At 38.8% G+C, this 72,089-nt stretch overlaps 1 protein-coding gene and 2 pseudogenes across 1 annotated transcript; all 3 read left to right on the top strand.

The window, feature by feature from the left end:
- The first annotated feature begins 23,207 nt into the window (after positions 1-23,207).
- On the top strand, positions 23,208-40,200 carry LOC138097794 (T-cell surface glycoprotein CD1b-2-like; annotated as a pseudogene).
- A 361-nt stretch (positions 40,201-40,561) lies between these two features.
- LOC138072614 (T-cell surface glycoprotein CD1b-2-like) lies at positions 40,562-43,182 on the top strand. Its single transcript, XM_068963669.1, has 5 exons — positions 40,562-40,622; positions 40,877-41,143; positions 41,806-42,084; positions 42,303-42,581; positions 43,085-43,182. Exons 1-5 carry the CDS (start codon positions 40,562-40,564, stop codon positions 43,180-43,182), a joined length of 984 nt encoding a protein of 327 aa, XP_068819770.1.
- A 12,539-nt stretch (positions 43,183-55,721) lies between these two features.
- On the top strand, positions 55,722-64,025 carry LOC138097748 (large ribosomal subunit protein eL19-like; annotated as a pseudogene).
- The last annotated feature ends 8,064 nt before the right edge of the window (positions 64,026-72,089 follow it).

The raw sequence follows: 72,089 nt of genomic DNA, 5'->3' as shown, positions 1-72,089 counted from the left end.
CAATATTAAAAATATTTATTGTAAGATATTGAATATAGGTCTCTGGGCTATATAGTAGTACCTTTTTTTATATATAATCCAAGTCTATGCCCCAACCAGTAACGCTGAAGAAGTGAACGGTTCTATTAAGACCTACAAGACCTTTTAGAACTAACACACAAAGAATATGTCCTTTTCATTATAGGGGACTGGAATGCAAAAGTAGGAAGTCAAGAAACACCTGGAGTAACAGGCAAATTTGGCCTTGGAATGCGGAATGAAGCAGGGCAAAGACTAATAGAGTTTTGCCAAGAAAATGCACTGGTCATAGCAAACACCCTCTTCCAACAACACAAGAGAAGAATCTACACATGGACATCACCAGATGGTCAACACTGAAATCAGATTGATTATATTCTCTGCAGTAAAAGATGGGGAAGCTCTATACAGTCAACAAAAACAAGACCAGGAGCTGACTGTGGCTCAGATCATGAACTCCTTATTACCAAATTCAGACTTAAATTGAAGAAAGCAGGGAAAATCGCTCGACCATTCAGGTATGACCTAAATCAAATCCCATATGATTATACAGTGAAAGGGAGAAATAGATTGAAGGGCCTAGATCTGATAGATAGAGTGCCTGATCAACTATGGAATGAGGTTTGTGACATTGTACAGGAGACAGGGTTGTACAGGAGACAGGATCAAGACCATCCCCATGGAAAAGAAATGCAAAAAAGCAAAATGACTGTCTGGGGAAGCCATACAAATTGTTGTGAAAAGAAGAGAAACGAAAAGCCAAGGAGGAAAGGAAAGATATAAGCACCTGAATGCAGACTTCCAAAGAATAGCAAGAAGAGATAAGAAAGCCTTCTTCAGCTATCAATGCAAAGAAATAGAGGAAAAGAACAGAATGGGAAAGACTAGAGATCTCTTCAAGAAAATTAGAGATACCAAGGGAAAATTTCATGCAAGGATGGGCTCGATAAAGGACAGAAATGGTCTGCACCTAACAGAAGCAGAAGGTATTAAGAAAAGATGGCAAGAATACATAGAAGAACTGTACAAAAAAGATCTTCATGACCCGGATAATCACGTTGGTGTGATCACTCATGTAGAGCCAGACATCTTGGAATGTGAAGTCAAGTGGGCCTTAGAAAGCATCACTGTGTACAAAGCTAGTGGAGGTGATGGAATACCAGTTGAGCTATTTCAAATCCTGAAAGATGATGCTTGAAAGTGCTGCACTCAATATGCCAGCAAATTTGGAAAATTCAGCAGTGGCCACAGGACTGGAAAAGGTCAGTTTTCATTCCAATTCCAAAGAGAGGCAATGCCAAAAAATGCTCAAACTACTGCACAATTGCACTCATCTCACATGCTACTAAAGTAATGCTCAAAATTCTCCAAGCCAGGCTTCAGCAATATATGAACAGTGAACTTCCTGATGTTCAAGCTGATTTTAGAAAAGGCAGAGGAACCAGAAATCAAATTGCCAACATCTGCTGGATCATGGAAAAAGCAAGAGAGAATTCTAGAAAAACATCTATTTCTGCTTTATTGACTATGCCAAAGCCTTTGAATGTGTGGATCACAATAAACTGTGGAAAATTCTGAAAGTGATGGGAATACCAGACCACCTAACCTGCCTCTTGAGAAATCTGTATGGAGGCCAGGAAGCAACAGTTAGAACTGGACATGGAACAACAAACTGGTTCCAAATAGGAAAAGGAGTACGTCAAGGCTGTATATTGTCACCCTGCTTATTTAACTTATATGCAGAGTACATCATGAGAAATGCTGGACTAGAAGAAACAAAGCTGGAATCAAGATTGCCGGGAGAAATATCAATAATCTCAGATATGCAGAGGGCACCACCCTTCTGGCAGAAATTGAAGGAGAGCTAAAAAGCCTCTTGACGAAAGTGAAAGAGGAGAGTGAAAAAGTTGGCTTAAAGCTCAACATTCAGAAAACAAAGATCATTGCATCCAGTCCCATCACTCCATGGGAAATAGGTGGAGAAACAGTGGAAATAGTGTCAGACTTTATTTTTTGGGCTCCAAAGTCGCTGCAGATGGTGATTACAGTCATGAAATCAAAAGATGCTTACTCATTGGAAGAAAAGTTTTGACCAACATAGATAGCATATTCAAAAGCAGAGACATTACTTTGCCGACTAGGGTCCGTCCCAGTCAAGGCTATGGTTTTTCCAGTAGTCACATATGAATGTGAGAGTTGGCCTGTGAAGTAGGCTGAGCACCGAAGAATTGATGTGTTTGAACTGTGGTGTTGGAAAAGACTCTTGAGAGTCCCTTGGACTGCAAGGAGATTCAACCAGTCCATTCTGAAGGAGATCAGCCCTGGGATTTCTTTGGAAGGAATGATGCTCAAGCTGAAACTCCAGTACTTTGCCCACCTCATACGAAGTGTTGGCTCATTGCAAAAGACTTTGATGCTGGGAGTGATTGGGGACTGGAGAAGAAGGGGACAACAGAGGATGAGATGGCTGGATGGCATCATTCACTTGATGGACGTGAATCTGAGTGAACTCCGGGAGTTGGTGATTGACAGGGAGGCCTGGCATGCTGCAATTCATGGGGCGCAAAGAGTTGGACACGACTTAGCGACTGAACTGAATTGAACTGTTTTATATATAGAATGGAGAGTTCTTAAAGAAAAGCTTATATCTGCTAACTCCAACCTTCCATTCCATCTGTCCACCTTGGCAGCTACAGTTTGTTCTCTATGTCCATGATTCTGTTTCTTCTTTGCAGATACATTCAGTTCAGTCATTGCCGGGGTCCAGCCCCGGTGGATCCAGGGTTATTAGAAGGTAAGATGGAGTCGGCTTCCTTGGAAAAAAACATATTTAATTACAGATATAGAGAGAAATTAAAAACGGATAGTGTAGTAGGAAATATTAGTGGAGAAAAGGAGGCTGAATAACTTGGTAATTCAGCCAGAAAAACAGGGAGCAAGAAAGAAACGACATGGGGGAATCAGTCTTTCCAGAAACTGATCCCAATTTTTTATTTTTAGTTTTGCTTACATACCTTTTGTTACATATAGGGATGAATACAAGAGTCACGCGGGGGTCAGCAGTCCTGACCTTTATCAAAATCCGGTACTTTACATAAAAAAAAGGTCTTAGGGGTTTTACATCATCTTCTGGCCATGAGGCCTGCTGACATTTATAATCCTTTCTTTCTGATAACCAAAAAACTTATATTTTCCAAGAGTGTTTTTTCTTAAACCAGGCACCACCCTTCAAATAAAGTTGCATTCCTATAGGGTGAGGGTGTAGTGAGTTACAATCAAGAAAGGAATTTATTTAACCCAAGGTTAACATGATCAATCTTAAAGGTTAATACTTATTTCTCCTATATGCTAGTTATATTTATTATAAAGGCAGGGAATATGGAGATTTAGTAGCAAACATTAGCCCAACAAATAAAAAGCCTTCACCAATGTTCCCCTTAAGATCTATTTAGTCTTACGATAGTGATAAAATTACATTTTTACATAGCAAGGACACAGTGATTTATAACAAAGTACAGTGATCTATTACAAAAGAGAAAATTCATTAACTCAAAAAGTCTAGTATTGCTAACATCAAAACCAACTATACTTCCTTTTCTATATTCCAAATACATTGATTAATATATTCTCAGGTGCCTAAGGATATGCAGGCCTGGCGACAATCATTGACTCAACAATGAGAAAAGCCCTATGCTAATTAAGACTCTCAAAATACACCAAAATTCTCTGTGCTGCTTATGGTTGAGAGGTAGTAAACAATCATGTGCTTGGCAGGAGGATGGATAATCCTGTCACACAAGCTAGTTTGTCAGCAGAAAGGTTTGACCTGAGACACCTTTGTCCCACCCAGGGCAGGGAATTAGCAGCAATTATTGGCAGGACAAATGAAAAAACCCTTCACCAATATAATTCCTAGCCAACCCACTATACTAAGAATTTCTAACTTCCCAAAAGAATTTGCCTTTAATAAGCCTAAAACATCTTGTGCCTCTCATGGTTGGGAGGCTGTAAACAATCACATGTGGCCAGATGAACCCGCTCAGGCAGGCTAGAGGACCTTCAGAGGAGTTCATAAGTTGAAATACTCTTGTCATGCCCACGGATTTTTATTAACTGGAGCTTCAAGTTAACTCCTTCTCCGAGAGAAATGGTGATGGGGGAGAACCTCCCATAAAGTCAGAGGTGTAGGTGAGAGCATAAAACAGACTCTGGTTTTGGGGGTAGATGCTTGGGAACAGGGGGTTTCCTGAGGCTTGATCACGCCTTTGCATATACCAAACCTCCTTCCTCATGACTTTTGCCATGGGCGGAGTTCCTCATGCTGGCTCCCAACAAGTCATTTTTAGATTCCACATGTAAGTGATATCATATGATGTTTGAATTTCTTTTTTCTGACTTACTTCACTTAGTATGGCAATCTCTAGTTCCTTCCATGTTGCTTCAAATGGCATTATTTCATTCCTTTTTATGGCTTAGTGGTGTTCACCACTCAGTATAGTGACTACAGTGAGTATAGTCAGCATATATATATAAAACATCAATTAACACAAATTTTTCAACTGGTGAAAAAAAACTAGATTCTGTTTTCTAAAATCCCATATGTATTGCTTTATTATTTTTTTAAAATTTATACTGAAAATCTTTTAGTGATGAAAAAATTATCTAATAAAGGACATAAGTAGATGATCAGCAGAGTTATCATGTTAATAGCAAAAGTAAGTTAAAACTCCTTAACAATGTTTGAATACATAATAAATATTCAAAATGAAATATGATCAATTATGGAACTATAAGTGCTGCGGGACTATGACTATTTTGAAAATATTGACATGCTGTAAATGAATACATCATATGCATGATCAAATGCTTGATAGGACAAAATAAAGCGTTCAGAGCACCACCCAAGAAAATGTATTAGCATTCTCTTCATTTGGCAGCTATTATGTAAATTATGCCAACACTATCAGTATGATAGAACATTTATGCAGAAGACTAACATTTACAACAAATAATACAGTAGCACATTATTTAGGGGATGAAATAGGAAACTATCCATTGAAATTATGGTAGATGTTATAGATCAAGCAATTTTTAAATTTTTAAAATATTCATTTCTTTGGCTGTACCAAGTCATAGTTATGGCATGTGGGACCTAGTTCTCTGACCAGGGATTGAACCCAGGCCCCTTGCATTGGGAGCACAGAGTCTTAACCACTGGAGCACCAGGGAAGTCCAAACCAAGCAATTTTAAATAGGTAAGAAATGCTAAATATTTTCCATTAAGATTTGATGATATCATCTTAGATATGAGCCAGGTAAAACATAATTATTAGACTTATGTATTCACAAAAACATAAAACATTTGTGTGTGTGTGTGTGTGTGTGTGTGTGTGTGTGTGTTGAATAGCTAGCTTAGTACATGAGATGATTGGAAAGGAATTATATAAATCATACATAGCTACAAAAGCTGAATACAGACAAAAATGATTTGAAACATCAGGTATACGATAGTACCACCCTGTGTGGAAAATATAATTGACAAGCATCTTAAAATACTTAAAAAAATTCTGATGACATTCTATATACTTTGATCTATGCACATTAATTTTAAAATTTTGACAGCAAAAGATATAGTAAAAGCTTATTTTTAAATAGTTTTAAAAATATCATACAAGAATGGTACTATCACTTTTCCGTTTCTAAAAAGGCATTTGAATGTATTGAAAATATAAATAAATATAAAATGAAAGTCATTGTTAAATACAAGATGAGGTGCTAATGTCATCATAGGATTAAGAATTCAACTTGTGGTCATCTTCAGTACTTATCTGGAAATTTTGAAGATATTGATAAAATTATGGGTTTTTAGAAAACAGGCCAAATGTATATTTCTAAAAATATCCTTTAAATTGATGGACTTAGAAGTTGTTTGGCTTTATATTCAGTAAATTGATACCATAAAGAGAATAATATTATAATCCTAATCCAATGCAGTTAATTCCTCCCAAACTTCAGGGGATTAAGGCATTCTTTAAAGAAAAAATAAAATGATATGTCCAAAAGAAGATATTATGAATGTTAATAAATTATAATTTTAAAATATTGAGTCTAAATCTTACAATGTAAAATCAGTTTTTTCTTTGCATGATAGTGTGAGACTCTAAAAATGATCATGGCAAGATGAAACCAAGCAGAAAGACTTAAATTATCAATGGGAAAATTAGCATCATTCCATCAAATTTAAAATTTTTTGTCAAAGCATTAAATTTTTTCTTATTGTTGGTTATAAATACACAGTTGATCCTTGAACAATGTGGGGGTTGAGCTCATGAAATCTGTGTAAAACTGTGCAGAGGCTGGCCCTGTATATCTGTGGTTCAATATCTGCGGATTGTATAGTGCTGTAGTACATATTTATTGAAAAGAATTCATGTAAAAGCAGACTCACATAGTTTAAAACCATGGTGTTTAAGGGTCAACTGTATAGAGAAGTTGAAAAAAATAGTAACACTAATATTACTTTAGCACACTGTCACTGAAAACACTGAAACCGAGAAAAATAGTGAAAACACTGAAAAGAGACTGTGGTGCTGGAGAAGACTCTTGAGAGTTCTGTGGACAACAAGGAGATCAAAAGGAAATCCTTTTTGATTTGAAGTTAAAAGTCAAATCCTAAAGGATTTGATCAAAAGTCAATCCTAAAGGAAATCAACCCTGAATATTCATTGGAAGTACTGATGCTGAAGATGAAGCTCCAGTACTTTGGCCACGTGATAAGAGCCAACTCAGGTGAAAAAGACCCTGATGCTGGTAAAGATTGAAGGGAAAAGGAGAGGAAGGCAGCAGAGGATGAAATGGTTGGATGGCATCACCAACTTAATGAGCATGAGTCTGAGCAAACTCTGGGATATAGTGAAGGACAGGAAAGCCTGACATGCTGCAGTCCATGGGGTTTCAAAGACTTGGATGTGACTGAATGAGTGAACAACAACAGCAACACTGAAAACGATAGAAATGTCCAGAATTTAAATGTTTTATTTTCTTGTAAATATTTATCTAGAGCTATTTTAGCCATGCTTGCCTTATTCTCATCATATCACTTATAGATATGGAATATCTTTTCTAGGCCTTGGTGAACTTTCATAATTCCTTCTAAGAATGGATCAGTTTCCAATTAACACTGACTTTTTGATACACCGAGAGTTCTTCAAACGTGAAATTTTCTGTAGGCATCACTTAATCTGGGACACCTTCATCCTTTTGACACTATTATTTTCCTCATTGATGTTCATAAGTTTGCCTTCACTAAGTTCCTTTAGGTTCATATATATAATTTCTCATCCAGTGGTGGTATCAACATTCCCCAGGTCTGCTATATCTCCTATGGTTTCATTTAGATTCAATTCAAATCTCGCTTCTAGAATTTTAATTTTCATCTATTTTATCTGATTCCTTTTTTCTATTTTTGTCCATATAAATGCCACATGGATTTATTATTGGAATACAAGGAAATAATGTGGGTACAGTTGACTCCGAAACAATCTGGAGTTAGAGGGCCAACTCTTTCTGCAGTTGAAAATCCATGTATAACTTCACAGTTGGCCCTCCAAAACCGCAGTTCTACACGTGCAGATTCAACTGACCTCTGATCATGTAGTACTGTAGACTGTATTAACTGAAAAAAAAATCACCTATAAGTGGACTCATGTAGCTCAAATCACATTATTCAAGCGCCAGCTGAACACAATTTGCTCTCTGTGCATGGAATTAATAGTCACTGACAAGCTTTGAAAGAAGTGTTGTGATTGATCATTGATGTCATTGGTTACTGATTGCACATTTATTGCTTCCACTGTCTTTCATAGAATGAAGAGCTACTAGTACAGTTTGTGCTTAATTCAAATACTAGTATTTAATATACTGTGGTAACTGAAATTTGAGCCATGTTGTTGGGGATTTGGCATTATTTAAATAAACCATGGTAACTGAAACCTTTATATATTGAAATCGCATAAAGCAAGGACAGCATATATTAGAAAAAAAGAAGATTGTGTTGGTCATGGATCCCTAGAATTCAGTTCTGTGTTTACTTTTGCCAAGTGAACAGTCTGAAACCTTTAAAAGAATTAGCTATGATACTTAATATTTAAAAGACACAACAGAAATGACAATAACTTTTTATTTTAAAAGGCTGACAAACAAGGATATATTATACAACACAGAGAGTATAGTCAATATCTTATAATAACTACAAATGGAGTATAACATAAAAATTCTGAATCACTATATCATATGCCTGTGATTCATATACAGTTTTATGTAAACTGTAATTCAGTATTTTTAAAAAGCTGAAAAAATACCAGAAGTAATAGATCATCCAAAGAAATAAGAAAATTTAAAAATTATCATCTTATTTAGAGAGCATGGCAAGGTAATTCAGTCTGTTGTCTAGCATCAGTTGATCAGAATAGATTTTCTTTCTTAATTGGTGTTTAGAAAAGGTTTTGTGCATTCTGTGCATGCTCAGTCACTTCAGTCACTTCCATTTCTTTGCATACCTGTGAGCTGTAGCCCACCAGGCTCCTCTGTCCACGAGATTCTCCAGGCAAGAAAACTGGAGTGGGTTGCCATGCCCTCCTCCAGGGCATCTTCCCAACCCAGAGTTCGAACCCACATCTCTTACATCTCCCGTATTGGCAGGCAGGTTCTTTACCTCTAGTGTCACCTTCGCATTCTGCGGATTTGGGCGAGTGTATAGTGGCATATGGGCTTCCCAGGTGGCACTAGTGGTAAAGAACCTGCCTGCCAATGTAGGAGACATAGAGACATGGGTTTGATCTCCGGGTGCGGAAGATATTAAATTCTTAGATTGGGCATTAAAAATTAAATAGATATTTTCAATGCCAAACTCATGTTAGCAAACCCGTGATTAAGAACTTTCATAAGAATAATTTAAAAATTTTCTAGGCAGAGCATAAGTCAGCCATAAGTTTTCTTATTATTTCCTTGTTCATATGGATGGATTTTCTTTTTCCTAATCCATTTTCACTAAGGGTGTAGTAAAAAGTCCCATGCATGCGTGCATGCTACGTTACTTCAGTTGTGTCCAACTCTTTGTGACCTTACAGACTGTAGCCCTTGAGGTTCCTCTGTCCGTGGGATTCTCTAAGGAAGAATACTGGATTGGGTTGCCATGCCCTCCTCCAGGGAATCTTCCCAACCCAGGGGTCAAACACACATCTCTTATGTTTTGTACATTGGCAGGTGGGTTCTTTACTACTAGCCCTACCTGGGAAGCCCCCAAAAGTCCCATGACAACTTGCCTTTTGGGAGGGGGGTGATCTCAAGACATTACCTCCTCACTCATGTGGTTACTATAGACATAAGTCTTGGGAACCAACTCATGACAATGACTTGGGAAGCCTAAATGTCAGCCTCCATTTCCCACTCTGATTTTCAATGTCTTATTTGAGTTCCTTCTTAAAGATTTTATTCATCTTGTGAGGTCAGCATATGCATGTATTAATAATTTACAAAGCTATAGCTTACCTGATATACCTCTGTGTAGTGGTAGTGTTTTCTTGTTGATTTCTTGGCTTTTATTTTTTTAAAAAAGCATTTTTCCTGTTGTTAAAATATTTACAGAAGGAAAACTTAAGGTCCAGTGATAAGACAATGCTTTAGGTTTTAAAATTTAGCCAAGGTGGTGGGCAGCACTTAGAATGAATGGATAGGGAAGAGTGGTGATAAAAGAGAGAAGAGACCCAGGCGACTCAGGTTAAAGGTAAATAGAGAATATCATAGAACCATAGAAAAGAGGTCCAGGAGGTAGAGAAAGAAAAGACTATGTAAATGAAAATAAATGTCAATACAACCCAAGTAAAAAATGTTAGAGTTGAAGCAGAATTGGAGAATGTCAAATTCTTTTAGTGCAGTCATTTTACAGTGGGAGAAATTGAGACCCTGGGCAATAATCAGTGTATTCTAGTAAGAAGTTTATCCTGGATCTCAGGGTGGTACCATTCCCACTGCTGTAGATGTGAGAGGCAGGAGGACCCAGAACAGAAGCAGAGACTGCTGCTAGGAGCCAGGAAGGGGAGAGAATCACTTGAAGAAGTGCTGATGTGGAAATGAAAGACCAGTAAAAGGCATGTGTTATGGGAGGCAGTGTGGTTTCTTGAGCAGGGAAGTGGTCAGAGGGTGAGGTTTCTGCTGGCACAGAGGGGATGATGGCATAGAGTGTGACACTGTGGGGTGGGCACACAACAGTGGAGTGCTGAGGACAGTGATCTCTAGCGGTTAAACAACCCACTGATGTGAGCTTGATGGAGGGCTAGGTAAGAGCCCAGGCAAAGGTGAGCGTGAGGACACTAGTGGCTAGGCACCAGTGGGGCGAGAAGAGGGAGCCTGGGGAAGGCTGGTGACAGAGGAAAAGCACTGGGGTCCCCCATGAGGGGCAAGGATCCTCAGGCAGGATGCATTCTTTTTAATATTTATTTACTTATGTGGCTACCTCGGTTCTTCCTGGTGGCATGTGGGTCTTCACTGCATCATGTGGGATATTTTGTTGCTGTGCATGCACTCTCTAGTTGCGGTGTGTGGGCTTAGTTGCTCTGCAAGATGTGGGATCTTAGTTCCCTGACTGCGATTAAACCCCTGTCTCCTGCATTGCAAGGTGAATTCTTAATCACTGGACCACCAGGGAAGTCCCAGGTTGGACTTTAATCAGAATGTCCCATCCATATCAGTTTATTCTATGGGAATCATGTGTGTCTAGAGAGCTTATATAACCACCTCCTTCTTTCCCTGTAGCACTTCATACAGATTTCAGGCTCTTGGATACATGTTCATAAACATTCCCTGATATAAATAGTCTGTCGTTTTCCCTTCTTGCACATCTCACACCTTTCACCTCCTCAACCCTTTTTGTTGGGTAATGATACATTAATATATGAACCTTTGTGCATAAAATTGACATATATAGGAGTTTGGATTATTTTTTATGAAATGAAATGAGCTATTAATAGCATGAACTTGACATGATGAAGTTTGCTTTTTTTTGTAGCAATGATGACCATAGTGCTGAAAAGATAGAGAGAGGGTTTGGATTGCATTGTCTAGATAAGGGGTTGCGGCCTTGCCCTGGGTCACATGTGATGAAAGCAGAGCTAAATGATAGTGAGGTTAGAGAGGGAGAGGCATATTTTATAGATTATGGAGACAAATGCCATGGTGACTGTGAGGAGTAAATGAGAGATAAATTTTCAAAAAATGCAGGTTTCTAGGTTTCTGTTTGAATGAGTGGACGGGCATTGTCATGTCAGCGGGTAGAGCTGATACCATTTTATTTCCCATAAATATTTTTTTTTTCTTATTCCTATTCTTTCCCATGATAATAGAGTGAATTAGTTCATTGGTGACTCCAGGAGAGAAACTGGGTTTGTGATATATCTCAACAGCTTCTTCCTGCTCTTTGTCTCTGGAGCCAAGCTGCTCTCAGAAGTGTCAGCTCTGGTCTCTTCTCCATTCCCTGACTTGATCAGAAACAGACGCCCAACTGGAGATACTTGGAGATTTTCCAGAATTACCTGGACTAGATGAGTGTATTAGTCTGTCTAGGTTGCATAGCAAAACACACAATCTGGGTTACATAAAACCACAGACATTTTTTCACAATTCTTGAGAAGTCTGGTGAAGGTTCTCCTTTTGGCTTGCTTATAGACAGCCACCTTTTTGATATGTCCTTATGTGTCCTTTCCTCAGGGCATGTGGTGAGTAGGGGGTGGAGTATAGGAGAAAGAGAGAGAAAGGGAAAGAGAGAGAGGGAGAGAGAGAAGGTGAGAGTTCTCTGGTGTCTCTTCTTAAAAGTTCCCACACTCAGGACATTATTTAACCTCAATTATCAATACTTTCTTAGAGGCTTCATTTTTAAATATAGCCACACAGGAAGTTAGGGCTTCAACATATGGATTTGGGGCTTGAACAAAAACATTTTATAAGACTGAATAAGGCCACTTCTGGAGAAGGCAATGGCACCCCACTCCAGTTCTCTTGTCTGGAAAATCCCATGGAAGGAGAAGGCTGGTGGGCTGCAGTCCATGGGTTCGCTAAGAGTCAGACACGATTAAGCGACTTCACTTCCACTTTTCACTTTCATGCATTGGAGAAGGAAATGGCAACCCACTTCAGTGTTCTTGCCTGGAGAATCCCAGGGACGGGGGAGCCTGGTGGGCTGCCGTCTATGGGGTCGCACAGAGCCGGACACGACTGAAGTAAGGCCACTTGAATTTTCAGTGCCAGGAAGATTACTTGGATTACACACTTAAGGAAAATTCTCTAGGAAGTTTATCAGAAATTAAATTGACAATTTGATCCATATATCTTATCCTCTATATCTGTATCTTATTTGGTTCTGAATTCAGGAGAAGGGAAAAAGTACTAGTTACTGGGTTCTATAATATGGTAACTGAGCAGGACCCTGCAAGGCCTTTCTGGGAACAAACCCAGTGTTCTCTGCTTTTTGTTTGTAGAAAAGCTTTCCCCTCCTAGGCCTTCTCTGAATTCCCAAGGGCAAACTTAATTGGAGAAGTGAGGAAATGTTGAAACAAAGGAAAATAGTCAAGCATGACAAGATAATATTATAGTTTAGCTACAAAACAAAGTCAACAACATTTAATTCTTCCTCAAGGGACAAAGATAATATTTCAAATCATATCAGTGTGCTGTTTTGCAGGTGCTAAAACCTTTTTCAGGTGAAAGAAGTTAACTGCAGGCTGACCACCAACAGGTAAATCCAAGACTAGTTAGAACCAGAGGTTGATGATTTTCACTGCTGAAATACCACCCAGTTACCTCATCATCAACCCAGCAGAAGGGTGTGCACAAGCTGATCATGCACCTGGAGACCTCTCCTTCATTCAGTCTTTAAAAAATCTTTCCTTGAAAGCCTTCAGTGAGTTCAGGTCTTTTGAGCATGAGTTGCCCATTCTCCTTGCTTGGTCCCATGCTGGGCACCTTGCAATAAATGCTTCACCATCACTCAATGTCAGTAGATTGATTTTACTGCGAGTTGGACAAGTAGACCCAAGTTTGGTTTGGTAACAATAGTAACCAGTAAAGCTAGTTGTGTTGCAGTTATAAATAAATCTGAGAATCCTAGCGGCTAAAAACAACAAAGTATATTTCTCAGGCAAGCAAACCTCATGTAGGCCAGACAGCCCTTTTTCCTTTATCTGCCATCTGTAACGGGTTACTGTTGGGGTCCTTTAGTGGACTGGAACCTAGTGGTCCAGAGTTGACGTTAAGAAAGTGAAAGAGAGAAAGAGGCTGATATTCCCTGATTTATGCAGAGAACCAATAAAGACCTTGACACAGGGCTTGCATCACTCACAAAGGCACAGGGCACCTTCTCGAGGGGGTCTTGGAAGCCTGGGCAGGAGAGTGGACATGATGGGTTTCTACGCTCCAGAGAATTAGCCAGAGAGATAGAAAAAAGAAAGAAAGAAAGAAAGACATGGGGACCCAAGCTGTGATGGAGCAAAGATGCTTTGATGATCTTTCTGTGAGTATATATAGGCTGTTGTACAAGAAATTTCTTTCGACAATGATAAAGATCAGAAAACCAAAGATACAGCAACCATTACCAAGGGAACAAGGGATTAATATTGGTCACAAGGTCAGGAGACAATCCATATCTCAAGAAAGAGGATCGAGATGAAGCAGTTTTGTTGTAAAGAGAATGTTTACTGAAGGAGATTCAAGCCTGTCTCATATAATGACCTCAGTCCTGGGAGCAGCTTGCCATTCCACTGATAAGGAACAGACGATTTATGACAAACAGCACGTAGGAGTCCTCCTGTTAAACATTCCCTAACAGGTGACCTCCAGGATGGCACTGCATGGCAAGATGATCAGCATGTTGCCTACATGGTCAGGCTTGGAGGAAGCTACATCTCCAGCACACTGAATTTCATTGCTCAGAACTCAGTAACATGAGTCAATTACAAGAGAGAAAAACAGAGGCATTTTAAGAACAGGTTACTAGGCAAAAATATGGTTAATATGTAGCATTATATCAGCTACAGCTTCCTAAAATTGCAAACTAAGTGCTTGCTAATGACAAGAAGATTCAACAAAGATGAGATCTTGTGCTTGTGAGTGATTTGGGTGGGGCTTAAATTGTGTTTGGTTCTTGGAGGAGTTTGGAGGTCAAAGAGGTTGCCAAATATCTTTATCCAGAAGTCAAGGAAAGCATGGAAACAACCCCATGTTAAGTTGCCCCTCCCATTGTTCTTGCTGAGGTTCAGGTAGTTCTTTGAATAGTTTTTGTTCCATATCTTTTGTTATTTTCTAGAAATCTAAAGTTGATTATTTTGAAAATTTTGTCCAACTATTATTATCACTATTTGGAGAAAGGACTTGCTGAGCTCCTAACTCTGACATTCAGGATGTCCTGCTCCACATAGACATTTAATAACATGATAAACTGAAGAAACAGGAGTTTCAATTCCTAAAAATTAAAGCAAAATGCAACAAGGAGCATAACTGTTTATAAAGTTTGTAACACACCAGAATTCAGTGTGATTTAAAGCATAAAAATGTATTTATTTCCAGGAGATACACTGTAGGGGAAGAAAACAAATCTTAAATTATCCCACATCATATTTTTGGTGGTAGGGTTTCTATTGTTCTAAGACTATCGTGTGTATGTAGGCTAGTGAGAGAGTGTACAGTGGGACAGGTAGATAGTGTAGAGTATAGTGTATAGTGAAATTAGGTGAGTACATTTGTGTTGATTTCCTGGGAACCAGGATTTTCTTTGTGGAGAAGAAAAGTTGATATGAGATGGATAAATAAAACTCTGTAGTTTTAAACTTGAAGCATACATAAAAGTATAAAATATATTTATTTCAAGTATAAATTAAAAAATCATAATATTTAAGCTTTAGAAAAAAGGTCCCAGCCACTTGAGAATCCCCCAAACCAGTGTTTAGGATTCAGATTATGGTTTCCACATATTATTTTCCCAGTGAAAGTCACCAAAGCATCTTGAAGAAATGGCTAATTTCTAGTTTGGGGTAGGAAGTTTCTACAGGAGTCTGGAGCAATTTTGCTGTACCAGAAGGTAAAGGGAAGCTCAATGATAAAGGCATGTTGAAAGGATTCATAAGTGACCTGCTTTAAAAGGCTCCCATGTCACAGCTGGGGATGTTTGAACCTCAAGAAAAAGAATGGCCAGGATAGATTCAAATATTTTTAATATGCTGAAATTCATGAGTGTTCAATAATGCAAAAACTTACCCATTGTTCTCCTAGGAAGCCGTATAAGCAATTCATTCTCTTGAAAATTGGTAAATATTTGGAAAGAATTAAGTACTTATTCTGCCTTTGGTTACCTCAGGGTAATGAGATAGTTATTTAAAATGAATCTTTTTTAGAAATATTCTAACTTAGAAGACATACCTTCACACATGGCCTACAGAAGTACCAGATCTAGGTAAGTTGTTCTTGAGGTGTGTTCAGGGACACTTGCTTGCTCCTGAGATGAGTTCAAAGCTATTTTTATTACAACACCAACCTGTTATTTGAGTGTATATTGTTTTCCAGAGACTATAGGACATCAGATTGTATTTGGGAACAGATATGAAAATATAGCTGTGTTCTACTAAGTCAGACGTTCAAGAGAACTGCAAAAAGTATTTTTAAATTCTCTATCATAATTAGTTTATTTTTATTTTGAGTAGTTAATAATGTGTATTTTAAAATGTTATTTTTTACCCCTAATATAGTATGCATCTATTATATATGTATGTACCTATCCACCCATTTAAAATTCCACCCCTCACACATTGTTTGTGGGAATATAAGATTGTACAGGTGCTATGGAAAACTGAATATTACACAAAATTAGACATTGAGGTAATCATTTCATTTAGCAATTCCACTTCTAGGTGTAATACCCATAATGACTGAAAACAGATGTTCAAAGAAATATTTATACATGGAGGTAGATAGAAGCACTGTTCACAATCAGATCAGTTCAGTTCATTTCAGTTGTTCAGTTGTGTCTGACTCTTTGCAACCCCATGAACTGCAGCACGCCAGGCCTCCCTGTCCATCACCAACTCCCGGCGTTCATTCAAACTCACGTCCATCGAGTCAGTGATGCCATCCAGCCATCTCATCCTCTGTTGTCCCCTTCTCCTCCTGTCCCCAATCCCTCCCAGCATCAGAGTCTTTTCCAAGGAGTCAGCTCTTCGCGTGAGGTGGCCAAAGTACTGGAGATTCAGCTTTAGCCTCATTCCTTCCAAAGAACACCCAGGACTGTTCTCCTTTAGAATAATAAATAGTAAATAGGAGGAAATGGACAAATGTCTTCTCATTGATAAGTGAATAAATAAACAAACAAAAAAAGGTATGTACATACAATGGACTACTATCCAGCCCAAAAAGGAATGAAGGAGTAATACATGATGCAGCCGTGATGTACTCCAAAAATATGATCAGTGAATTATGCTAAGTGAAAGAAATTAGACATTAAAAGACACATAATATGCGATTCCATTCATAAGAAGTATCTCAAATAGGTAAATCCACAGAGACAGAAAGAAGATTATTGGTAATGGTTTGAGGTGAAGGAAAAATGGTGGTTTTCACTGCTTAATGGATACAAGATATTTTTGGGGTGACAAAAATGTTTTGGAAATTGTTAGAGCTGGTATGTTGCACAACAAAATAGTATACTACATGTCATTGAATTGTGCACTTTAAGATTAGTCATTTTTGTTATGTTTCACCTCAGTGAAAAATGAATAAACAATTGTGAGATACTCACACTATAATAGAAACTCAAGAGTCTAAGATGTTCCATTATATAATAATGGAAGAAAGATGGAAAATCTTTAGAGAGACAAATTGCTTATAAAGTAGTAACAAGTAGACTAGCAGTAGTTTCCTCATCAATAGCAGGTGCAGCAAACCATAAAATAAAATTTGATACTAGAATTTGAAATCCAGATTTACCTGGATCTGTATCTGTTATTCAGCTACAAGGCTGATATGGACCTCATTATGTGCAGTCTTAAAAGGTAGAGAACCATAACTAATCAGTAAATCAGTCTGTCTCAGAAGTTTAAACCTCTCTGTGTCCAAGTAACTGGGGAGGCACGCAAATTTTCACTGAAAAGATGTCCCTTTCAGATCAATTTTGAGGTTTTTCTCTAATACTTAAGAATCTATGGATCCTGAAATATTTGAAGAGAAAATATTTGAAGAAAATAGCCGAAAATATCTCTAACATGGGAAGTGAAATAGTCAATGAAGTCCAGGAAGCACAGCAAGTCCCAGGCAGGATAAACCCAGGGAAGAACATACCAAGACATATATAATCAAACTGATAAAAATTAAAGACAAAGATAAAATATTAAAAGCAACAAGGGAATAATGACAAATAACATGCAAGGGAACTTCCTTCAGGCTATCAGCTGATTTCTCAACAGAAACTCTACAAGTCAGAAGGGAATGGCACAATACATTTAAAGTGATGAAAGAGAAGAAACTACAACCAAAAATACTCTACCCAGCTAGACTCTCATTCAGATTTGATGGAGAAATCAAAAGCTTTCCAGACAAGTAAAAGTTGAGAGAATTCAGCGCCACCTAACCAACTTTACAACAAATGTTAAAGGAATTTCTCTAGGCAGAAAACACAAAAGAATGAAAAACCTACAGAAAATAAACACAAAATAATTAAGAAAGTGGTAATAGAATCATACTTATCAATAAATTACCTTAAATGTAAATGGAATAAATGCACCAACCAAAAGGCATAGACTGACTGAGCAGATGAAAACATGTGCGTGCATGCACTTCCACTTATCATATCACTCTGCTTGCCCCCCCAATTGTATGTAATTATTTTATATTAAGTTAATCATGTTCCCATTATGGCTTGCAATTGTAATTTTGTTTTTTGTCTGGCTCTTGATGGTGAAACCTAAACATCTTTTAATATTGTGATTATATAAGTATTACTCACTTAATACCATTATATCATGATTGGTCAATAGAAAAATAGAACCTTATACTACCCAAACTACAGTTTAATAGAAAGATCTCATCACTTTTCAAAATCCAGATGCATATCAGAATTATTTTGGAAAATTTTGAAAAATACAAATGCTCAGGTATTATTTTCTTTTTTCCAGAGCTACAGATATATTTCTAATGAGTAGCCATGCTTAAAAATAACTGGGCTGTATGATGATCTTATACTTTTATCTAGTTTGTTTCATTTTTTTCTATTTCACATTCAGAGCTCCCATTTCATTTAATTTGTGTTTTCTAATTTCTCCACCTTTTTATTTATTTATTTATTTTTTGTTCTGATGTTCTTTCTAAAACCTTTATCTGGAGTAGTAGAAAAACTTCTGTATACATATATAGAAATAATGTGTATAATATATATAATTTAGAAAGCATGAATTTTTACTTAATTAAAAAATTAATGACATTTTGATTCCATTTGTTTGACTTGGTATGAATAGAATGCTAGATTTCTAATTAAAAAAATAGATATGCAACAAGCAACAAGTTTTACTCTATAGCACAGGGAACTATAGTAAATATCTGTAATAACCTATAAATGAAAAATAAACAGCCTTCTGAATGGGAGAAAATAATAGCAAATGAAGCAACTGACAAACAACTAGTCTCAAAAATATGCAAGCAACTTATGCAACTCAATTCCAGAAAAATAAATGACTCAATCAAAAAATGGGCCAAAGAACTAAATAGACATTTCTCCAAAGAAGACATACGGATGGCTAACAAACACATGAAAAGATGCTCAACATCACTTATTATTAGAAAAATGCAAATCAAAACCACAATGAGGTACCACTTCACACCAGTCAGAATGGCTGCGATCCAAAAGTCTGCAAGCAATAAATGCTGGAGAGGGTGTGGAGAAAAGGGAACCCTCCTACACTGTTGGTGGGAATGCAAACTAGTACAGCCACTATGGAGAACAGTGTGGAGATTCCTTAAAAAATTGCAAATAGAACTGCCTTATCCCACTTATTGCACTTATTGCCTTATCCCACTTATTGCAATCCCACTGCCGGGCATACACACCGAGGAAACCAGAACTGAAAGAGACACATGTGCCCCAATGTTCATCGCAGCACTGTTTATAATAGCCAGGACATGGAAACAACCTAGATGTCCATCAGCAGATGAATGGATAAGAAAGCTTTGGTACATATACACAATGGAGTATTACTCAGCCATTAAAAAGAATACATTTGAATCAGTTCTAATGAGATGGATGAAACTGGAGCCGATTATACAGAGTGAAGTAAGCCAGAAAGAAAAACACCAATACAGTATACTAACACATATATATGGAATTTAGAAAGATGGCAATGGTGACCCTGTATGCGAGACAGCAAAAGAGACACAGATGTGTAGAGTGGACTTTTGGACTCTGAGGGAGAGGGAGAGGGAGAGGGTGGGATGATTTGGGAGAATGTCATTGAAACATGTATAGTATCATGTAAGAAACGAATCGCCAGTCTATGTCCTATGCAGGATACAGGATGCTTGGGGCTGGTGGACGGGGATGACCCAGAGGTATGTTATGGGGAGGGAGGTGGGAGGAGGGGTTCATGTTTGGGATCGCATGTACACCCGTGGTGGATTCATGTCAATGTATGGCAAAACCAATACAGTATTGTAAAGTAAAACAAAGTAAAAATAAAAAATAAAATAAAATAAAATGTCCTTTTATTAAAAAAATTCAAAAATAATATATATATGTATAATTGAATCATCTTGCTGTGTAGATGAAACATTATAAGTCAATTATACTTCAATAAAATATATATATTAAGAAAAAAAGAAAACTATGGATCCTGGACAAGACTAAGCCAAGCAATGTTCCTGAGCTAAAAGGGAGTCTGTGAATTCACTTTCAAGTTTGACATAAAATGGGATGTGTTAGTGCTCAGTCGTGTCTGTCTCTTTGGACCCCGTGGACTCCAGCCTATCAGGCTACTCTGTCCATGGGATTCTCCAGGCAAGAATCCTGGAGTGGGTAGCCATTTCCTTCTCTAGGGAAACTTCTAGACCCAGGGATCAAACCCGGGCCTCCTACATCACAGGCAGATTCTTTACGATCTGAACCACAAAGGAAACCCTAAGTTGGGGTGGGTGATGACAATTTGGGTGGTGAAGAGGTAGTGTAGAGATATATGTGCAAACCGTAGGCACTCAATAAGTCCTTGTTAAAAAAAATGAATGAGTGCGTATATAAATAAGTAGGTCAAAATATACTGGTCATTTTCAGATCTACTGTTAACTATTAGCACTTGGTTAAAATCACAACATTAAAAACAAAAAGTAATACCACAGGTTACTCATTTGCTTCAATTTCTTTTGTTTAGTGTAACATCTTGCCAAAACCCCAGAAATGTCAAAATTAATATCCCTAAATAAATGAGTAATATTTAGTAAGAGTTTATGGTGGATATAAAAACAGTTCACAAACAGGGAGCTTCCAAATTCAAAGACTGATGTGAAGCTTGGGGATCTGAATTTACAGAATGACTTACAGAGTAAAAATGAGGATGTTATTAATTTTTACAGTGATTGGTTATTACAGTGGAAGTTTCTCATGCCAGTTTTAGGAAGATGACTATGTTTCTTTTATGATTGTCAGAGCCATTTACAAAGAATAATCTAGGTTAAATTTCACTTACACTCTTGAAATAAGCCAGATTTCATTTTTCTTACATGGTTTAAATGTCTTCTCAGGAAATTCTCAAACCCAGACTCCATTTGTAGTTAATACTAATACTCTTAGATACTGTGAACACCACTCAGACTGTATAAGATTGCACACAGTAGTTGCCCTCAGGCGACCATTAGATACCGGCTCACTTGGGCACCTGCCTTGTATTTCAGTGGAAGGTCCTCTGTTGTCCTCAGGCTTAGAAATCTTAATTCTGGACCCAGGGTGTATGTTTTTCCTGCTTTTGGAGTAGACTGTAAGATATTTGTTGTATTTGGTTTTTTAGGGAACTTAAGGGAATCAGAGGTAAATTTTTACCTTTTCATCGCTACCCTTTCACTCTGCTTTTCACCAATAAAGACAGGATCTTGTCTTCTGAGCTTCTTGGCTGGAGTAACTGAGACTCAGAAATAATTTATTTCCACTCAGGTCTTTGCTTTGGCAACATGGGCTTTTGAGAGAGGACCTGAACACGAGTCTCCTGCATTGCAGGCAGATTCTTTGTCATCTGAGCCACTAGGAGAGCCCAAGAAAACTGGACTGTGTTTTACAGGATTAGTGTGGAAAAAAAATTAAGTTCTGAGGGCACTTATTCCTGGCCATCCTCTTCATGTCCCAGTGAGTCTGTCAATACCTTTAACCAAGTTTTAGGCAAGTAGGAGATACTAATGGTGATGGCAACAGTACAAGAGCACAGATTCACTTTTCCGGTGTCTGACTCCCTGAAATGGGGGCTGGGGTTCTCAGAATCTCTCTTTCTATGGTGTGTCTGCATTCTCAGAGCAGGTCTCTCTGGGAACGTACAGCAAGGTGCTGTGGCCACGCACACTGATCCATTTGGTATTCTCTCCGAGACTACCTGCACTACCTCTGTGTTACTGCTACCTCACTGTCTGTGCTATATTTGTTGTATAAGAGAATTACCTACTGGTTATGCCCACACATAAAATTTGCTCTTGCCAGTGAATCTATAGTTTGTTGTATAAACTGAATCTTGAGTGTCCAACTCAAAGCTTACAAAGAACAAACAATGGTGTAATGTCATGATGTACAGGCAGTTAATGTTGTGTGAATGCTGTTGTCTGTGGTTGTTACACAAAAAGTGAATGAGATTATATGATGTACTGGATTCTGGGAATATTGTTCAAACTTCCTTACTTTGGAATTTTTTATTCTTGATTTTATAATTAGGTAGTGAAAATCTTGGATGAAGTCTATTTTATTTCCAGGAAAAAAGCATGTATTATTACTCATTTTGTATCTTCTTGTCTATGTAAATAAGATGACTTAGTGAAAACCTCTCTTTACACTCAAAATGTAGATGATATATATCCACAAATTTGGAATATTTTTCCTAAGTGGAGAAAAACAAAAATTATCCTGAGAGCCAACATACTGATTGCAGTCCAAATATTTCTCCAGTGAATTCTAAGTGTATTGTAAAAACTTACCAAATGTATATAAAGAGGACATAAGATATGACATCTTAAGACAAACATCTCTGAACTTTTGGTGAAAAAACGTCGTTACTTGCTGACATAGCAATGCTTTATTTGGTAATAGGAAAGACCAAAATATAGATGGAGATTATAAAATACTACAAAAGGAGAAGGAAGTTCTACTGTTAATGAGCCTACTACAAAAAGTTATTTTGACTTGGCCTGAAGTTGGGGCATAATTCCTGAAGTTTTGTCTCATGAACATTGGTCACTGAAAGTAGAAGAGAAGAAGAGCTACTGAAAAGAAGGTCACATACCATTGGCCAATGTAATTTTCACCCTCAAAAATTCCTGTGGTGTAAGAGAATTTTGCTCAGATTATAAACTATTTATTATATTTAACTCTGGGATTTGGATCCCAGAATCAAACGTAAAAAAGACAGTGATTTTTAACACACGTGCACACTCAAAAAATTTAACGTGGAATTAAAAAGCCAGGTAAGAAGAATGAGATAAGAAAGAAGGGCCATTGAGATGTTGGGAAGAGGTAATGACAAAGTGCCAGCGGTGAGAAGGCAATGGGGAGAGAGAACAAGATAGGTAGAGAAGCCAAAGATATTCTAGATTAAAAAACTGGAAACTGAGAAATTGTTTAATATTATCCTCTTATCTCAGAGATGTGGAAACAAGAATTCGGAAGGTGAAATAACCTTACATCATCATTTGCATTTTCCAAGGTAGTAAGTATAAAAGAGACTGAGTTCATGGAACGGAAATGAGAGGCAGAGTGGGAGTCTAGAGCTGTGGAAGGTACAGTTTTTCTGAGATATGCCATTTGGGTCAGAGATTTTTCAGCTGGGGGAGAGAGGAAGTCAATTTAGAGTACTGAAAAAAAGGCTTGCTGAAATAAGGGATTAAATACCAGCTCTGAGCGTCATTAAGTTCTACTTCCCAGTGAAATGTTGCTTCTACCTCTTCTATTGTTAGCGGTTATCCTCCCAGGTGGTGACAATAAGGACAGTAAGAGTAACTCTGGCTGCTCCCAGCACAGGTGCAGGGGTTCTGGATAAAAGCATGACACAGCTGCTGCTAAGGGTCTGGGCTCTGCTGTCTCCAGCCCTCTCCCCTATTCTGGAGGCTGGGGATGGAGTCAGAAGCCTTGGGAAGAGAACTGTTTCAGGCTCTATATTGTTCTGACTCTGGGTGCTTTTTCATTCCATCCTGACTCTACATTTTTCCTCATTCTTTTCAACCTTCCACCAACACAGTGTTCCAGTGGCCAACCTCCTACCATATCATCCCTATTTGGACCTTTGCCAAAAGCTCCTGGCTCAAAACCAAGGCTCAGGCTGGTTGGATGATTTGCAAATTCAAGGCTGGGACTCTGACTTGGGCACTATCATTTTCCTGAAGTCCTGGTCCAAGGGGAACTTTAGTGATGAGGAGATGACTGAGCTGCAGGACCCATTCCGAGTCTACTTCATTGGATTCACTCAGGTTGCGCAGGACCATGTCAGTGAGTTCCAGTTGGAATGTGAGTACAGTCCTCTGATCTGGAGAGACTCTCACTGACTTTTCTCTCCCTTGGTCAGGCTAATATTTCCTCTGATCATGGTCTACTCCTTCCCTCTTTACTCAACTGCATGCATACAGCTCTCCAGAGTAGTCTCCAACCCTGACTCCTTACCTCCACCCAGGATCCCAGATTCTTCCCGTTTCTTGCACTTTTGTGTAACAGATGATGTTTCTGCTTTGTAGCTGTTTCCTGTTTTGCATGTATGTCACTTGCCACTCTCAAAACCTAGGGAAAACTCGTTTTCCTACTGTGTGCCTGAATGAACTAAAGTATGACTTCCCCATCCTCCAATTCATATCCTCCAGCATCTGCTGCCTAATCTCTCTCAGTGTAACCTTCCCCTTCACCCTGGAATGCTGGCCTCCTGACTCCATCACACATTGGTCCTCTTCTCCCCTCTTGCCCACTGTACATCCTTAAAAGAGCCCATCCCCACCGTTTACGATAGGCATACATCTAACCAATGCTCTTCTTCCTGAAAAGTCCTGAATACTGCAATTGGTTTTTGAGTTATAATTTCACACCTCAGACTTTTCTTGCCACTAAAATCGAAAGGCCTATGTCTTTTCCTCATCCTTTTCTTCATTGTTTGCATTTTAATAACTTGTCTCAGTTTTCCTTTACACAGACCCCTTTGTGATCCAGGTCATAGTAGGCTGTGAGCTGCATTCTGGGGAGGCCGTAGGAAGCTCTTTGAGAGGAGCTTTAGGAGGATTGGATTTTGTGAGGATCCAGAATGATTCCTGTGTGCCTGCACCAGACAGCGGCAGCAGGGGGCAGAAGTTTTGTGCAATCATGACTCAGTATCAAGGCACCTCCAATATCATTGAGAAGCTCCTCTCAGAAACCTGTCCTTGATATCTCCTGGGTGTCCTCGATGCAGCGAAAGCAGACCTGCAGAAGCAAGGTTAGTCTTGTCCTCTCCCCAAGACTTTTCTATTATACCTCCCACCACCTTCTTTAAATTCAAAAGTAGAGAACACCTAAGTTGAGAGGTGTTTAATCAATAAGTGATCTGATTCCCATCGGAGTGGAAGAAGCAACTATCCAAATTTGTGTTTCCGAATCCCCATGCTCTGGATTAGAGTCATAATCTGACATTCTTACTGCTCCTTCCTACCCCAGTGAAGCCTGAGGCCTGGCTGTCCAGTGGCCCCACTCCTGGGCCTGGCTGCCTACTGCTGGTGTGCCATGTCTCAGGATTCTGCCCAAATCCTCTGTGGGTGATGTGAATGAGGGGCGAGCAGGAGCAGCCTGGCCCTCAGCAAGGGGACATCATGCCCAATGCTGATTTGACTTGGTATATCCGAGTAACCCTGGATGTGGCAGCTGGGGAGGTGGCTGGCCTGAGTTGCCAAGTGAAGCACAGCAGTCTAGGAGACCAGGACATCATCCTGTACTGGGGTGAGAAGGAACTGGAGCCCAACTGGGGATGGGAGGAGGTGGTCTTCAAGAACAGAGGGCACTCCTGAGGAAGGGGAGAAACTGGATGGATGAGCTAAGGAGGGAGGGAAGGAGAGGGGGAAGAAAGAGTGACAGAGGGAGAGGTAGGAAGGGAGAGACAAAGAGAGAGAGAGTTTGAGATTCATTTCTGGGACTCCAGTGCCAGAGGACTGAAAATAGCTGAACTAAGGCAGGCAATAGGTAAGAATGAAGGACTATAAACTGGGTGGGATGGGGCAAGAAGAACAGACTGTGTTTGGCTGTGAGAATATGCCATCTGGGAATATGAGAAAGGGAATCAGAGATGTCCAATCATCAAAAGCAGGTAAGCACAAAAGTGGGTGTTGACACTTGGGTGGGCAAGAAGGCCTGGAGAACCAGAGAATGGGTTTGAAGTGATATCCCTTTGTCTTCTCCCAATTGCCAGGACACCCCGCATCCATTGGCTCGATACTTGTGGCAATAATAGTGCCCTCCTTGATCCTTTCTATATGCCGTGCATTATGGTTTAGGAGATGCTGGTGAGTTTTCATTTTTTAATCTTTCTTTTCTGTCCATCGTTTTATTTTTTCCCTCTGTTTTATCTATTAATATTATGCCTTTTTAGCCTCAATATTTCCACTAGAAAGTTTCTCCAATTTCCATCTGTAGGTAAATTTACTTTAAATTGCAGTAAATTACATCATGGAAAATTTACTGCATTAGCCATTTTTACACATATAGTTTAGTAGTCTTAAGTACATTCACATTTTATGCAGCCAATCTATAGAACTCTTTTCATCTTGAAAAACTAGAAGTCTATGCCCATTAAACCACCTTCCCCAATCCTTGCTCCCTCAGACTCTGGCAACCACCATTCTACTTTCTCTCTCCGTGAATCTCTGTACTCTAGGCACCTCTAGAAGTGGAATCATTTGCCTTTTTGTGAATGGTTATTACATTATCTCCTCATAATTCATTCATGTGGTGATCTGTATTAGAATTTCTTCCCTATTAAAGACTGTTTTGTTTACCTGTTGATCTCTCAACAGACACTTGGGTTAATTCAACAGTCACTTTTTGCCTGTTGTGAATAATGCTGCTATGAACATAGTGTACAAATATCAATTAAGAAGAGCAATTTTTTGCTTGTGTTCTTAACAGGTCATATCAGAATATCTCATGAGCCCTGAATGTCTCCTTTTCCACTTGGAATAAGTATCCAGGAACCCTGAAACTCAAGTTGTCAGCCTAGGAATCAATCTCATCATATTTTTTCAAATGATCATCACATTTGATCAAATCATTCTTCCTGTAGGTTGTAAGATAAATCATAACTTATACACTAGCAGAAACATAAATGAAAATTGTTATGAGACAATATCACTAGCAAGATCCACTCAGATTTCATAGATGTGATTTGTGAGAAAGAACATACCTGGGAATAAATGAAATATGTACACAACTTCAAGGTGACATGCCTTTGACTTCTTATTTAAAACTTTTTTTTCTTGCTTCTGCAGAAATGTCATTTTTCAAATTGAACTAACTGTAATTATGCTGAGATAATTGTATTTGCAGAGCTGCTGAGCATTTTGAACAAAATGTCTCCATCTTGGCCTGGATGATTTTCTGCTTATAATGGTTAGCTGAGCAGCTTTTTTTCTCCAGAAAGCCTTCCTTAGTGCTACAGTGGAAGTAACCCTCTCTTGACTGGTATCTTGCATAGATCCACTTTACTCATACCCAGAACACTATGGTTCTTATTGTTTTTCTTTTCTTTCTACTTATAAGTTCCTTGAGAGAAGAGCTTGCTCTTGGTGGATTTCTGGCCCAAATCATGTTTTTGTGTGTAGTGTTTTTATTGTTATTCTAAAGCTATCTTGTGTGTATAGGCTAGCGAGATATGGTGTTTAGTGAGACCGGTGGATAGTATGGAATATAGCATATAGTGGGTTTAAGTGAGTACATAATTGTGTTGATTCACAGGAAACTAGAATTTTTCTATGTGGAAAAGTTGATGTGAGGAAATGAGTAAAACTCTGTAGTTTTAAACTTGAATTGCAAGTATAAATAAAAAAACATAATATTAAGACTTACAAAAGTGTTCTGGACACTTAAAAAAACCTAAAATGAAGGCTTAGAACTCAGATTAAGGCTTTCACATAATATTTTCCCACTACAAGGAACTAAAGTATCTTGGAGAAATGGCTGATTTCTACTTTAGAGCTGGAAGTTTCTCCAAGAGTCTGGAACACCTTTGCCATATCAGAAGGTAAAGGGAAGCTCAATGATAAATGTATGACAAAAGGATTCATAAGCGCCTGGGTTGAAAAAACTCCCATATCATAGTTGGGACAGTTTGAGTCTCAAGAGAACAATGGCTAGGATTTGATGTTGTTGTTTAATAGCTAAGTTGTGTTGAATCTTTGTGACCCCACGGACTGCAGCATGCCAGGCTTCAGTGTCCTTCATGGTCTCCTGGAGATTGCTCAAATTCATGTCCATTGAATCAGTGAAGCTATCTAATCATCTCATCCTCTGCCACTCCCTTCTCCTTTTGCCTTTCATCTTTCCCAGCATCAGAGTCTTTTCCAATTCATCAGCTCATTCCATCAGGTGGCCAAAGTGCTGGAGCTTCAGCTTCATCATCATCAGTCTATCCAATGAATATTCATGGTTGACTTCCTTTAAGACTGACTGGTTTGATCTCCTTGCAGTCCAAGGAACTCTCAAGAGTCTTATTCAGCCCTTCAGTTAGAAAACATCAATTCTTTGTCACTCAACCTTCTGAACAGTCCAACTCTTACATCCGTACATTGTTGTTGTTGTTCAGTCTCTCAGTCCTGTCCAACTCTTTGTGACCTCATGGACTGCAGCACACCAGGCTTCCCTGTTCATCACAAATCTGGAGGTTGCTCAAATTCATGTCCATTTAATCAGTGATGCTATCCAATAATCTCATCCTGTGTTGCCCCTTTCTCCTCTTGCTCTCAATCTTTCCCAGCATCAGGGTCTTTTCCAATGAGTCGACTCTTCACATCAAGTGGCTGAAGTATAGGAGCTTCAGCTTCAGCTTCCGCATCTATCCTTCCAATGAATATTCAAGGTTGGTTTCTTTTACGATACACTGGTTTGATCCCTTTGCTGTCCAAGGGATTCTCAAGAGTCTTCTTTAGCACCACAGTTTGAAAGCATCAATTCTTAGGCACTCAGCTTTCTTCGTGGTCCAAATCTCACATTTGTATATGACTACTTGAAAAACCATGACTTAGACAATACAGACATTTGTTGTCAAGGTGATGTCTCTTCTTTTCAATATGCTGCCTAGGTTTCCCATTGCTTTTCTTCCAAGGGCAAGTGTCTCAATTCTGTGCCTGCAGTCATCGTCCACAGTGATTTTGGAGCCCAAGAAAATGAAATCTGTCACTGTTTCCATTTTTCCCCATCTATTTGCTGTCAAGTGATGGGAACAGCTTCCATGATCTTAGTTTTCTGCATATTGATTTTTAAATTATTTTTTAATTTATTTATTTTTTACTTTATAATACTGAATTGGTTTTGCCACACATCGACATGAATCTGCCACAGGAGCACATGAGTTCCCAATCCTGAACCCCCATCCCACCATCCTCTCCATATAATCTCTCTGGGTCTTCCCAGGGCACCAGCCCCAAGCATCCTGTATCCTGTATCGAACCTAGACTGGCGATTCATTTTTTACATGATAGTATACATGTTTCAATGCCATTCTCCCAAATCATCCCACCCTCTCCCTCTCCCACAGAGTCCAAAAATCTGTTTTTACATCTGTGTCTCTTTTGCTGTCTCACATACAGGGTTATCATTCCATCATTCTAAATTCCATATATATGTGTTAGTATACTGTATTGGTGATTTTCTTTCTAGCTTACTTTACTCTATATAATTGGCTCCAGTTTCATCCACCTCATTAGAGCGGATTCAAATGTATTCTTTTAATGGCTGAGTCATAACCCATTGTGTATATGTACCACAGCTTTCTTATCCATTCATCTGCTGATGGACATCTAGGTTGCTTCCATGTCCTGGCTATTATAAACAGCTGTGTTGAACACTGGGGTACACGTGTCTCTTTCAATTCTGGTTTCCTCAGTGTGTATGCCCAGCAATGGGATTGCTGGGTCATAAGGCAGTTCTATTTCCAGTTTTTTAAGGAATCTCCACACTGTTCTCCATAGTGGCTGTACTAGTTTGCATTCCCACCAACAGTGTAGGAAGGTTCCCTTTTCTCCACACCCTCTCCAGCATTTATTGCTTGCAGACTTCTGGATTGCAGCCATTCTGACTGGTGTGAAATAGTACCTCATTGTGGTTTTGATTTGCATTTCTCTGATAATGAGTGATGTTGAGCATCTTTTCATGTGTGTGTTAGCCATCCGTATGTCTTCTTTGTAGAAATGTCTATTTAGTTGTTTGGCTCATTTTTTGATTGGGTCATTTATTTTTCTGGAATTGAACTGCAGGAGTTGCTTGTATATTTTTGAGATTAGGTCTTTGTCAGTTGCTTCATTTGCTATTATTTTCTTCCATTTAGAAGGCTGTCTTTTCACCTTGCTTATAGTTTCCTTTGTTGTACAGAAGCTTTTAATTTTAATTAGATCCCATTGTTTATTTTTGCTTTTATTTCCAGTATTCTGGAAGGTGAATCATAGAAGATCCTGCTTTGATTTATGTCAGAGAGTGCTTTGCCTATGTTCTCCTCTAGGAGTTTTATAGTTTCTGGTCTTGCATTTAGATCTTTAATCCATTTTGAGTTTATTTTTGTGTATGGTGTTAGAAAGTGATCTAGTTTCATTCTTTTCCAAGTGGTTGACCAGTTTTCCCAGCACCACTTGTTAAAAAGATTGTCTTTACTCCATTGTATATTCTTGCTTCCTTTGTCGAAGATAAGGTGTCCATAGGTGCGTCGATTTATCTCTGGGCTTTCTATTTTGTTCCATTGATCTAGATTTCTGTCTTTGTGTCAGTACCATACTGTCTTGATGACTGTGGCTTTGTAGTAGAGCCTGAATTCAGGCAAGTTGATTCCTCCAGTTCCATTCTTCCTTCTCAAGAATGCTTTGGCTATTTGATGTTTTTTGTATTTCCATACAAATTATGAAATTATTTGTTCTAGCTCTGTGAATAATACCGCTGGTAGCTTGATAGGGATTGCATTGAATTTGTAGATTGCTTTGGGTAGTATACTCATTTTCACTATATTGATTCTTCCGATCCATGAACATGGTATATTTCTCCATCTATTAGTGTCCTCTTTGATTTGCTTCATCAGCGTTTTATAGTTTTCTATATATAGGTTTTTAGTTTCTTTAGGTAGATATATTCCTAAGTATTTTATTCTTTTCATTGAAATAGTGAATGGAATTGTTTCCTTAATTTCTTTTTCTACTTTCTTATTATTAGTGTATAGGAATACATGGTATTTCTGTGTGTTGATTTTATATCCTGCAACTTTACTATATTTATTGATTAGCTCTAGTAATTTTCTGGTGGAGACTTAAGGGTTTTCTCTGTGGAGGATCATGTCATCTGCAGTAAGAGTTTTACTTCTTCTTTTACAATTTGGATTCCTTTTATGTCTTTTTCTGCTTTGATTGCTGTGGCCAGAACTTCCAGAACTATGTTGAATAGTAGCGGTGAAAGTGGGCACCCTTGTCTTGTTCCTGACTTTAGGGGAAATGCTTTCAATTTTTCATCATTGAGGATAATGTTTGTTGTGGGTTTGTCGCATATAGCTTTTATTATGTTGAGGTATTTTCTGTCTATTCCTACTTTCTGGAAAGTTTTTATCATAAATGGATGTTGAATTTTGTCAAAGGATTTCTCTGCTTCTATTGAGATAATCATATGGCTTTTATTTTTCAATTTGTTAACGTGGTGAATTACATTTATTGAATTGTAGATATTGAAGAATCCTTGCATCCCTGGGATAAAGCTCACTTAGTCATGGTGTAACATATTTTTAATGTGTTGTTGGATTCTGATTGCTAGAATTTTGTTAAGGATTTTTGCATCTATGTTCATCAGTGATATTGGCCTGTAGATTTCCTTTTTTGTGTAGCGTCTTTGTCAGGTTTTGGTATTAGAGTTATGGTGGCCTCATAGAATGAGTTTGGAAGTTTACCTTCCTTTGCAGTTTTCTGGAAGAATTTGAGTAGGATAAGTGTTAGCTCAAAATTCTCCAAGCCAGGCTTCAGCAATATGTGAACCATGAACTCCCTGATGTTCAAGCTGGTTTTAGAAAAGGCAGAGGAACCAGAGATCAAATTGCCAACATCTGCTGGATCATGGAAAAAGCAAGAGAGTTTCAGAAAAATATCTATTTCTGCTTTATTGATTATGCCAAAGCCTTTGACTATGTGGATCACAAGAAACTGTGGAAAATTCTGAAAGAGATGGGTATTCCAGGCCACCTGCCTCTTGAGAAATCTGTATGCAGGCCAAGAAGCAACAGTTAGAACTGGACATGGAACAACAGACTGGTTCCAAATAGGAAAAGGAGTACCTCAAGGCTGTATATTGTCACCCTGCTTATTTAACCTCTATGCAGAGTACATCATGAGAAACGCTGGATTGGAAGAAACACAAGCTGGAATCAAGCATGCCGGGAGAAATATCAATAATCTCAGATATGCAGATGACACCACCCTTACGGCAGAAAGTGAAGAGGAGCTAAAAAGCCTCTTGATGAAAGTGAAAGAGGAGAGTGAAAAAGTTGGCCTAAAGCTCAACATTCAGAAAACGAAGATCATGGCATCCAGTCCCATCACTCCAGTGGTAAATAGATGGGGAAATATTGGAAACAGTGTCAGACTTTATTTTTGGGGCTCAAAATCACTGCAGATGGTGAATGCAGCCATGAAATCAAAGGATGCTTACTCCTTGGAAGGAAAGTTATGACCAACCTAGATAGCATATTCAAAAGCAGGGACATTACTTTGCCTACTAAGGTCCGTCTAGTCAAGGCTATGGTTTTCCAGTAGTCATGCATGGATGTGAGAGTTGGACTGTGAAGAAGGCTGAGCGCTGAAGAATTGATGCTTTTGAACTGTGGTGTTGGAGAAGACTCTTGATAGTCCCTTGGACTGCAAGGAGATCCAACCAGTCCATTCTGAAGGAGATCAGCCCTGGGATTTCTTTGGAAGGAATGATGCTAAAGCTGAAGCTGCAGTACTTTGGCCACCTCATGGGAAAAGTTGACTCATTGGAAAAGACTTTGATGCTGGGAGGGATTGGGGGCTGGAGGAGACAGGGACGACAGAGGATGAGATGGCTGGATGGCATCACTGACTCAATGGACATGAGTCTGGGTGAACTCTGGGAGTTCGTGATGAACAGGGAGGGCTGGTGTGCTGCGATTCCTGGGTTTGCAAAGAGTTGGACACCACTGAGTGACTGAACTTAACTGAACTGAGGTGTTAGCTCTTCTCTAAATTTTTGGTAGAATTCAGTTTTGAAGCCGTCTGGACCTGGGCTTTCATTTGCTGGAAGATTTCTGATTACAGTTTCAATTTCTGTGCTTGTGATGGGTCTGTTAAGATTTTCTATTTCTTCCTGGTTCAGTTTTGGAAAGTTGTACTTTTCTAAGAATTTGTCCATTTTTTCCACATTGTCCATTTTATTGTCATATAATTGCTGATAGTAGTCTCTTATGATCCTTTGTATTTCTGTGTTGTCTGTTGTGATCTCTCCATTTTCATTTCTACCTTTATTGATTTGATTTTTCTCCCTTTGTTTCTTGATGAGTCTGGCTAATGGTTTGTCAGTTTTATTTATTCTTTCAAAGAACCAGCTTTTGGCTTTGTTGATTTTTGCTATGGTCTCTTTTGTTTCTTTTGCATTTATTTCTCCCCTAATTTTTAAGATTTCTTTCCTTCTACTAACTCTGGGGTTCTCCATTTCTTCCTTTTCTAGTTGCTTTAGGTGTAGAGTTAGGTTATTTATCGACTTTTTCTTGTTTCTTGAGGTATGTTGTATTGCTGTGAACTTTCCCTTAGCACTACTTTTATAGTGTCCCACAGGTTTTCGGTTGTTGTGTTTTCACTTTCATTTGTTTCTATGCATATTTTGATATCTTCTGTGATTTGTTGGTTATTCAGAAGCGTGTTGTTCAGCCTCCATATGTTGGAATTTGTAATAGTTTTTCTCATATAATTGAGATCTAATCTTACTGCATTATGGCTGGAAAAGATGCTTGGAATGATTTCAGTTTTTTTGAATTTATCAAGGTTAGATTTATGGCGCAGGATGTGATCTATCCTGGAGAAGGTTCCGTGAAAACTTTAGAAAAAGGTGAAATTTATTGTTTTAGGATGAAATGTCTTATAGGTATTAATTAGGTCTAACTGGTCTATTGTATCATTTAAAGTTTGTGTTTCTTTGTTAATTTTCTGTTTAGTTGATCTGTCCATCGGTGTGAGTGGGGTATGAAGTCTCCCACTATTATTGTGTTATTGTTAATTTCCCCTTTCATACTTGTTAGCATTTGTCTTACATATTGCGGTGCTCCTATGTTTGGTGCATATATATTCATAATTGTTATATCTTCTTCTTGGATTGATCCTTTGATCATTATGTAGTGGCCTTCTTCATCGCTTTTCACAGCCTTTGTTTTAAAGTCTATTTTATCTGATATGTGTATAGCTACTCCTGCTTTCTTTTGGTCTCTATTAGCGTGAAATATCTTTTTCCAGCCCTTCACTTTCACTCTTTATGTGTCCCTTATTTTGAGGTGAGTCTCTTGTAGACAACATATATAGGGGTTTGTTTTTCTATCCATTCAGTCAATCTTTACCTTTTGGTTGGGGCATTCAACCCATTTACATTTAAGTTCATTATTGATAAGTATGATCCCGTTGCCATTTACTTTATTGTTTTGGGTTCAGGTTTATACACCCTTTTTGTGTTTCCTGTCTAGAGAAGATCCTTTAGCTGTTGGAGAGCTGGTTTGGTGGTGCTGAATTCTCTCAGCTGTTGCTTGTCTGTAAAGCTTTTGATTTCTCCTTCATATTTGAATGAGATCCTTGCTGGGTACAGTAATCTGGGCTGTAGCTTATTTTCTTTCATCACTTTAAGTATGTCTTGCCATTCCCCCCTGGCCTGAAGAGTTTCTATTGAAAGATCTGCAGTTATCCTTATAGGAATCCCTTGTGTATTATTTGTTGCTTTTCCCTTGCTGCTTTTAATATTTGTTCTTTGTGTTTGATCTTTGTTAATCTGATTAATATGTGTTTTGGCATGTTTTGCCTTGGGTTTATCCTGTTTGGAACTCTCTGGGTTTCTTGGATTTGGGTGATTATTTCCTTCTCCATTTTAGGGAAGTTTTCAACTATTATCTCCTCAAGTATTTTCTCATGGTCTTTCTTTTTGTCTTCTTCTTCTGGAACTCCTATAAGTCGAATGTTGGAGCATTTCATATTGTCCTGAGAGTTCTCTGAGATTGTCCTCATTTCTTTTAGTTCGTTTTTCTTTTTTCCTCTCTGATTCATTTATTTCTACCATTCTATCTTCTACTTCACTAATCCCATCTTCTGCTTCCGTTTTTCTACTATTTGTTGCCCCCAGAGTGTTTCTGACCTCATTTATTGCATTATTCATTATATATTGACTCTTTTTAATTTTTCTAGGTCCTTGATAAACCTTTTTTGCATCTTCTCAATCTTTGTCCCCAGGCTATTTATCTGTGATTCCATTTTGATTTCAAGATTTTGAATCATTTTCACTGTCATTATTTGGAATTCTTTGTCTGGTAGATTCCTTATCTCTTCCTCTTTTGTTTGGTTTGGTGGGCCTTTATCATGTTCTTTTACCTGCTGGGTATTGCCTATCTCTTTATCTTGGTTATATTGCTGCGTTTGGGGTGGCCTTTCTGTATTCTGGCAGTTTGCGGAGTTCTCTTTATTATGGAGTTTCCTCACTGTGGGTGGGGTTGTATCAGGTGCTTGTCAAGGTTTCTTGGTTAGGGAAGCTTGTGTAGGAGTTCTGGTGGGTGGAGCTGGATTTCTTCTCTCTGGAGTGCAATGAAGTGTCTAGTAATGAGTTATGAGATGTCAATGGTTTTGCAGCAACTTTGAGCTGCCTGTATATTGAAGTTCAGGGGTGTGTTGCTGTGTTGCTGGAGAATTTGCATGGTATATCTTGCTCTGGAACTTGTTGGCCCTTGGGTGGTGCTTGGTTTCAGTGTAGGTATGGAGGTGTTTGATGAACTCCTATTGATTAATGTTCCCTGGAGTCAGGAGTTCTCTGATGTTCTCAGGATTTGGACTTAAGCCTTCTGCTTCTGGTTTTCAGTTTTATTTTTACAGTAGCCTCAAGATTTCTCCATCTACACAGCACCAATGATAAAACATCTAGGTTAGAGATGAAAAGTTTCTCCACATTGAGGGACAGCCAGAGAAGTTCACTGAGTTACATGGAGAAGAGAAGAGGGAAGGGGTAGTTATAGGTGATTGGAATGAGATGAAGTGGGGTCAGAAGAGGAGTGAGCAAGCTAGCCAGTCATCACTTCCTTATGTGCACTCCACTGTCTGGACCACTCAGAGATGTTCATGGAATTATATAGAAAAGAGAGGAGGGAGGACAGAGACAGAGGTGGTGAGGAGGATAAAAGAGGGAAATGAAAAGGAGAGACACAGATCCAGTCAGTCACCAGTTCCCTAAGTGTTCTCCACTGTCTGGAACACACAGAGATTCACAGAGTCTGGTAGAGAAGAGAAGGGGGAGGGAGGAGACAGAGACAACCTGGTCGAGAAAAAGGAGAGTCCAAAGGAGGAGAAAGCGGTCAAGCCAGTAATCTCTCTCTCAAGTAAAAATGGGCACTGAAGATTGGGTTTTGAAAGGCACAAAATTGATAACAATTACCAAAAAGCAAAGATTAGAAATCTAGAGTAGAGGTTGGATTTTCAAAAATACAATATTAAAGAAAAGAAGAAGAAGAAAGAAAAGGAAAAAGAAAAGAAAAAAAAAAGTCACAAGAATTATTAAAAAGAAAAAAACCACAACAACAACTACACACACACACACAACACACACACTCTCTCTCTATATATATACACACACACACACACGGCATTTGCTTTAGAAATAGGGTCTTTTTTTTGAATAGTAATAGTAGGTTATAAAAATAAAAATTAAAGGAGAAATAGAGAACTTAAAAATTAAAAAAATGTTAAAATAAAAAAAAGAAAAAGAAAAGAAGAAAAACCAAATAAACAACAACAAAAAAAGAATGATTGTAAAAATAGTAAAGGTATATCTGGGACTTTCTCTAGTGTTGTTGTGGGCAGTGTGGGTTCAGTTCATTTTCGGATAGTTCCTTCAACCAACTTATATTTCTCAAGATCTATAGGCCCCTTCCTTTGTAGCTGGTACTAACGACAGGGTATTAATCTATTGCACCTGTCACTTCCAAGGCTGTTCCCTCTGTTTTATCTTCTTCTGTTTGCTGGTCTCTTCAGTGTCTGTTTTCCACCCTGACATAAGGGGGTGGTGGTGGACAGTTTTTTTTCTTTTCTTTTTTAGGCTCACTTGTTCAGTCACGCTGTGGAGAGGGAGGGATGCTGAAGACAAATAACACTGGCGTGTGTTCCTAGTGTCTCAGCCACACTGGGCCTGCCCCTGCTCATGGCGAACTCCACTCAGGCTCTAGGTTGCCCCACCAGGAACCATCTGAGGCTGGCTTAGGGCTGCATGCACCTCCCCAGTCTCAGCCGCTCAGGCTCAGGCACTCAGGTAGTCCTCAGAGGTGCAGACTCGGTTGGGCCTGCGTTTTGTGCCCTTCCCAGGTCTGAGGAGGTCGGGTTTTGGTGAGCACAGTCGCCGTGACTTATAGCCTTTCCTGTCCCTCCTGCTCAGTTTTCTGGGTGTACAACTGGCACCCCTTCTTAGGCGGATGGTGATTGTCCAGAACCCCAAGAAGTCTTAGTTAGCAAACAAGCTTGATTGAAGTTTGGTAATGTCTCTCTGGGGCTGCAATTGCCCCCTTCTGGCCCTTCATGCTCTGGCTGTCTGTCACCGGAGATGGATGGTTTGCAGCCAGCTAATTCTGTTCCGTCCTTTGTTCTGTGTGCGGTCCTGGCAGTGTCTTATGTTAGAGCATTTTGCGTGGTAGGTATCCCACAGTCTGTTTTGCTAGCTCAAGTTAGTTTGCTCTGGTTACACTCGGGGCATTCTGGCCGGATTCTTAAAAAGCACTGCAGCTGGCACCTCCCTGCCCAGCCCTCGGTTGCTAGTGGCAGATGCAGGCGTCTGAGCTGCTTGTCCACTGGGGGAGTTACCATTGGGCTTGTAATCTGTTGGTTTTAATTATTTATTTAATTTTCCTCCCTGTTATGTTGCCCTCTGTGCTTCCAAGGCTTGCCACAGACTCAGCAGCGAGAGTGTTTCTTGGTGTTTGAAATGGTAAGTCTCTATTTAAGACTCCCTTCCTTGGACGGAGCTCCCTCCCTACCTCTTTTGTCTCTTTTTACGTCTTTTATATTTTTTCCTACCTGTTTTTGAAGACAATGATCTGCTTTTCTGGGTGCCTGATGTCCTCTGCCAGCATTCAGAAGTTGTTTTGTGAAGTTTACTCAGTGTTGAAATGTTCTTTTGATGAATTTGTGAGGGAGAAAGTGGTCTCCCTGTCCTATTCCTCCACCATCTTAGGACTGCCCCTGAATATTGAGTTTTAAGCCAGCCTTTTCACTCTCCTATTTCACCTTTATCAAGAGACTCTTTAGTTGCACTTTGCTTTTTCCATAAGTGTAGTGTCATCTGCACATCTTAGGTTATTGATATTTCTCCTGACAATCTTGATTAAAACTTGTGCTTCATCCAGCCTGGCTTTTGGTATTATGTACTCTGCACAGAAGCTAAATAATCAGATTGAAAACATACAGGCTTGATGTACTCCTTTCCCAGTTTTCACCAGTTTGTTGTTCCATGTCCTTTTCTAACTGTTGCTTCTCAACCTGCATACAGGTTTCTCAAACCATCTCTTGAAGAATTTTCAAAAATTTGTGATCCACACAGTCAAAGGCTTTAGCATAGTCAATGAAGCAGAAAGTGAAAGTCGCTCAGCCGTGTCCGACCCTTTGCCACCCCATGGACAGTATAGGCCAAAATACTGGAGAGGGTAGCTTTTCCCTTCTCCGGGTGATCCTCCCAACCCAGGGATTGAACCCAGGTCTCCTGCATTGCAGGTGGATTCTATACCAGTTGAGCTATTAGGGAAACCCTCAATGATGCAGAAGGAAATTCTCACATCCATAATCCATGTGTATGCAGTTTTAATGCTTTTTTTTTTTTTTTTTTTGAGTTTCCTTCCTTTATCTGTGTTCCAGCAGATGTTAACAATTTGATCTCTGATTCTTCTACCTTTTCTAAATCCAGCTTGGACATCTAGAAGTTAACTTTTGGCATATGGTATAAATTACAACATAAAAAACAAAAGTTATAGCAGAGGCTACACAGTTGCTTGAGTTTCCTTTGTTTAGTTTATCAACATGCCCAGAATCCAGAAATGAAAGAATTAAAAGCACCAAATCAGTGAGTAATATTTAGTAAGAGTTTATTGTGGATATAAAAACAATTCACAAATAGGGAGATTCCAAATTAAAATATTGATGTGAAGTTCAGAGGCATGAAATTACAGAATGACTTACAGAGTAGAAATGAGGAAGTTATTAATTTTTACAACGATTGGTTACTACAGTAGAAGTTTCTCTTGCCATTTTTAGGTAGTTGACTTCTGTTTCTTTTATCATTGTAAGATCCATTTATGAAACAAACCTAGCTTGAGTTTCACTTACTTTTGTGAAATAAGTTGGTTTTAGTTTTCTTACATGACTTAAACCTTTTCCCTGGTGGCTTCCCTGGTGGCTCAGAGGTTACAGAGTCTGCCTCCAATGCGGGAGACCCAGGTTCGATCCCTGGGTTGGGAACACCCTGCAGAAGGAAATGGCAACCCACTCCAGTATTCTTGCCTGGAGAATCCCATGGACGGAGGAGCCTGGTGGGCTACAGTCCACAGGGTCACAAAGAGTCGTACACGACTGAGCGACTTCACTTAAGTTACTTCACTTAAACGTTTCTCTCTGTCAAGAAATTCTCACATCCATACTCCATGTGTATGTAGTTTTAATACTCTTTAGATACTGTGGCTGTCACTGAGACTGTGTAGGATTGCTCAGTAGCTGTCCTCAGGCAACCGTTAGATACCAGCTCACATGGGCAACTGCCTTGTACTTCAGTGGAACGTCCTCTGGTGTCCTCAGGCTTGCAGAAATCTTACTTCTGGACCTGAGATGTGTGTCTTCCTTTTTGGAGTAGACTTCAAGGTACTTGTTGTATTTATTTTTGTAGGGAACTTAAGGGAATTGGAGGTAAATTGTCACCTTTTTATCTCTACCATCTCAGTCTAATTTTCACCAGTAAAGGAAGATCTTGTTTACTGATCCTCTTGATTGGAGTAATTGAGATTTTGAAATTTTTTTTTTTTCCCACTCAGGTTTTCCCTTTGGACCATGGCATATTGACAGAGGAACCTTTATAGTATTAATGTGGAGTAAAGATCAAGCTCTGAGTACCATACTTCCTGGACATCATCTTCGTGTCCTAGTAAGTCTGTCAGCACATTTAGCCAAGTATTAGCCAAGCAGGAGATACTAATGGTGATGATAAAAATGGTATAAAGAGCATAGGTTCACTGTTCCAGTATCTGACTCCGTGAAATGGGGGCTGGGGTTCTCAGAATCTCCCTTTCTCCTGTGCATCTCCATTCTCAGAGGCGGTCTCTGTGTGAATGTGCACCAAGGTACTGTGGCCACTCACACGGACCCATTTGGCATTCTCTCCAAGACTACCTGCACTGCCTCTCTGTTACTGCTGCCTCACTGTCAGCGCTATATTTGCTGTATGAGAGAATGAGATAAGTGGACCAACCAAAGGATACTTCTAGATTAAAAGAGACTGGAAGTTCAGGAATTGTTTAGTATTACCCTCTTCTTAAATAGAGGTGGAAATAAAGGATTGGGAAGGTGAAATAACTCTTCAGCATCCCAAGGGAGATTTTCCAAGCTAGTACATATAAAGGAGATGAAGACCAAAGAATGGAAATGAGGTGGAGTGGGAGTTCAGAGCTGTGGGAGGCACAGTTTTTCTGAGATGTGCAATGTGGGTCAAAGATTTGTCAGTTGGGGAAGAGAGGAAGTCAATTTAGAGTACTGAAAAAAAATGCTGAAATTAGAGATCAAATAAAAGCCCCGAGAGTCAGAAGTTCTACTTCCCAGTGAAATGCCTCTTCTACTACTTCTGTTACTTGGAGTTATCCTCCCAGGTGGTGACAATGAAGATGGTAAGAATAACTCTGGCTGCTTCCAGCACAGGTGCAGGAGTTCTGGATAAAATCATGCTGCACCTACTACTATGGGTCTGGGCTCTGCTGTCTCCAGCCCTCTCCCCTATTCTGGAGGCTGGAGATGGAGCCAGAAGCTTTGGGGGCAGGGGATTGCTTCAAGCTCTGTATTGTTGTTCAGACTCTGGGTTCTTTTTCATTCTATCCTGATGCCACATTTCCCCCTCATTCTTCTTATCTTTCCACCACTACAGTGTTCCAAGGGCCTACCTCCTTCCATCTCAAGCAGATTTCAACCTTTGTCAACAGCACATGGGCTCAAAATCTAGGCTCAGGCTGGTTGGATGACTTGCAGATTCATGGCTGGGAGAGTGACTCGGGCACTGCCATTTTCCTGAAGCCCTGGTCCAAGGGCAACTTTAGTGATGAGGAGATGACTGAGCTGGAGGACATCTTCCGAACACACTTCATTTTCTTCACTCAGGCTGTGCAGGATCGAGTCAATGTGTTCCAGTTTAAATGTGAGTATAGTCCTCTGATCTGGAGAGACTCTCAGTGACTTTTCTTACTCTTGTGTCAGGCTACTGATCCCTCTGATGATGGTCCCTTTCTCCATTCTTTATCCAATTGCATGTACACACTTGTCCAGAGTAGCCTTCAACCCCGACCCCATACCTCCACCCAGTATCTGAGATTCTTCCTGTTTCTTGCTCTCTTCTGTGTACATGACCACTCTTGTGGTTATTTCTTGTTTGTGTCTATGTAACTTGCTTCTCTAAAACCCCAAGAAAGGACCTCCTTTTCCTACTCTGTGCTTGAGTGAACTTAAGTGTGACTTTCTACTCCTCCAATTGATGTCCTCAAGCATCTGCTGCCTGATCCCTTCTCTACATGTAACCCTTCCCTATACCGTGGAATGCTGCACTTCTGACTCCATCACACATTGCCCCTCTCCCCTCTTGCCCACTCTACATCCTTAAAACTGCCTAAACCCACCGTTGATGATATGCATACCTTTCCCCAGTGCTCTGTCTGAAAAGTCCTGAATACTGCAATTGGTTTTATGTCAATAATTTCACCTCTCAACTTGTCGCCACTAAAATAAAAAGTCCTATGCCTTTTTCTCATCTCTTTCTTTCCTGTTTGCTTTTTAAATAACTTGTCTCATTTTTCCTTTACACAGACCCCTTTGTGATCCAGATCATATTATGCTGTGAGCTGCATTCTGGGAAGGCCATAGAAAGCTCTATGAGAGGAGCTTTAGGAGGACTGGATCTTTGGAGAATCCAGAATCATTCCTGTGTGCCTGCACCAGACAGCGGCAGCAGGGGGCAGAAATTTTGTGCACTCATGACTCAGTATCAAGACATCTCCAATGTCATTGAGAGGCTCCTCTCAGAAACCTGTCCTCGATATCTTCTGGGTGTCCTCGATGCAGGGAAGGCAGAACTGCAGAGGCAAGGTTAGTCTTATGCTCTTTCAGATGTTTCTTTTTCTCCTCCCACCACTTTCTTTAAATTCAAAAGTGAGAAGTAACTAAATAGAGAATTGGTTAATCAATTAGTCTTTTGGTGCCCATAGGAGTGGAAGAGGCAACTGTCCAAATTTGTGCATTTCTAAATCCCCAGGCTCTGGATTAGAGTCATAATCTGACATTCCTACTGCTCCTTTCTACCCCAGTGAAACCTGAGGCCTGGCTGTCCAATGGCCCCACTCCTGGGCCTGGCCACCTACTGCTGGTGTGCCACGTCTCAGGATTCTACCCAAAACCTGTGCGGGTGATGTGGATGAGGGGTGAGCAGGAGCAGCCTGGCACTCAGCAAGGAGACATCATGCCCAATGCTGACTGGACTTGGTATCTCCGAGTAACCCTAAATGTGGCAGCTGGGGAGGTGGCTGGCCTGAGTTGCCGAGTGAAGCACAGCAGTCTAGGAGACCAGGACATCATCCTGTACTGGGGTGAGAAGGAACTGGGGCCCAACTGGGAATGGGGGGAAATGGTCCTCAAGAACAGAGAGGGGGGCAAAGGAAGGGGAGGGATTTGATGGATGAGAGAAGGATGGAGGGAGGAAGACAGGCATGGAGAGAGGGTAGGTGGGGAGGAAAGAGAATCAGGGAGACAGAAAGAGAGAGAGTCAGAGGGACAGACTTTGCGGTTTATTTCTAGGACTACAGTGCAGGAGGTATGAAAATAGCTGACCTAAGCTGTACAGTAGATAAAAATGAAGCAGTCTCCACTACTACAGTAGTAGTCCCACTGTAGTCTTGGTGGGAGTCAGCAAGAAGGAGAAATTAAGGGTGGCTGTGAGTATAAGACCTCTGGGAATATGAGAAAGGGAACCAGAGTTGCCCATGCATTGGAAGCAGTTAATGATAGTGCTGACACTCAGAGGGGCAAGAAGGCATGGAGAACTAGAGAATGGGTTTGAAGGGAGATTCCTTTGTCTTCTCCCAATTGCCAGAACACCCCACATCCATTGGCTTGATGCTTGTGGCAATAATAGTGCCCTCCTTGATCCTTTTGATATGCCTTGCATTATGGCTTTGGAGACGCTGGTGAGTTTTCTTTTTCAATTTTTTTTGTGTCCATCCTTTTATTCTTTCCCTCCTTTTTATCTGTTAATATTACATCTCTTTAGTCTAAACATTTCTGCTAGAACATTTCCCTTTTGTCCCCAACTCCCATCTGTAGGTAAATTTATTTTTAAAAATTGCAGTAAAATATATCATGGAAAATTGACTGCAATAGCCATTTTTACATATATAGTTAAGTACGTTCACATTTATGAAGCCAATCCTTAAAATTCTTTTCATCTTGAAAAACAAGAAGTCTATTCCCATTAAACCACTTTCCCCAATCCTTTCTCCCTCAGACCCTGCCAACCACCATTCTACTTTCTGTCTATATGAATCTGTCTACTCTAGGTACCTCATAGAAATGAAATCATTTTTCTTTTTGTGAATGGCTTGTTCCACCTAGCATTATGTCCTCATAATTCATTCATGTGGTGGCCTGTATTAGAATTTCTTTCCTTTTAAATGTTGTTTTGTTTACCTGTTTATCTCTCAATAGACAATTGGGTGAATTCACATTTTAGCTGTTGTGAATAATGATGCTATGAACATAGTGTACAAATATCTCTTAAGTTGAACATTTTTTTGCTTGTGTTCTTAACAGGTCACATTAGAATATCTTGTGAACCCTGACCATGTCTTCTTTTCCGTTTGGAATAAGTATCCAGGAACCCTGAAACTCAAGTTGTCAGCCTAGGAGTCAGTCTCATTATTTTATCAAATAATCATCACATTTGATCAAATCATTGTTCCTGTGGGTTGTAAGAGAAATAATAATTTATACCCTAGCAGAAACAAAAATGAAAATTGTTATTATGAGACAATATCCCTAGCAGGATCCACTCATATTTCATAGATGTGATTTGTGAGAAAGTATATACCTTGTAATAAATGAAATGATGTACACAACTTCATGGTGACATGCCTTTGACTTCTTATTTTTTTTTTTTTTTGCTTCTGCTGAAATATTGTTTCAAATTGAACTAACTATAGTTATGCTGAGGTAATTGTATCTGCAGAGTTGCTGAGCATTTTTAACATAATTTCACTCTCTTTATTTGGATGATTTTCTAACTACGAGGGTCAGCTGAGCAGCCTGTTTCTCCGGATAGCCTTCCTTACTGTTAGAGTGGAAGTAACTCTCCCTTGACTGGTACTGTGCAGAGTTTCACTTTACTCTGTACCCAGAACATTGCAGTTCCTATTATTTTCCTTCTACTTATATTTCCTTGAGAGAATGGCTTGTTCTCAGTGGATCCCTGTCAAAAACTTATTTCTGGTGGTAGAGTTATTACTGTTATTGTAAGACTACCATGTGTGTATAGGCTAGGGAAATATAGTATACAGTGGGACAGGTGGATAGTATATAGTATATTGGTGGACAGGTGGATAGTATATAGTTTAGGTGATTATATAGTTGTGTTAAGTCACTTGGAACCAACATTTTCTGTCTAGAGAAGTTGATGTGAGATAGATGTAATATTAAACTCTGTAATCTTAAACTTGAATTCCAAGTATAATTAAAAAATCATAATATTTAGGCTTAAAAAATGTCCTGACCACTTAAAAAGCCACAAAACCAAAACTTAGTGCTCACATTATGGCTCTGACATATTTTCACACTAAAGGAACCAAGCACCATGAAGAAATGGCTGATTTCTAGTTGGGGCAGAAAGATTCTTCAAGACGCTGGAACAACTTTGCCATCAGTTCAGTTCAGTTCAGTTCATTTGCTCAGTCGTGTCCGACTTTTTGTGACTCCATGAATTGCAGCACACCAGGCTTCCCTGTCCATCATCAACTCCCAGAGTTCACCCAAACTCATGTCCATCGAGTTGGTGATGCCATCCTGCCATCTCATCCCCTGTCGTCCCCTTCTTCTCCTGCCCCCAATCCCTCCCAGCATCCAAGTCTTTTCCTCTTCACATGAGGTGGCCAAAGTATTGGAGTTTCAGCATTAGCATCATTCCTTCCAAAGGACACCCAGGGCTGATCGCCTTTAGAATGGACTGGTTGGGTCTCCTAGCAGTCCAAGGGACTCTCAAGAGTCTTCTCCAACACCACAGTTCAAAAGCATCAATTCTTCGGTGCTCAGCTTTCTTTACAGTCCAATTCTCACATCCTTACATGACCACTGGAAAAACCACAGCTTTGACTAGACGGACCTTTGTTGGCAAAGTAATGTCTCTGCTTCTTAATATGCTGTCTAGTTTGGTCATAACTTCCCTTCCAAGGAGGAAGCGTCTTTTAATTTCATGGCTGCAATCACCATCTGCAGTGATGTATTAGGGAAGTGCAAATCAAAACCACAATATAGTATCATCTCACTCCAGTCAGAATGGTCATCATCAAAATGTCTCTACCCGGAGGAGGAAATGGCAGTCCATTCCAGTATCATCTCATGACAGTCAGAATGGCTGCCATCAAAAAGTTTAGAAACAAATACTGTGGAGGGTGTGGAGAAAAGGGAGCCCTCTAAACTGTTGGTGGGAATGTAAACTGGTTTAGTCACTATGGAGAGCAGTGTGGAGATTCCTTAAGAAACTGGAAATAGAACTGCCATGTGACCTAGCAGTCCTACTGCTGAGCATGCATACTGAGGAAACCAGAAATGAAAGAGACACATGCACCCCACTGTTCACTGAAGAACTGTTTACAGTAGCTAGGATATGGAAGCAACCTAGATGTCTATCAGCAGATGAATGATAAGGAAATTGTGGTACATATACACAATGGAATATTACTCAGTTATAAAAAGGAATGCATTTGAATCAGTTCTAATGAGGTGGATGAAACTGGAGCCTATTATACAGAATGAAGTGAGTCAGAAAAAGAAATAAAAATACTATATATTAATGCATAATATGAAATTTAGAAAGATGATAATGACAATCCTTTATGTAAGGGACCAAAAGAGTCACCAATGTAAAGAACAGACTTTTGGAATCTGTGGGAGAAGGTGAAGGTGGTACGATTTGAGAGAATAGCACTGAAACATGTATATTGACATATGTAAAATAGATGACTGGTGCAAGTTTGGTGCATGAAACAGGACACTCAAAAGCCAGTGCTCTGGGACAACTCAGAGGGATGGGGTGGTGGGGGGAGGTGGTAAGGGGGTCCAGGATGGGGGGACCCATGTGCCCCCATGGCTGATTCATGTTGGTGTATGGCAAAAACCATTACAATATTGTAAAGTGCTTATCTTCCAATAAAATAAATTATTAATTTAAAAAATGTGAGGCAGGTTTGTAATTACACTGGGAAGAAAGTAGAAGTTGAAAAACCTGGCATTTCACAGTTGGGAAAAGTTGGCTGTATTGTCCAAATTAGTAGGCAGACCACAGAAGTGAGTAAGTGAAGGATGACAAATGGGCTCCATTGTGAAAACATGTAAAATTCTGAATTATTGTGGCCCTCCCACCTAAGGTCTATCTCCTGATTACTTGATAGAAAAGTAACTTGAACAAGTTGAAAGATGAGATGTTAAAGTGTGAAGTTGTGTTGAATAGTAAAATTGTATGTTAGTATTTTATTAATTAGAGTTTAATTTTGTTCTAAATTTCTTTTTTAAATATAAATTTATTTATTTTAATTGGAGGTTAATTACTTTACAATATTGAATTGGTTTTGCCATACATCAATATGAATCCACCACAGGTATATGCATGTTCCCCATCCTGAAACCCCCTCCCTCCTCCCTCCCTGTACCCTCCCTCTGGGTCGTCCCAGTGCACCAGCCCCAAGCATGCAGTATCATGCATCGAACCTGGACTGCCGATTCATTTCATATATAATGGCATGTATAAGATTCTTTATTTTTTTTAAAGGAAACCCAGGCAAGTGACCAGATGGCTGTAGTCAGCTTTGTAAATGAGAGAAGATTTAATGCATCATTGCATCATCACATTTATAAATATTCATACTTATTATTTATGATCATTTAATTATGTATTCTTTAGTTGTTGATTATTTTAATCGTTTGTGGTGAATTAAAAATATTTTTAATATTCTCACATGTGATAGGAAGCTTAACTGATAAAGTCAACAGCAAGCTTCAAGTTTATAAGAAATATATTAGTGCTGGAAAGAAGGATTAAGTAGAATTTGTGAGTGCAGGGATTTACAATTCTGGGAAGCACAGAAAAGATAATTTTTTTCTTAAAAGATCACTGGCCAAAGCTGCACACAAAAATGTGTTTCATCATAGGCAGGAGAAACAGATTAGGAGGAATTTGAGCAAGAATGAAGGAAAACCAATGTATATCATGTTTCCAGGAAATTAGTATTAGCCATTCTTGCTTTGAAATCTACTTTCTGTATGACTCTAGTTTGGTATCTAGAAACCATCTTTGGTCAATCTGATAATAGTTGTGGTCTATAAGTTTCAGAAGTGACTGATTTATGCTTTGTTCAATTTTCTGTGGTGATCCATACATTCAGTGCCTCAGTGTTTAACATGGAACTTAGAGATGGACCATCTTCATTCATACCTTTCTACTTTCTGCTTTTCTGGATTTTTAAACAGTGGTCACTAAGGATTAGTTTTTGCAGTCTTATTACCATGCATTGTTTGTGCATAGGTGGGCACATATCTTTTTCTACATGAAAAAAAAAAGCTCATGTAGAAGTTCATACATGATTTTAAAGTGATACATATAGAAAGATGAACAGATTTAGAGTTATTTATTTGTAAATAAGACAGACGAAAAGCAAGCATATAAGCTAAGATTTTAATTGAGGAAGCTATAGGAACATGATCAATAAAAATTTAACCATAGAAAAGTGACAAAAAAAAAAGAAAAACAAAAATTAGATAAAGGTGGCACAACACTTAAGGAACACACTGCTTGAGAAAATTAATAAAAACATTACAACCTGTCTCAGAGCTAATGAAAAGAGTAATAAGTTTTAGAAAAGTAGACATATTACTGCATAATACAGAAGTTAAAATAAGAAAATGCTGTGTATATTTTATATCAACATATTTGTTATAGATAAAATTTTATTTTTAAAAACTCCCAGTAAAGGAAGAAAATATGAACATATAAGTAACTGTTAAAGAAAATAAACAAGCAGTTAACGTTTTTACTAGTTGTGCAGGTCCTAAATCCAGACTACAGGGAATGGCAGGTAATTGTACTTCATGCACATTGTTCTAGGTAGAGAAAAAGATGGAAAATGATTGCAACTGATTTTAGGAGGCAATATTTTCATTATATCAAAGCCAGCAAGATTTTTTCCAGGAGAAAAAACAAACAAATATTAAACTAGTAGCTAATAGCAAATCTCATTTGAAGTGGCATTTATCCAGCAAATGGAAAAATTATTTACCAATAAAAAAATCACTTGATAGAATCCCTTTCTTTAAAAAATTGAGGAAATATAACCATATAATCATCTCCAGAGTTATAGAAAAGCATTTGATACCTTTAAATGTCCATTCTGATAAAACATTACTAACTCAGAACAAAAGGAAACTTCCACTGTATTGTCAAATGTAGCTATTAATACACATAGCCTACATGAGGTAACTTCAATTTTGAATGTTTAAAAGCATTCCAGTGAAAATCAAATACAAGTTGTCTGCCTGCTTTAATCTTCACCATTCAATAGAATATTAAGAGTCCTAGTTAATCCAGCAAGGTAAGGAAAATAAGGAGGGATTAAAAGAGAAATTAAACAAAAAGTATTATTTCTTCTGGTTCAAGATGATGGAGTAGAAGAACATATACTCATCTCCTCCTGCAAGAGCACCAAAATCACAACTAGCTGTTGAACAACCAAAGACAAAGAAGAAGTCACAGTGAGATGGTAGAATGGGCACAATCACAATAAAATCAAATCCCATATCCAATGGTGGGTGACCCACAAACTGGGGAACAATAATACCAAAGAAGTTCTCCCACTGTTGTGAAGATTCAGATCCCCATGTCAGGCTTCCCAGCCTGAGGACCCAGTAAGGGGACTGGGAATCCCCAGGGAATCTGACCTTGAAGCACAGCAGAATTTGATTATAAGACTTCCATAGGACTGCAGGAAACAGACTTCAGGCTTGGAGGGCACAAACAAAACCTTGTGTGCACCAAGTCTCAGAGGAAAGAAACCTTGACTTCACAGGAAACTGGAGCAAAACTACCTGCTAGTATTGGAGGACCTCCTGTAGAAGTGTGGGTTAGCAGGGGCACACTACAGAGACAGGGGAACTGGCAGCAGCTGTCTGGGAAGGTCTCCTTTGTCATAAACACTCTTGGAGGTCATCATTAACCTGACCATAGAGCCTGTAGACTGATGGCTCAGTCACCTCACGGGGGAAAAAAAAAAATCAAGGAAGGAGTGCAACCACACTCATCAGCAGATAATTGGATTAGAGCTTTACTGAGCAAGACCCTTCCCATCAGAGCAAGACCCAGTGTTTCTCAACACCAGTCCCTCCCATCAAGAAGCTTGCATAAGCCTCTTCGCCTCCTCCATCAGAGGGCAGACAGAAGAAGCATAAATAACCACAATCCCACGGCAACTAAAACAAACCACATTACAGAACGTTAATCAGCATGAAAAAGCAGAAAGTTACAGTCCCGGGTGAAGGGACAAGATAAAACTATAGAAAAACAACTAAATGAAGCGGAGATAGGCAATCTTCCAGAAAAAAAGAATTCAGAATAATTATCAGTTCAGTTCAGTTGCTCAGTCAAGTCTGATTCTTTGCCACCCCATGGACTGCAGTGCACCATGCTTTCCTGTCCATCACCAACTCCTGGAGTTAACTAAAATTCATGTTCATTGCATCAGTGATGCCATCCAACCATCTCACCCTCTGCTGCCTTTTCTCCTTTCCTTTTCAATCTTTACCAGCATCAGGGTCTTTTTCACTGAGTTGCCTTTTCTCATCTGGTGGCCAAAGTACTGGAGTTTCAGCTTCAAAATCAGTCCTTCCAGTGAATGTTCACGGTTGATGTTCTTTAAGATTGACTGGTTGGAACTCCTTGAAGTCCAAGGGACTCTCAAGAGTCTTCCCCAACATCACAGTTCAAAAGCGTCAATTCTTCAGCATTCAGCTTTCTTTATAGTCCAACTCTCACATCCATACATGACCACTGGAAAAACCATAGTTTTGACTAGACAGACCTTTGTTGGTAAAGTAATGTCTCGGCTTCTTAGTATGCTGTCTAGATTGGTCATAGCTTTTCTTTCAAGGAACAAGCATCTTTTAATTTCATGGCTGCAGTCATATCTGCAGTGATTTTGGAGCCCAGAAAAATAAAGTCAGACACTGTTTCCACTGTCTCCTCATCTATTTGCCATGAAGTGATGGGACCAGATGCCATGATATTAGTTTTAAGCCAACTTTTTCACTCGACCCTTTCACTTACATCAAGAGACTCTTTAGTTCTTTTTCTCTTTCTACCACTAAGGGTAGTGTCATCTGCTTATGTGAGGGTATTGATATTTCTCCCAGCAATCTTGAATGCAGCTTGTGCTTCGTTCAGTCTGGCATTTCTCATGATGTACTCTGCATTTAAGTTAAACAAGCAGGGTGACAATATACAGCCTTGATGGACTCCTTTCCCAATATGGAACCAGCCATGTGTTCCATGTCCAGTTCTAACTGTTGCTTCTTGACCTGCATACAGATTTCTCAGGAGGATGGTCGGGTGGTCTGGTACTCCCATCTCTTTCAGAACTTTCCAGTTTGTTGTGATCCATACAGTCAAAGGCTTTGGCATAGTCAATAAAGCAACTCTTGGAACTCTCTTGCTTTTTCAATGATCCAGCAGATATTGGCAATTTGATCTCTGGTTCCTCTGCCTTTTCTGAAACCAGCTTGAACATATGGAAGTTCACAGTTCCCGTACTGTTGAAACCTGGCTTGGGTAATTTTGAGCATTACTTTGCTAGTGTGTGAGATGAGCTCAATTGTGCGGCAGTTTGAACATTCTTTGACATTACATTTCTTTGGTGTTGGAATGAAAACTGACCTTTTCCAGTCCTGTGGTCATGCTGAGTTTTCCAAATTGCTGGCATATTGAGTGCAACACTTTCACAGCATCATCTTTTAGGATTTGAAATAGTTCAACTGGAATTCCATCACCTCCACTAGCTTTGTTTGCAGTGATGTTTCCTAAGGCCCATATGACTTCGCATTCCAGGATGTCTGGCTCTAGATGAGTGATCACACCATCATGATTATTTGGGTTGTGAAGATCTGTTTTGAATCCTTCTGTGTATTGTTGCCAGCTCTTGTTAATATCTTCTGATTCTCTTAGGTGTGTACCATTTCTGTCCTTTATCGAGCCCATCTTTGCATGAAATGTTCCCTTGGTATCTCTAATTTTCTTGAAGAGATGTCTAATCTTTTCCATTCTATTGTTTTCCTCTATTTCCTTTCTTTTTTTTTTTTTCTCCACGTCTACTTTTTTAAAATTTTTTATTACTACTTTATTTTGCTTTACAATACTGTATTGGTTTTGCCATACATTAACATGAATCTGCCACTGGTGTTCATGAGTTCCCAATCCTGAACCCCCCTCCCACCTCCCACCCCATATCATCTCTCTGGCTCTTCCCCGTGCACTAGCCCCAAGCATCCTGTATCCTGCATCAATCATAGACTGGTGATTCATTTCTTACATGATAGTATACATGTTTCAATGCCGTTCTCCCAAATCATCCCACCTTCTCCCTCTCCCTCAGAGTCCAAAAGTCCGTTTTATACATCTGTGTCTCTTTTACTGTCTTGCATAACCCTCAGCCCTAAATCTCACCTTGATAAATTCAAAAAAATTGAAATCATTCCAAGCATCTTTTCTGACCATAATACAGTAAGGTTAGATCTCAATTATAAGAGAAAAACTATTACAAATTCCTACATATGGAGGCTGAACAACACGCTTCTGAATAACCAAAAAATCACAGAAGGAATCAAAAAAGAAATCAAAATATGCATAGAAACGAATGAAAATGAAAACACAACAACACAAAACCCTGTGGGACACTATAAAAGCAGTGCTAAGAGGAAAGTTCATAGCAATACAGGCATACCTCAAGAAACAAGAAAAAAGTCAAATAAATAACCTACTTTACACCTAAAGCAACTAGAAAAGGAAGAAATGGAGAACCTCAGAGTTAGTAGAAGGAAAGAAATCTTAAAAATTAGGGCAGAGATAAATGCAAAAGAAACAAAAGAGACCATAGCAAAAATCAACAAAACCAAAAGCTGGTTCTTTGAAAGAATAAATAAAATTGAGAAACCATTAGCCAGACTCATCAAGAAACAAAGGAAGAAAAATCAAATCAATAAAATTAGAAATGAAAATGGAGAGATCACAAAAGACAACAGAGAAATACAAAGGATCATAAGAGACTACTATCAGCAATTATAAGACAATAAAATGGACAATGTGGAAGAAATGGACAAATTCTTAGAAAAGTACAACTTTCCAAAACTGAACCAGGAAGAAATAGAAAATCTTAACAGACCCATCACAAGCACTGAAATTGAAACTATAATCAGAAATCTTCCAGCAAACAAAAGCCCAGGTCCAGACGGCTTCACAGATGAATTCTACCAAAATTTTTGAGAGGAGCTAACACCTATCCTACTCAAACTCTTCCAAAAAATTGCAGAGGAAGCTCAACTTCCAAACTCATTCTATGAGGCCACCATCACCCTAATACCAAAACCTGACAAAGATGCCACAAAAAAAGAAAACTACAGGCCAATATCACTGATGAACATAGATGCAAAAATCCTCAACAAAATTCTAGCAATCAGAATCCAACAACACATTAAAAAAAGATCATACACCATGACCAAGTAGGCTTTATCCCAGGGATGCAAGGATTCTTCAATATCTGCAAATCAATCAATGTAATTCACCACATTAACAAATTGAAAAATAAAAGCCATATGATTATCTCAATAGATGTAGAGAAGGCCTTTGACAAAATTCAACACCCACTTATGATAACAACTCTCCAGAAAGCAGGAATAGAAGGAACACACCTCAACATAATAAAAGCTGTATATGACAAACCCACAGCAAACATTATCCTCAATGGTGAAAAATTGAAAGCATTTCCCCTAAAGTCAGGAACAAGACAAGGGTGCCCACTTTCACCGCTACTATTCAACATAGTTCTGGAAGTTTTGGCCACAGCAATCAGAGCAGAAAAAGAAATAAAAGGAATCCAAATTGGAAAAGAAGTAAAACTCTCACTGTTTGCAGATGACATGATCCTCTACATAGAAAACCCTAAAGACTCCACCAGAAAATTACTAGAGCTAATCAATGAGTATAGTAAAGTTTCAGGATATAAAATCAACACACAGAAATCCCTTGCACTCCTATACACTAATAATGAGAAAATAGAAAGAGAAAGTAAGGAAACAATTCCATTCACCATTGCAATGAAAAGAATAAAATAGTTAGGAATATATCTACCTAAAGAAACTAAAGGCCTATATATAGAAAACTATAAAACACTGATGAAAGAAATCAAAGAGGACACTAATAGATGGAGAAATATACCATGTTCATGGATCAGAAGAATCAATATAGTGAAAATGAGTATACGACCCAAAACAATCTACAAATTCAATGAAATCCCTATCAAGCTACCAGCAGTATTTTTCACAGAGCTAGAACAAATAATTTCAAGATTTGTATGGAAATACAAAACACCTCGAATAGCCAAAGCAATCTTGAGAAAGAAGAATGGAACTGGAGGAATCAACCTGCCTGACTTCAGGCTCTACTACAAAGCCACAGTCATCAAGACAGTATGGTACTGGCACAAAGACAGAAATATAGATCAATGGAACAAAATGGAAAGCCCAGAGATAAATCCACACACTGATGGACACCTTATCTTCGACAAAGGAGACAAGAATATACAATGCATTATAGACAACCTCTTTAACAAGTGGTGCTGGGAAAACTGGTCAATCACTTGTAAAAAATGAAACTAGATCACTTTCTAACGCCACGCACAAAAATAAACTCAAAATGGATTAAAGATGTGAAGGTAAGACCAGAAACTATAAAACTCCTAGAGGAAAACATAGGCAAAACACTCTCCGACATAAATCACAGCAGGATCTCTATTTCTTTTCATTGGTCACTGAGGAAGTCTTTCTTATCTCTCCTTGATGTTCTTTGGAACTCTGCATTCAAATGGGTATATTTTTCCTTTTCTTCTTTTTCCTTGGCTTCTCTTCTTTTCATAGCTGTTTGTAAGGCCTTCTCAGACAAACATTTTGCCTTTTTGCATTTCTTTTTCTGGGGGATGGTCTTGATCACTGCCTCCTGTACAATGTCGTGGACCTCAGTCTGTAGTTCTTCAGGCACTCTGTCTATCAAATCTAATCCTTTGATCTATTTGTCACTTCCACTTTACAGTTGTAAGGGATTTGATTTAGGTCATACCCGAATGGTCTAGTGGTTTTCCCTACTTTCTTCAATTTTAGTCTGAATTTGGCAGTAAGGAGTTCCTGATCTGAGCCACAGTCAGCTCCTGGCCTTCATTTTCCTGACTGTATAGAGCTTTTCCATCCTTGATTGCAAAGAATATAATCAACCTGATTTTGGTATTGACCATTCTGTGATGTCCATGTGTAGAGTCTTCTCTTGTGTTGTTGGAAATGGGTGTTTGCTGTGATCAGTTCTCTTGGCAAAACTCTGTTAGCCTTTGACCTGCTTCGTTTGTACTCCAAGGTCAAATTTGCCTGTTATTCTAGGTCTCTTGACTTCCTACCTTTGCATTGCAGTCCTCTATAGTGAAGAGGACATCTTTTTTTGGGTGTTAGTTCTAGAAGGTCTTGTAGGTCTTCATAGAACTGTTCAATTTCAGCTTCTTCAGCATTCCTGGTTGGGGCATAGACTTGGATTACTGTGATATTGAATGGTTTGCCTTGCTAACGAACAGAGATCATTCTATTTTTTATTTTTTATTTTTGATTGCATCCAAGTACTGCATTTCGGACTCTTTTGTTGACTATGATGGCTACTCCATTTCTTCTAAGGGATTCTTGCCCACAGTAGCAGATGTAATGGTCATCTGAGTTAAATTCACCCATTCCAGACCATTTTAGTTCACTGGTTCCTAAAATGTCGATGTTCACTCTTTCCATCTCCTGGTTGACTACTTCCAATTTGCCTTGATTCATGGATTTAACATTCCAGATTCCTAGGCAATATTGCTCTTTACAGCATCAGACTTTCCTTCCATCACTTGTCACAGCCACAACTGGGTATGGTTTTTGCTTTTGCCCCATCTTGTCATTCTTTCTGGAGTTATTTCTCCTCTGATCTCCAGTAGCATATTGGGGACCTACCTACCTGGGGAGACTAATGATAGTGAATATGATTTAGGATCTCAGAAAAAGAAAGCAGGCCAGGATTGAGAAGATGCAAGAAATGTTTATCAAAGACCTACAAGAACTAAAGAATAAACAGATCACTAGAAAGAATCCATAGCAGAATAACTGAGGCAGAAGCACAGATAAATAACCTGGAGGACAGAATGGTAGAAATCACTGCTGCAGAACAGAATATAGAAAAAAGAATGAAAAATAATGAAGACAACCTTAGAGACCTCTTGAAGAACATTAAATGCATGAATATTCACATTGTAGGCATTCCAGAAGCAGAAGAGAGAAAGGACCTGAGAGAATACTTGAAGAGATAATAGCTGAAAACTTCTCTAACATGGTAAAGGAAATAATTGACCAAGTCCAAGAAGCACAGGGAGTCCCACGCAGGATAAATCAAAGGAGGAACATACCCAGATACATAGTCATCAAACTAACAAAAATTAAAGACAGAGATAAAATATTTAAAACAGCAAAGGAAAAATGACAAATTACATACAAGGGAACTCCCATCAGGCTATCAATTGACTTCTCAACAGAAACTGTACAAGCCAGAAGGGAATGGCATGATATATTTAAAGTGATGAAAGGGAAGATCTGACAGCCAAGAATACTCTACCTATCAAGACTCTCCTTCAGATTTGATGGAGGAGTCAAAAGCTTACCAGACAAGCAAAAGTTAAGAGAATTCAGCACCACCAAACCAGCTTTACAACAAATGTGAAGAGAACTTCCCTAGGCAGAAAACAATATAAGGAAAAGACCTACCTACAGAAAATGAATCCAAGACAATTAAGAGGATGGTAATAGAATCATATATTGATAATTTCATTAAATGTAAATGTATTAAATGCACCAACCAAAAGACATAGACTGGGTGAGCAGATGAAAACTGTGCATGTATGCATTTACACTTACCACACCACTCTGCTTGCCTCCCCAAATTGTATGTAATTATTTTATATTGTTAGGCTAATCATGTTCCTGTTATGGCTCACAATTGTTCTTATCTTTTATGTTTTGTTTGGCTATTAATTGTGAAAACTGATAAACATCTTTTACTATTGTGATTATGTAATTATTACTCAATACTATTGTATCATGGTCAACAGAAAAATTATAGAACTTTATATCACCAAAACTACCATTTAATAGAAAAACCTGTAATCACTTTTCAAAATCCAGATGCATATCAGAATTATCTTGAAATTAAAAAAAAATTACAATTGCCCAGGTATGGCTTTTTTTTTTTTTTTTTTGCCAGAGCTCCAGATATGTTTCTAGTAAGCAGACATTTTTAAAAGCAACTGGACTGTATGAGGATCTTTTACCTTTATCTAGTTTGTTTCACTTTTTAAATTTCATATTCAGTGCTCCCATTTCATTTAGCTCATGTTTTCCAATTTACACAGCTCTCTTATTTATTTTTTAGTAGTTTCTAAGCCTTTATCAAGCATAGAAAAAAGCTTTTGTATGCATATATATAAATAATGAGTATAATACATATATTTTAGAAAACTTATGAATTTTTCCCTAACTAAAAAATTAATGACATTTTGACTCCATTTGTTTGACTTAGTATGATTAGAATGCTAGATTTCTAGTTTAAAAAAATAGATATGCAACAAACCACAAAGGTTTGTTGTATGGCTCAAGTAACTATAGGCAATATCTTGTAATAACCTATAATGGAAAATAATTTCAAAAATAGCAAATTTATATATGTATAACTGAATCACACACACACAAATGAATTGTTTTTAAAATTTAGTAATGCTTATCTTTTTGCCAGTTTTTCTAAATATCCCTTGTACATCTAATAACAACACTAAGATGCAAAATTTTAAATATATTTGTGTAGGATATGATTAATATGTTAATTAAATATAAATCTATTATATTTGAATTGTTAATGACATCACTTAAGATGCTCCTATTCTTATCTTTTCTGCACTTGATAAAATATTCTCAGAGAAATGTTAATGTCTCACTATGAGTATATTTTTTCCTTTTCTTTATGTTTCTTCTGATTTTTGGTTTATGTATCTGTTTCTCTGTTGTTAAGGTGTCTAATGGTTTATGATGTTTATCTTCTTTGTGAATTTTACCTTTTATAATTAAAAATATTCATCTTTGCTTCATTTAAAATGAATAAGTTAAAAAAATAAGCTACAAAAATATATTGTACAACACAAAGAATATAGCCACTACTTCATAAATTGAGTTTATACATTTTATAAATGTAATTGTGTAAATTTTGTATATTTTATAGACGGAATTTAACCTTTAATGGAAATGGGGACTTCCTTGGCAGTCCAGTGGTTAAGAGTTTATTTCCATTACTAGGGAGATGTGTTTGATCCCTGCTTAGGGAACAAAGATCCTACATCCCCCTGGGTGTGGCCAATAAGTAAATAAATAAGTAAATGGAATGGAAATGAAAAAAAAAAATGTGAATCACTATATTGTATACCTATTACTTGTATGACATTATACATCAACTATAATTCAATATAAGTAAAATTAAAATTAAAAAGTATTATTTGAAGATTATATGATTATATATAAGTTAAATATTGGGAATAAAAAGAACTCAGGAATTATCTAAAAATGAGCAAATATAAACTGAAAGGATTTCTAGAGAATTGGTATTCTTTCAGATGATAAAATTTCTACCTATAAAACTAATGGAATAAAAAGTGAATCATTAGCGCTAACCCGAAAATTTAGCAAGGAATGTAGACACAAAATAAATATTAAAAATAAACAAACTTTTAACAATAAAAGTAATAAACCAATACAATAAGATACCATCCATGGACGGAGAAGTCTGGTAGGCTCCAGTCCATGGGGTCACAAAGAATCGGTGAGCGACTTCACTTTCTTTCTTTACCATTTATAGTAACATCAAAAACTATAAAATAGCTAAAAATCAGATAAAGAGAGAATATAACAGTATTTTGCAGAGAAATTCTAAAAACTATAAAGATCATGAGAGTATTTCTAATTAATAGAATTTGAATGGAAGAAGTTATTATTCCAAGGAATTACAATTTTCTTTCTTTAAATTATTCTATAACTTCAGTAAATTCTTAGTTAAAATTCCAGGTGAATTTTTGTAGGTACTTAATAAACTTATTTTTTTTATATCATGTGGAAGAATAAATGACTATGTAGGTCTGAATCATTTTGGAAATAGAAGATTGAAGTTTTATTCACAATGGAATAAAGTCTTAAATGCAAAGGAGAATACTAGAAAGTTAATAGTATATAATATGGCAGAATATTCGAGCTATACTATTAGTGCAGAATTATTTCTTAAATTAGCTTTCAGACTTGAAACTCTAGAGCCTTGGGAGAACTGGCCTATGGTGGGTTGTTCCTTCCTTGCCAAATACATGGCTAGTTAACTAGCGGACACGTAAGGGGGCCTAAGTGCTGGTGTCTCTCCTTCCTAGCCTTGACTCCTAAGGGCTTAGTTCCTATCAGAGCCTATAACTAACTTAGGTCCTGCTGGGCAGTGGCCCTGGGTTTGCCACGTTTTGGGGGATAGGAATAGGCATGTCCAAGAGGAGGGGGGTGACATAACTGTGCCCATGTTTGCATATTGTTTCTTCTGTGCCGCAAGGTATATTGATATTTCTTCCCCCTCCCCCGCCACCCAAAAGGATTAATTTAAAAGTTAAAATTGTTGAATTTTGCTTTCTAAAATTAGGACTTTCTCCTCAGTTCAGTTCAGTTCAGTTCAGTCGCTCAGTCATGTCCAGCTCTTTGCAACCCCATGAATCGCAGCACACCAGGCCTCCCCATCCATCACCAACTCCTGGAGTTCACTCAGACTCACGTCCATCGAGTCCGTGATGCCATCCAGATGAATGTGAGAGTTGGACTGTGAAGAAGGCTGAGCGCCGAAGAATTGATGCTTTTGAACTGTGGTGTTGGAGAAGACTTTTGAGAGTCCCTTGGACTGCAAGGAGATCCAACCAGTCTATTCTGAAGGAGATCAGCCCTGGGTGTTCTTTGGAAGGAATGATGCTAAAGCTGAAACTCCAGAACTTTGGCCCCCTCATGCGAAGAGTTGACTCATTTGAAAAGACTCTGATGCTGGGAGGGATTGGGGGCAGGAGGAGAAGGGGACAACAGAGGATGAGATGGCTGGATGGCATCACGGACTTGATGGACGTGAGTCTGAGTGAACTCCGGGAGTTGGTGATGGACAGGGAGGCCTGGCGTGCTGCGATTCATGGGGTTGCAGAGTCAGACATGACTGAGCGACTGAACTGAACTGAAGAGGAAACATATGTAGAAATGTTTATCTCAGAGTTTTTATGGTAGTGAAGTGTTAGAAGCATTATAGATGTTCATCTCTACTATGGGATTCTAGGTAGCAAGTAGAGACAACAGACTCAACACAGAGGAGTACGGGAAGATCTTTAAAAGAGTGCTGAATGAAATAATATTAATAGGTGAAGTATATACAGCGTAATACCATTTGTGGAATTAAAGTTGTACATATCAAATATAGTACATTTTATAAGAATATCTAATGGGATAACATATTTATATATTAGAATGTGGGAAAGATAAGGCTATGGGGATAAACAGATGAATGAAATATTTCACAGAGAAAGACTGCGGGAACAAATGATGTCCATGAGACCATATTGGAGGAGAATGATTAACTCAACAATCTGTACTTAAGATTTCAAAGGCAAAACACAGCACAGAAAAATAAACATTGGAAAATATTTAATGAAAGAGTTAGGGTGATGGGTTTACACCATGGGTAGTTTCTTCTCAGGGGAAAATATATAATATTGTATAAAGTACTTGCATGTCTAAGAACAGAATCAAAATATCTGCAATATCAAAACACTGGTTGAAAATGTCAAGGTTTTTGTAATCAGCAAAGATACAGATGGAGAAAAATTTCTATATTTTATCACTGGGTGGCAATAGAGATTAAAACAGCTTCAGCATCTTAGTTATTGAAAAATTCAAAGTGTTAGGCTCAGAGAGTAAAGAATCTGCCTGAAATACAGGACATCTGGGTTTGATCCCTGCATGATGAAGTTTCCCTTGAGAAGGGAATGGCTACTCAATCCAGTATTCTTGCCTGGAGAATTCCATGGACAGAGGAGCCTGGCGGGCTACAGTCCACAGAGTCACAATGAGTCAAACACAACTGAGCGACCAACACTTGTTTCACTTTAAAGGCCTCCACATCATCAAACAGCTTACAAACTGATGCTTAAATGCATAATAACTTTTTATATCTAAAAATAATTGAAAATTACTTACAAAATCATGCACAAAACCTCCTCACCTTTCTTGGTCCTGAGGCCACAAGGAAATTTCTCTCACTAGTTGTCATAGAGGAGAAACTATTTGGTATAGTAAAAGATGTTCTCAAGGAGTATTCTTTGAGTAAATTTCATGAGGTTCACAGGCATGTTTAGGTTTCTTAAAATAGGGTAATCATGTCAGCCTGAAAAAAAAAAAAAAAAGGCAAAGTATTTTTACACAACATGCAGGATCTGGTCCATGGGAGCAGCTCTTTGATATTCTGGAAAACTCAATGGCAAGTTTTGCATAACCTACATGAGTGAGTAGACTGTAAGTCCCATAAATATTGTTTTTGTTGAAATAATTTGAATTATGTTTTTTATCAGCGCAGACTTTTAGGTTGTGTACTCTAACATGCACCTGTGTACAGAGGTTTATACTATGTTAAATGCAGAGAAATAACATTAATAATTGGTGGATTAATAATAACACAGATGGAATTTGCAATTGGAAATTTTTGTGGCTTTTAGATATTTACTCCAGGACAGTTGTTTGAATCTCAGGTTTGCTCCCAGGAGACGGATAGTATCTGTAGTGAGGACCAATATTCTTCTCGAAACATAATTTGGTTCTGCTCTAATACAGAGGCTTTTCTTGACCCTCCTACAACTCTGTTCAACTCTAAAATGTAACCAATTGCACTTCATAGACAATGCCAAAGGCTTTAGAAAGAGAAATATTTGAAGTGAGTATGAGCCCTAATTTGGGTATAAATTGTCCTGAGACAAACATCCACGGTTTTTGAACAGTGATATTTCCGATGACCTATTTAAGTTACTAACTATACATTTAGTATCTAAATAGATAGATACTGCCAAATGGAGTTATATGGAAAAGACTAGTGATTATCTCCAAGAATCTATTGTGTAGTTCCTCTGGCAGAGGAACCAGAGATCAAATTGCCAACATCTGCTGGATCATGGAAAAAGCAAGAGAGTTCCAGAAAAACATCTATTTCTGCTTTATTGATTATGCCAAAGCCTTTGACTGTGTGGATCACAATAAACTATGGAAAATTCTGAAAGAGATGGGAGTACCAGACCACCTAATCTGCCTCTTGAGAAATCTGTATGCAGGTCAGGAGGCAACAGTTAGAACTGGACATGGAACAACAGACTGGTTCCAAATAGGGAAAGGAGTACATCAAGGATGTATATTATCACCCTGCTTATTTACCTTATATGCAGAGTACATCATGAGAAACGCTGGACTGGAAGAAACACAAGGTGGAATCAAGATTGCCGGGATAAATCTCAATAACCTCAGATATGCAGATGACACCACCCTTACGGCAGAAAGTGAAGAGGAACTAAAAAGCCTCTTGATGAAAGTGAAAGAGAAGAGTGAAAAGCTTGGCCTAAAGCTCAACATTCAGAAAACGAAGATTATGGCATCTGGTCCCATCACTTCATGGGAAATAGATAGGGAAACAGTGGAAACAGTGTCAGACTTTATGTTTTTGGGCTCCAGAATCACTGCAGATGATGACTGCAGCCATGAAATTAAAAGACCCCTACTCCTTGGAAGAAAAGTTATGGCCAACCTAGATAGTATATTCAAAAGCAGAGATATTACTTTGCCGACTAAGGTCCCTCTAGTCAAGGCTATGGTTTTTCCAGTGGTCATGTATGGATGTGAGAGTTGGACTGTGAAGAAGGCTGAGCCCGAAGAATTGATATTTTGAACTGTGTTGTTGGAGAAGACTCTTGAGAGTCCCTTGGACTGCAGGGAGATCCAACCAGTCCTTTCTGAAGGAGATCAACCCTGGGATTTCTTTGGAAGGAATGATGCTAAAGCTGAAACTCCAGTACTTTGGCCACCTCATGTGAAGAGTTGACTCACTGGAAAAAACTCTGATGCTGGGAGGGATTGGGGGCAGGAGGAGAAGGGGACGACAGAGGATGAGATGGCTGGATGGCATCACGGACTCGATGGATGTGAGTCTGAATGAACTCCGGGAGATGGTGATGGACAGGGAGGCCTGGCGTGCTGCCATTCAAGGGGTCGCAAAGAGTCGGACACGACTGAGTGACTGAACTGAACTTGAACTAGAATAAATCAGCTCCAATTATAGCCAGCAGAATAAGACTGCACCTCTTAGGTAACCTTTTAGCTGGCTGTGGTCATGTGCCTGGGGCCAATTCAACGTAGTGTAAAGCTACCGCAAAGTTGAACTGAGGCAGTTTGGGGTGAGTATGCTTGGCGTATTCCTTTTTCCTTATGCTGACTAAAAGGAGAATTTGATGAAAGAAACTCTTGAATCATTTCAGAGAACAGGATGACCTTTGGAATGAGGACCAAGCATGGTAAAGAAAAATGAAAACAAAAAAGCAAAACCCCATGCCCCCCAAACAAAAGAGGAAACTGGAACCTAGTCCCCCACACAATGAAATATCATAACAACAATGAACTGCCTGCTTCTCGTCTTTTCACAAGAAATATAACTGCATGTTTTAAAAGATTTTGGTAATCTGAATTTTCTGTCACTTACAGTCGAACTTGATCCTAACTAATCTAGGATGTTACCTGAATATCAATGAAAGGTTGATAACTTTGGCTTTCCTTTTGCCACTGTGGCCAGAGCCACGATCATGCCTAGGCTTCTGTGTGCTCCAGTGCAAGAATCAGAGATGGTTGTACCCCATTAAGACTAACGAAATATCCGGTGCCAACTCCCATCAGCAGATCCAGAAGCTGATGCTTGAAGCTGGATAAAACACCTTGGGCTGCCAAAAGGGTAGGCATATGGGCACAGGTATGTGAAAGGGTATCCAATGCTGAATAAGGTAACCTAGATGAAGAGGATGAGAAGGATGAGAATTGCACACAGACTACTCAGAAAATACCACAAATCTAAGAACAATGACTGCCATATGCATCACAGCCTCTACCTGAAAGTGATGGGTAATATATTAAAAATCAAGTGTGTTTTCAAAGAACATATCCATAAGCTGAAGGGGGACAATGCTTGTAAGAAGCTTCAGGCCCACCAGGCTTAGGACTTTCAGATCTACAGCTAGAGAAGCAGAAATGTCTCTGAAGAGGGGCTCCAGGTCAAGAAGGAGGAAATCATCAACGTTCTGTCCAAGGAGGAAGAGACCAAGAAATAGGTTCTACCCTTCTTGTTTGTACACAGTGGCCTTGGCAATTATGCAGATCACTCATTCAATAAAACAAGACTTTGTCCACCTAAGAAAGAAAAGGTTTACAACTTTGATTGAAAAAAAATTTTGCTAAGGCTAAATTAAATTTTTCACACTAACATCTATGTTACCTGTATCTCATTTTATTTTTATCTATATGTTTTCTAAGGCAAAGGAGAAAATGCAAGTAGTCATTCCAAAATTTATATGCAAAGAAACATGTTAGATATCAGTGTGAACTTCTGGGAAAATGGTAGAGAGAAATATTTCATAATTCATCTCATTGAGATAAATCCAAAATAGAAAAAGATACTTTCTGTGTTGAACTCAGAGAAGAGCTGCAACTTAAAACCAAGAAAATTCTGTAACTTATAAACAAAGCAGGAATAACATTTAAGCACACAGTTTCACTCATTTTAAATAAAATGGAAGGTCAAAGGATGTCCATGGTTTGGGATAATAAGTTTAATTCAGAAGAGAATTAATGAAAGTTCAGTTCAGTTCAATAACTCAGTTGTGCCCGACTCTGTGTGATCCCATGAATCGCAGCACGCCAGGCCTCCCTGTCCATCACCAACTCCCGGAGATCACTCAGACTCACATCCATCGAGTCAGTGACGCAATCCAGCCATCTCATCCTCTGTCGTCCATTTCTCTTCCTACCCCCAATCCCTCCCAGCATCAGAGTCTTTTCCAATGAGTCAAATCTTCGAATGAGGTGGCCAAAGTACTGGAGTTTCAGCTTGAGCATCATTCCTTCCAAAGAAATCCCAGGGCTTATCTCCTTCTGAATGGACTGGTTGGATCTCCTTGCAGTCCAAGGGACTCTCAAAACTCTTCTCCAACACCGCAGTTCAAAAGCATCAATTCTTCGGCACTCAGCCTTCTTCACAGTCCAACTCTCACATCCATACATGACCACTGGAAAAACCATAGCCTTGACTAGAGGGACCTTAGTCGGCAAAGTAATATCTCTGCTTTTGAATATGCTATCTAGGTTGGTCATAACTTTTCTTCCAAGGAGTAAGCATCTTTTGATTTCATGGCTGCAATCACCACCTGCAGCGACTTTGGAGCCCCCAAAAATAAAGTTGGACACTGTTTCCACTATTTCCCCATCTATTTCCCATGAAGTGATGGGACCAGATGCCATGATCTTCGTTTTCTGAATGTTGAGCTTTAAGCCAACTTTTTCATTCTCCATCGTCACTCTCATCAAGAGGCCTTTTAGTTCCTCTTCACTTTCTGCCGTAAGGGTGGTGTCATCTGCATATCTGAGGTTATTGATATTTCTCCCGGCAATCTTGATTCCAACCTGTGTTTCTTCCAGTCCAGCGTTTCTCATGATGTACTCTGGATATAAGTTAAATAAGCAGGATGACCACATACAGCCTTGACGTACTCCTGTTCTTATTTGGAACCAGTCTGTTGTTCCATGTACAGTTCTAACTGTTGCTTCCTGACCTGCATACAGATTTCTCAAGAGGCAGGTCAGATGATCTGGTATTTCCATCTCTCTCAGAATTTCCCACAGTGTCTTGTGATCCATACAGTCAAAGGCTTTGGCACAGTAAATAAAGCTTACTGGGGCCTTTGTGAGAAGATAAGCATGGAGGAAAAATCATTACAGAAATGGAGAACAAATTAATGTATGAGAAACATTTGGATTTAGAAACTAGGGAATGACAACATGAGGTTTTGATCTTGCTAGTATGCAGTTGCTTGTGTGGTTTAACATGGAGTTTTAAAGAAATTTTTAATTAAAAAATTATTGTAGTATAGTTGATTACAATATTGTTGTAGTTTTAGTTGTTCAAAGGTGAGTCAGTTCTATGTATACCCATAGTCAACTCTTTTTTAGATTCTTTTCCCATATAGGTCATTATAGAGTATTGAGTATATTCCTGTGCTATTTAGTAGATTCTAATTAATTATCTATTTTATACATCAGTTCTGTTCAGTTGCTCAGTCGTGTCCACCTCTTTGCAACTACATGAATTGCAGCATGCCAGGCCTCCCTGTCCATCACCAACTCCCAGAGTTTACTCAAACTCACATCCATCAAGTCGGTGATGCCATCCAGCCATCTCATCCCCTCTCGTACCCTTTGCCTCCTGCCCCCAATCCCTCCAAGCATCAGAGTCTTTTCCAATGAGTCAGCTCTTCACGTGAGGTGGCCAAAATACTGGAGTTTCAGGTTTATCATCATTCCTTCCAAAGAACACCCAGGACTGATCTCCTTTAGAATGGACTGGTTGGATCTCCTTGCAGTCCAAGGGACTCTCAAGAGCCTTCTCCAACACCACAGTTCAAAAGCATCAATTCTTTGGCGCTCAGCTTTCTTTACAGTCTAACTCTCACATCCATACATGACCACTGGAAAAACCATAGCCTTGACTAGACGGACCTTAGTCTGCAAAGCAATGTCTCTGCTTTTGAATATGCTATCTAGGTTGGTCATAACTTTCCTTCCAAGGAGTAAGCATCTTTTAATTTCATGTCTGCAGTTACTATCTGCAGTGATTTTGGAGCCCCCCAAAATAAAGTCTGACACTGTTTCCACTGTTTCCCCATCTCTTTCCCATGAAGTGATGGGACCAGATGTCATGATCTTCGTTTTCTGAATGTTGAGTTTTAAGCCAACTTTTGCACTCTCCTCTTTCACTTTCATCAAGAGGATCTTTAGTTCCTTTTCACTTTCTGCCATAAGGGTGGTGTCATCTGCATATCTGAGGTTATTGATATTTCTCCTGGCAATCTCGATTCCAGCTTATGTTTCTTGCAGCCCAGTGTTTCTCATGATATACTCTGCATATAAGTTAAATAAGCAGGATGACAACATACAACCTTGACGTACTCCTTTTCTTATTTGAAACCAACCTGTTGTTCTATGTCCAGGTCTAACTGTTGTTTGCTGACCTGCATACAGATTTCTCAAGAGGCAGGTTAGGTGGTCTGGTATTCCCATCTCTTGAAGAATTTTCCACAGTTTATTGTGATCCACACACTCAAAGGCTTTGGCATAATCAATAAAGTAGAAATAGATGTTTTTCTGGAACTCTCATGCTTTTTCCATGATCCAGCGGATTATGGCAATTTGATCTCTGGTTCCTCTGCCTTTTCTAAAACCAGCTTGAGCATCTGGAAGTTCATGGTTCACGTATTGCTGAAACCTGGCTTGGAGAATTTGAGCATTACTTTATTAGCGTGTGAGATGAGTGCAATTGTGCGGTAGTTTGAACATTCTTTGGCATTGCCTTTCTTTGGAACTGGAATGAAAACTGACCTTTTCCAGTCCTGTGGCCACTGCTGAGTTTTCCAAATTTGCTGGCATATTGAGTGCAGCACTTTCACAGCATCATCTTTCAGGATTTGAAATAGCTTAACTGGAATTCCATCACCTTCACTAGTTTTATTCGTAGTGATGTTTTCTAAGGCCCACTTGACTTCACACTCCAGGATATCTGGCTCTAGGTGAGTGATCACACCATCATGATTATCTTGGTCATGAAGATCTTTTTTGTACAGTTCTTCTGTGTATTCTTAGCAATATATATATGTCAATCCCAATCTCCAGATTATTCCTTCCCCTTTCACTTAGTGACAATAAGTTTGTTTTCTACATCTGTGACTCTATTTGCATCTTGGAAATATGTTCATTTTTACCATTTTTTAGATTTCATATACAAGCAACATCGTATGCTGTCTCTCTGTCTGACATTTCACTCAGTATGACAGTCTCGGATCCATGCCTGTTGCTACAAATTACATTATTTTGCTCTTTTTTTTTTTTTAATTGGCTGAGCAATATTCCACTGTATATATGGGCTACAAGACTTCCCTGGTGGCTCAGACGGTAAAGCAGCTGTCTGCAATGTGGGAGAACCGGGTTCGATCCCTGGGTTGGGAAGATCCCCTGGAGAAGGAAATGACAATCCACTCCAGTACTATTGCCTGGAAAATCCCACGGACAGAGGAGCCTGGTAGGCTACAGTCCGTGGGGTCGCAGAGAGTCATACACGACTAAGCGACTTCACTTTCACTTTTTCTTTATCCATTCCCAGCAGAGAGATTTTTGTATGCTGTGCAGCCTTTTTATTGTTGTGGCCTGGACAGGCTCTAGAAGGACTTTGCTTCTAGTGTCCACTTGAGGCTTACTGTGCTAGGTTGCTGCTACTTAGGATGGTTTGTCCAAGTGGCTATTTTTCATACAGATGAGTGTCCTAGGTCAGTTTCTAAGGAAACACACTCAGGTGCGTGCAGGAGGCTTGCTGGGGGTGCTCTCAGCAACAGGAGGACTGAGGAGAGGGTGAGGCTGAACTGTGCTGCAGATTCAGTAGAGGATATAATCACACTCACAGAGACTTCTGGAGCTAGGAGGACCCTTCAGAGACTTCCTAAAGCTAGGTAATATGCTGTACTTTTTACTCACATATTTGATATGTGCTTTCTGCAGGGAAGGGATGTTCCTTTGGCCAAACCACCTCTTCCAGTGTAGGCACTTCCCGGAGAGGAGCATGTCTGTGAGCTGTCAGCAGCCAACACTCTTTGAGACTGAGAAAACATGCATGCTTATCTTGAAGGGGAAATCTGGTGGCTCCACAGCATCTGCTAGAGCAAGGGTGCATTTCTATGAAAGTAGAGATTTACTAGCTAAGCCTTAAATAAACACACAGACATCACAAAGTCAGTGTTGAAAACACAGGCCACAAGGCAAACCTTAAGAAAATGTGCATGAGATTCTATGAACAATGGCCTTCAATTAGATTGCCTCTGGATGAATGGCTGAGGCAAAGAATCTGTTAAAGAAACCAGATACCCTTAGATATGGGCTATTTTAAAACACTGGTACCAGTTTTTGCCCTTGTTTTCAGTTTGGACGAGGTGGGGAGCTTAGATAAGATATCCCAAATTTGGTTCCTTTACTACATTATTTTGAACTAGCTTCACAGTAAAGGAGACTTGTGAGGAAATTCACCTCGAATTCACACATTTTATATAGAAGCTCAGGGGTCACTTCCCATTATAGAGTCTCAACTTGTTTGTTCCAGCTCTGTTGTTGCCTGGATTTCTGAGACAGAGATTGAGGTGTACACATGGAAAGATGGTAAGTTTTATTAATAAACAATTTAAAGGCTTCCCTGGTGGCTCAGACAGTAAAGAATCTGCCTTCAGTGCAGGAAACCTGGGCTCGATCCCTGGGTCAGGAAGATCTCCTGGAGAAGGGAATGTCTACCCACTCCAATATTCTTGTCTGGAGAATTTCATGAACAGAGGAGCCTGGCAGGCTACAGTGCATAGGGTCACAAAGAGTCAGACATGGCTAAGTGACTAATACTTTCACTTTTTTCAGAGGCCTTCTGCTTCTAGGAATGGTGGACTATCCAATTTGAACCAACTCTTTTGTCAAAGAGAAGTAAAAAAAACAAAAATATGAAATAAAATCTGCCTCAAGACATTGAGGAACTAACAAAGGAGAAATAAATCACTGGCTTAATATCTAGGAGAAAACAGAAATTCACAGAATGAGTCTTATAGTTGGGCTGCTTTTCCACTACAAGCATCTTCTGATTCCATGAGAGGTGCTGAAAACACTGAAAAAGTTATATTTTAAGAAGTTGTTTATTGATGTTAGGAGAATATTGCTTTTTACGGTTGAGCAAGTATTTCTGACCATGGACAATATTTGGTCAATTTATAATGCATATATACAATGCACAGTAGGATGCCAAAAGGCAGAAACAAATTATTATGTTTAAATGTCTCTTGTCTTGCCATAAAATATGCATTTTACTCCACAGTACTGAGCAAGTGTTCCTTCCTTCTTGATCTTGTAAGGGGTCACATGTCCCACCAGGATGACACTTAGATCTGGATCATGTGAACTGTCAATAATACATCATTTAATCCACATTCTTTTGTCTCCCAAATCTTCTGTAACTGTGCCTTCACTTCTAATGGGTGAAACAGTTCTCAGAACTTTTTGAGAACTTTTTCTGGGTTATAATCCTCACAGTTGGGTGAATAAAGTTTTCCATTTCTTTCTTAGAAAAACAAACAGAAAACACACCGAGAAGCTCATCAAAGCTTTCAACAGACTTGAGAATCTTTAAATGTATCATGGCCTGAACTTTGGGTTACAATCTGAAAGGGCTGCATCTGAAGTCAGTGTAGATTAGAAGGAGTGTAACTCTGCAGAGATTGTAACCAAGTTTCAGCTTATTGTAATTTCTGAAATTAATAAGGTGATTTTGTATTGTCAATACCCGCAAATGATTTTTGGGGAGGTAACATTTTCCTAAGCCCAAGATTTCTGTATACTTTTGAAGTGTAAATGATCAACACTAAAAAAAAAAAAATTAAAATAAAAACAAGTATATCATATAGAAACGAATTGTCAGTCCAGGTTCAATGCATGATACTGCATGCTTGGGGCTGGTGCACTGAGACGACCCAGAGGGATGGTACAGGGAGGGAGGAGGGAGGGGGGTTCAGGATGGGGAACACGTGTATACTGTGGCGATTTCATGTTGATGTATGGCAAAACCAATACAATATTGTAATTAACCTCCAATTAAAATAAATAAATTTATATTAAAAAATAAAACAAAAACAAAACCCAAATACTGAGAAACGTAAAGACACGCCAAAATGAATAATTTTTCTTTAGAACAATACAGAGAACAATACAGACAACAGATACAGGTATACTAGCATCCTAGATAATGAAGTAATCAGGCCCAGACTTTAAAATGAGTAGGCTTAACACATTCAAAGATGGAAAAAAAAAAAAAAAAGATTGAGAGATTTGGCAGCTAAATGGAAGTTATATAGAGAGAAGAAAATGAAACTTTTGTAGTCAAAAAAAAAATGATAGTAGCTAAAAAATGGATGAATATAATACCAGATAAGACCTCACTAAAGATGGAATTAGTGAACTGGAAGATAGATTAGAAGAATATGTCTAGAATGAATTTTGAAGGAACAAAGGGTAAAAAATACAGAAAAGACAAAGTATGCAGCTGAAGAAATACCATGTAAAGGTCAAATATATGCATAGCTGGTCACAAAATGACTGAAAAGATGGAGAAAACGGTCGAGATGAAATAATGGTTGAGAACTCCCCCAAATAGAAAAATGGGATCAAGAATTCCAATGAAGGAGAAAATGAACAACAACAACAAAAATGTCATAACAAGTGTTGTTGTTCAGTCAGCAAGTCATATCCCACTGTTTGCGACCCCATGGACTGTAGTAGTTTAGGCTCCTCTGTCCTCCACTAGCTCCTGGAGTTCGTGTTGAGTCAATGATGCTATCCAACCATCTTATTCTGTGTCACCCCCGTGTCCTCCTGCACTCAATCTTTCCCGGCCTTAGGGGCTTTTCCAATGAGCTGGCTCTTCTCATCAGGTAACCAAAGTGTTAGAGCTTCAACTTCAGCATCAGTCCTTCCAATGAATACTCAAGGCTGATTTTCTTTAGCATTAACAGTTTTTGACCTCCTTGCAGTCCAAGGAACTCTCACAAGTCTTCTCCAGCACCACAATTTGAAAGCATCAATTCTTCAGCACTCAGTCTCCTTTATGGTCCAGCTCTCACATCTGTACATGACTACTGGAAAAATCATATGGACTGACCATATGGACCTTTGTTGGCAGAGTAATGTCTCTTCTTTTCAACACACTGTCCAGATTTGTTATAGTTTTCCTTCCAAGGAGCAAGTGTTTTTTAATTTCATGGCTGTACTCACTGTCTGCAGTGATCTGGAGTCCAAGGAAATAAAATCTGTCACTGCTTCCAATTTTCTCCCTTGTATTTGCCATGAAGAGATAGGTCCAGGTGCCATGATCTTAGTATTTTGAAAGTTGAATTTTAAGCCAGCTTTCTCACTCTCCTCTTTGCCTTTCATCTAGAAACTCCTTAGTTCCTCTTCATTTTCTGCCATTAGAGTGGTATCATCTACATATCTGAGGTTGTTGATATTTCACCTGGAAAACTGGATTCCAACTTGTGATTCATCCAGCCTGGCAT

Source organism: Capricornis sumatraensis, chromosome 2 (genome assembly GCF_032405125.1).
Source record: "Capricornis sumatraensis isolate serow.1 chromosome 2, serow.2, whole genome shotgun sequence".
Taxonomy (NCBI): Eukaryota; Metazoa; Chordata; class Mammalia; order Artiodactyla; family Bovidae; genus Capricornis; species Capricornis sumatraensis.
This window is presented reverse-complemented; position numbering and strand designations above follow the sequence as displayed.

What these genes read in the sequence shown, in the direction of transcription:
- LOC138072614 (XM_068963669.1), top strand. Translation starts at nt 40,562, where the DNA reads ATGCCTCTTCTACTACTTCTGTTACTTGGAGTTATCCTCCCAGGTGGT. An exon ending in AGGTGGTGACAATGAAGATG is followed by an intron (nt 40,623 to 40,876) that starts GTAAGAATAACT and finishes CCACCACTACAG; the next exon opens with TGTTCCAAGGGCCTACCTCC. An exon ending in CAATGTGTTCCAGTTTAAAT is followed by an intron (nt 41,144 to 41,805) that starts GTGAGTATAGTC and finishes TCCTTTACACAG; the next exon opens with ACCCCTTTGTGATCCAGATC.